Raw genomic sequence first — 65,828 nt, forward strand, 5'->3', positions numbered from 1 at the left:
TGTTTCCTTCTCCAGGGGGTCTTCCCTACCCAGGGATCGAACCCAGGTCTCCTGCAGTGCAGGCAGATTCTTTACCGACCGAGCCACCAGGGAAGCTTAATAAACACATGCAAGCACCTCTGTCTCTTCAGCATGTATGTTACACAGGCGCGTCTGCGCTCAGCCACTTTAGTCGTGTCTGACTCTTTGAGACTCTCTGGACTATAGCCCACCAGGCTCTTCTGTCCATGGATTCCCCAGGCAAGGAAACTGGAGTGGGTTACGGTGCTCTCCTCTGGAGGATCTTCCTGACCCAGGGATCAGACGCAAGTCTCTGTGTTTGCTGCCCTGCAGGCAGATTCTTTACCACGGAGCCACCAGAGAAGCCAGCTTTCCTCTAACACTGTGGCTTCCCAGGTGTCTCTAGTGGTAAGGAATCCACCTACCATCGCAGGAGATGCAACACACATGTCCACCGCATCTTTCAAACGCGCATTTGACAGTGTTGAGTAAATAAGAATAGATCACATAACTTCAAAAATGTTATTGAAACAGCCTCAGCCGTGGAACACATTTTAGAGGAAAAAAAGTAAACTCTTTCATAGAGTTAATCATAATAAATAATAAAGCTATAAGTCAGCTTTGACAGCTGGAGATCAGAAAATAAACTTGAAAGCTATATATGGTGTTTGGAGTTTATGTATAGATATAATGATCAGAGAAATAACTTCCTGATTGGATTGTACTAACTCTGTGTTAGATGTGCTATTAAGATACTGATGGACATCATCTTTCTTTGTGGATACAAGAGGTCTAGTACAATAAAGAATTGATTAAATCTGTGACCATTTCAAGGCAAACAGTGCATAAAATACCCATCCTACATCAAGGAAATGTGTTAACAGATGCATGAAGCCATGTGAACTCTGCTGTTTTGCCTTAGTCTTTGTATCTCCCTAGAACTATGACTAATCCTCTTTATCTGAAAAACTTCAAAGACTCTGACTTGACACACATGGCTCATATATAGCAGACACACTTAGCTCCTGCCAGCAGGTAATCAGAAGCAACGAAAAGCGTCTCTTGATGGAGAATTGTCTTGTTGTCCAAGGCATCTCTTCAGTTGACCCAACAGAAACTCATCCTGTCACAGCCCACTGCTCAGAGGCAGAATGTAGCCTGGTTTGCTGAGCCAAAAAGTAGCAGAGCCGATCAGACTCTGAAGTGCTCAATTTCATCCCACTGTATTTACTTCAGTTCAGTTCAGTTCAGTCACTCAGTCGTGTCCGACTCTTTGCGACCCCATGAATAGCAGCACGCCAGGCCTCCCTGTCCAACTCCCGGAGTTCACTCAGACTCACGTCCATGATGCCATCCAGCCATCTCATCCTCTGTTGTCCCCTTCTCCTCCTGCCCCTAATCCCTCCAAGCATCAGAGTCTTTTCCAATGAGTCAACTCTTCGCATGAGGTGGCCAAAGGACTGGAGTTTAAGTTTCAGCATCATTCCTTCCAAAGAAATCCCAGGGTTGATCTCCTTCAGAATGGACTGGTTGGATCTCCTTGCAGTCCAAGGGACTCTCAAGAGTCTTCTCCAACACCACACTTCAAAAGCATCAATTCTTCAGCGCTCAGACTTCTTCACAGTCCAAGTCTCACATCCATACATGACCACGGGAGAAACCATAGCCTTGACTAGACGGAACTTTGTTGGCAAAGTAATGTCTCTGCTTTTGAATATGCTATCTAGGTTGGTCATAACTTTCCTTCCAAGGAGTAAGTGTCTTTTAATTTCATGGCTGCAGTCACCATCTGCAGTGATTTTGGAGCCCAGAAAAATAGTCTGACACTGTTTCCACTGTTTCCCCATCTATTTGCCATGAAGTGATGCAACCAGATGCCACAATCTTTGTTTTCTGAATGTTGAGCTTTAAGCCAACTTTTTCACTGTCCACTTTCACTTTCATCAAGAGGCTTCTTAGTTCCTCTTCACTTTCTGCCATAAGGGTGGTGTCATCTGCATATCTGAGGTTATTGATATTGCTCCCAGCAATCTTGATTCCAGCTTGTGCTTCTTCCAGCCCAGCGTTTCTCATAATGTACTCTGCATATAAGTTAAATTAGCAGGGTGACAATATACAGCCTTGACGTACTCCTTTTCCTATTTGGAACCAGTCTGTTGTTCCATGTTCAATTCTAACTGTTGCTTCCTGACCTGCATATAGGTTTCTCAAGAGGCAAGTCAGGTGGTCTGGTATTCCCACCTCTTGAAGAATTTTCCACAGTTTGTTGTGGTCCACATAGTCAAAGGCTTTGGCATAGACAATAAAGCAGAAATAGATGTTTTTCTGGAACTCTCTTGCTTTTTTGATGGAGGTTCGTGACATTGTATAGGAGACAGGGATCAAGACCATTGCCAGGGTAAAAAAATGCAAAAAAGCAAAATGGCTGTCTGAGGAGGCCTTACAAATAGCTGTGAAAAGAAGAGAAGTGAAAAGCAAAGGAGAAAAGGAAAGATATAAGCATCTGAATGCAGAGTTCCAAAGAAGAGCAAGAAGAGATAAGAAAGCCTTCCTCAGCGATCAATGCAAAGAAATAGAGGAAAACCACAGACTGGGAAAGACTAGAGGACTCTTCAAGAAAATTAGAGACACCAAGGGAACATTTCATGCAAAGATGGGCTCGATAAAGGACAGAAATGGTATGGACCTAACAGAAGCAGAGGATATTAAGAAGAGGTGGCAAGAATACACAGAAGAACTGTGCAAAAAAGATCTTCACGACCAAGATAATCACGATGGTGTGATCACTCACCTAGAGCCAGACATCCTGGAATGTGAAGTCAAGTGGGCTTTAGAAAGCATCACTACGAACAAAGCTAGTGGAGGTGATGGAATTCCAGTCGAGCTGTTTCAAATCCTGAAAGATGATGCTGTGAAAGTGCTCCACTCAATATGCCAGCAAATGTGGAAAACTCAGCAGTGGCCACAGGACTGGAAAAAGTCAGTTTTCTTCCAATCCCAAAGAAAGGCAATGCCAAAGAATGCTCAAACTACCACACAATTGCACTAATCTCACATGCTAGTAAAGTAATGCTCAAAATTCTCCAAGCCAGGCTTCAGCAATACGTGAACTGTGAATTTCCAGATGTTCAAGCTAGTTTTAGAAAAGGCAGAGGAACCAGAGATCAAACTGTATTTACTTATAGAAAACTTATTAAATTTTGTATAACTAACTTTGTAACCAGGCACTCTAGTTACTTATCTTTTTTCTTAACTGATTTGTATGAACTTTAGAAATATATAATAATATGACTTGTAAATAATTCCTTCCCCATATGCATAGGGTTTTTTTTTTTGTTGTTGTTGTTTGTTTCTCTTGTCTTCTCTTTTCTTATTGCATTGGCTAGTACTTCCAGAAAACATTAAATAATAGTTTCCATAGCGGTCAATATTGTCTTATCTCTGACAATGGGAAAAAAATTTTTTTTCCACTGTGTGCAGCATCTATTCCTAATTAAAATTTTTAAATAAAAAATGGCTGTTAAATTTTGATATAAAGCTCTTTGGGCCACCAAGATTGTAATTATAGGGGTTTTGCCCTGTGATTTATTAATATAGTGAATTTGATATCATATTTCATAATTTCAAACTATCCTTGAATTATTATAATTTTTGCATTTTAATAAACTGACTTTTATATGCTAAGATCTTCTTTTAGAATTGACCTAAGGATACACAATAAAAAGATATATTGATGTTTCTATTCTCTTTGACACTGTAGGAAAGGGGATGCTGTTAATACAGCTCTAGAATTGTTTTGGTGAAAGCAAAGAATAATAATAATGTAGCTCACACTTATATAGCATTTATTCTGTGACGGATGCTAATCTAACAGCTTTGCATGTATGAATACACTGATGCTGGGAAAGATTGAAGGCAGGAGAAGAAGGGAGTGACAGAATGAGATGGTTGTGTGACATCACTGACTCGATGGACATGAGTTTGAGCATGACATGACTTAGCAACTAAACAACAACAGTGCCTTCAACCCTCAGAGCAGCTCTGTAAAGAAAGTCCTGCCACCACCATCATCATCATCTTTGCTTTTCAGATGAGGAAACTGAGCTTAAGTAACTTGTTCAATGTCACACAGGTCGTAAGTGACAAAGTCCAGACAATTTGTCATGAGAAATTATGCTTTGATTCACTAAGTCACTCATTTATTCAAGTGTAACATGTACTTGGGCTACCCAGGTAGCTCAGTGCTAAAGAATCCACTTGCCAATACAGGAGACTTGGGGCCAATCCCTGGGTCAGAAAGATCCCCTGGGGAAGGAAATGGCAACCCACTCCAGGATTCTTGCCTGGGAAATCCTGTGGACAGGGGAGTCTGGAGGGCTACAGTCCATGGAGTCACAAAAAGTCAGACATAGTGACTAAACAACAGCAACATGTACTTACTGAGTACCTCCTATTTTGAAGGCACTACATAATACACTTTCCTTTAAAAAAAGAAAAGCAAATAAGTAGTTAGGCCCAAGCAATGAATCTAATGTTTATATCCTTTTAGTCTAGGCAGTATTTTCATAAATCTTTCTCCCTTACCTTTTAATATTTAATTTATTAAATATGTATTTAATATCTGTCTGTCTTACTGAGACCCAGTATGTAGACTGAGAGAATATTAAGCTTAGCCCAAGTGATGCTTTTGAACTGTGGTGTTGGAGAAGACTCTTGAGAGTCCCTTGGACTGCAAGGAGATCCAACCAGTCCATTCTGAAGGAGATCAGCCTTGGGATTTCTTTGGAAGGAATGATGCTAAAGCTGAAACTCCAGTACTTTGGCCACCCCATGTGAAGAGCTGACTCATTGGAAAAGACTCTGATGCTGGGAGGGATTGGGGGCAGGAGGAGAAGGGGACAACAGAGGATGAGATGGCTGGATGGCATCATGGACTCGATGGATGTGAGTCTGAGTGAACTCCGGGAGTTGGTGATGGACAGGGAAGCCTGGCGTGCTGCGATTCATGGAGTCGCAAAGAGTCGGACACGACTGAGCGACTGAAATGAACTGAACTGAACTGAAAATCTTAGGTTAGTGTGATGGCGTCCTGACAGATCCTATGTGGATGCCCATAGTTACAAGGGAAAACTAAGCACCAAATGTCTTCAAAAATCCGTTTGCTAAGGAGACTACAGGTGACACTGCCAGGCACAAAATGTACTGTCTAAAAAAGGTAGAAAACTAGTTAGGCTAAGATGGATGACATGACACAGCGTTCTTGGTCAAGAAAGGGGTAAAAAAGTGGGGAGAAAGTTGTTCCTCATATCCATCAGCACAAGAAAATCACTGAGTACCAGCCACAGGCAGAAGGCGAGACTGGAGCCATGTCAGGAGGTGACTTTCATACCATGTGTCTTTCCCCTGCCCCAGAGTCCCTGTGGCATTTTTAAAATGCTGGTCCTTGATACCTTCTATTCAGTTCGGTTCAGTTCAGTTGCTCAGTCGTGTCCGACTCTCTGTGACCCCATGGACTGCAGCACACCAGGCCTCCCTGTCCATCACCAACTCCCAGAGCTTGCTCAAACTCATGTCCATCGAGTCAATGATGCCATCGAACCATCTCATCCTCTGTCGTCCCCTTCTCCTCCCACTTTCAATCTTTTCCAGCATCAGGGTCTTTTCCCATGAGTCAGTTCTTCACATCAGGTGGCCAAAGTGTTGGAGTTTCAGCTTCAGCATCATTCCTTCCAATGAATATTCCTGACTGATTTCCTTTAGGATTGACTGATTGGATCTCTTTGCAGTACATGGGACTCTCAAGAGTCTTCTCCAACACCACAGTTCAAAAGCCTCAATTCTTTGCTGCTCAACTTTCTTTCTAGTCCAGCTGTCACATGGATATATATATAAAGGGACGTACCCAGTTGGTGCTAGTGGTGAGGAACCGGCCTGCTAATCCAGGAGAAATAAGAGACAAGGCTCGATTCCTGGACCAGGAAGGCATGGCAACCCACTCAACTATTCGTGCCTGGAGAATCCCGTGGACAGAGGAGCTTGGAGGGCTGTGTTTATAGGGTCACAAAAAGTCGGACATGACTGAAGCAACTTAGCATGTATGCACACAAAGGGCTATAAAACTACAGGCGAGATGGATCCAGCCCTGGCCCACCTTTGCCCAGCAGTGTGATTTCCATACCTTAACGACTCTGAACGTGGGTTTCTTCATCTATGACTTGAGGATAACAGCATTCTATCTCCCAGTGCCACTGAGAAATCAAAGGAGACGATGTGTATGAAAGTTGCTTCTATGCTGCAGAGCCCATACAAGTGGTAGTTATTATTAGCTTGTTTCCAAATGTTGAATCTTGACAATAAAGACTACAGCAAACATTTTTAAGCACATAATGTTCAACTTCTTTTGAATTCCTTGCCTAAGAGGAATTCTAAGAAGTCTGATTACTGGATCAAAAAATATGAACAGTTTTAGATTCACATTGTTAGATCTTAGATCTGAATGGCTGCCTGATTTTCAAATGCTTTGAACCAATTTCCATTGTAACTGGCTGCATGTGGAAGTAGCGTTTTTGCCAAGGCCTCATGGACACAGCAAATTTTTATTTTAAAACACACTGGTTAATTGTATAAGTTGTTATTTCCATTTTGGACGACTGGTGAAATCTGAACATTTTTCATGTCTTCCTTTATGAAAGATAATTCCTCATGTGTGTGACTACTTATCTGTTTATACATGACCAAATTTCCCCTCGTATTGAAAGAGAGATGATAGCATGTAGAGAAACCAACTTGAGCTTTAAAATATCACTTACGTATAGGCATATTTGCAGGATTCTGTGGTCAGTGAACTCTCAAAAACCAAGGACCCAAATTGCAAAGCTTTTCTTGAAATGCAGCCCTGCACGATGGTTTACCCACATCTGATGCCTGACGCTGAATCTTTGGTCTTTTCTGTAGCATGTTGCCTACAGAATCTGATGGTGTTGCCTCCATGAATCCCAGGAGATCGGGAAATGGGGAGACCATGTAGCCTGGAGTAGGCTTTCGGGAAAGTCTTGAGAGAGAGGGCAAAATTGCCCTGCCGTGGATCAGTGAGAGCAGAACACGGACACGAGGAGCTGGTCCATTGAAAGCACTTGGTGCCTGGCCTCGGTGCTCAGCTGTCCTGTCCACGGGGATCTTCCGCTCCATCCAGGAGATGCGTGTTCACAGAGTCAGGACTTGGAAGGAAACACGCGAACCACAAAACACAGAGGTAACTATAAGAGAGCTCAAATGCTAGTATTGTAATTAAAATATGTGTGCGAATATAATGGCATGATTTGAGTATGGTGTTATAATACTTGAGTATTACTATGTTAGAATAATATTTGAGTATGGCTCTATAATATGTGAATATTGACCCTATAGAATACTCTTTGAGTATGTATTAACCTTATAGCATGTGAGCATTAGTGCATGTGTGCGTACTAAGTCGCTTCAGCCGTTTGACTCTGTGACCCTTTGGCCCATAGCCTCTCCGGCTCCTCCATCCGTGGGATTCTCCAGGCAAGAATATTGGAGTGGGTAGCCATGCCCTCTTCCAGGGGATCCTGACTCAGGTCTCTTCCCTCTCCTGCATTGGTAGACTCTTTACCACTAGCCACATCCAGAGAGCCCAACTGAACCCTATGGACTCATTTTGCAGATGAGAACACTGAGGTTCAGAGAAGTCATGTGAATTGCCTGAGGTCACAGGAGCCAAGTTAAACCCACCTGAAGCCCGGAAGTGTACATCCGATGGTATTTATATTGTGTCTCCTGAGTCTGTGGCAAGCTTCTGTTTACTTACATTATCTCATCCAATTCCTCCAACCTCTCCAGAGGAGCAGTCAGTTCTCCTTAGCCCTGGCTCGTAGGATGGCACTGAGGCTCAGGGAGATAAAATCGCCCAGGCTGTTGAGGGCAGAACGGGATGAGCTAAAGTCGGTCTGACTCCAAAGGCTGTCATTCCATGACACAGCCAGTCTCCCCAGGAGATGATGGCTCCACATTGCGGCTGTGGGGGAAAGTCAGAAAGCTGCTGGACCCATCTGAGGCAGGGGTGCTGTGACTCTGCAGAAAAGCTGAGTGGGCCGGGAGCCACAGAGACCCACAGCATTTACCTAGAGCTCAACCAACCAGCAGTTTGGTTCTGAAATGTGTGCTCCCATCTTCATGGCATATCAATGAAAAAGAGATCAAAACCCCAGGACTTATCACGTCATTTGGGGCAGGCCATGAACACGAACCATAACCAAAAAAATTCTTTGCCATTAGAGGTAATCAGTAAAAACACATTGTTTGCTTGCTCAAGGTAGCAAATCTCTTTCTTTTCCTAAACCTTGAGACACACACAAACAATGCACTATAATTATCAGTTTGTTGATAAACAGGTTTATTAATGCAAGTTTCTCTTTCTTTGGTTTTTGCTTTGTACCTTGTGAAATCCTAGTGAAGATAAGTAACCACTAACCAAGTAAAGTTTTCAAGTAAGAATGAAAATGCTTCACTCACTTTATTTAAATAGAGAACGTTTATCTTCCAGGTAAACAGTTTTCAAAAAGTGAAAATGTTTCTCTTACTTTCTTTAAACAGAGAAAATCTATTCTTCAGGTTTAGGGTTCTCCCTTTTTAAATGTATGGTTTATCGGACTCACAGACGTAAGGAAGGAATTTATTGTTACTGGGGGGGAGATGGGGGAGTGTTGGGGGAAGGATAGGTAGGGAGTTTGGGATGAACATGTACACACTGCTCTATTTAAAATGGATAACCAGCGAGGACCTACTGTAGAGCACAGGGAACTCTGCTCACTATTCTGTAACAACCTAAAAGAAAAAAGAATAGATACACGTATATGCATAACTGAATCAGTTTGCTGTACACCTGAAACTATTACAATGTTTTCAATCAACTCTACCCCAATATAAAATAGAAAATTAAAAAATAAGATAAAATAAAATATGTGCTTTATTAAGAAGGATTTTGTGCTATTCTCACACAGTTTCATATTAATTTGCATCCCGTCTTTTTCAGGAAATATAACAACGTTGTGTGCACTTGTGCTCAGTGGCTCAGCCATACCCAGCTCTTTTCAACCCCGTGGACTGTAGCTCGTCAGGGTCTTTCTGTCATGAGATTTTTCAGACAAGAATACTGAGTGGGTTGTCATGTCCTCCTCAAGGGGATCTTCCTAACCTCCTCAATAAAGTTTGAAGGGCAGGCTTTTCAATTTTCAACATGTAATAATGGCCCCCAACCTATTTCTGGATAAGAAAGAGTCAGTGGGAAAATAACTGGATCGAACACATGTCTCCTGCATTGCAGGTGGATTCTTTACCTGCTGAGCCATCAGTATGATTATATTAATCATCTGAATTAAATATAATATACTTTGTTATAAACTTTCATTTCATTCCTTAACATCCAGTATAAACATTAGGCCATGTTTGAGTAATGACCATTGCAAATTATTCTAGGTAAACATTTAATATTTTAAAAACTCAGAATCTTTCCATAAAGTTTCTTTTTTAAAAAATTACAATTAAATTGATAGTCCTCCCATATTGAAACAAATGATAATAAAATGCAATTTATAGTGACTAAAGGAAATCAAAGTCATAGTAAATTAGCATCATATTATAGCAAATTAATTTGAAATCTATTTACATTGTGTTTTCATTTTATTTACAGTTTGATGGCTTAAAAATTTGTGCTATTTCTGTACACATGAAATTAACACAATATGGTAAATCAACTATACTTCAATAAAAATTTTTTTTAATTATGCCATTTCTCCATGTCTATTATTACTTGAATCTTATGCAAAAAAAAAATTTATATATATATATGTATAAATACTGATCTTCCCTGTAGCTCAAAGGGTAAAGAATCTGCTTGCAATTCAGGAGACCCGGGTTCAATCCCTGGGTTGGGAAGATCCCATAGGGAAGGCAATGGCAACCCTCTCCAGTATTCTTGCCTCTAGAGTCCCACAAACAGAGGAAACTGGCAGGCTACTGTCCGTGGGGTCGCAAAGGGTCTGACACGATGGAGTGACTATACCATAACCATATGCAAAAAATATGTCTGTTAAAACCAGAGATGATTTCAAAATCAACTGAAACAGAAATTTGTTGCATTAATAGACCAGTTACAAAATGCAATCTGACCTTGAACTGTGGATGATTAGTGTATGTTGAATGTGGTAAAGAACAGTTGACAGAATTAAGTTTGCCCTGGGAAAACATGTCATGGCACAATGTCGAAACAGATTTCTTGCGTTTTCAACTGGAAGAAGGAGAGAATTTGCATGAATAGCACAGGGTAGGACTGTGGTCTCTAGAGCTGCAAAATGCAGGTCTTTGTAACCTTCATTTAGCACCCCTGCAAATCCTTTGAATGAGCATGGAAATATTTTAAATTTTTTAAACAACTGATTTCTGGAGTTCCAAAATATTTTTCCCATATTTCAACAGCCATAAAATTACAAACAGAATAATAACATATTCTGCAAGGATGTGTGGTTTTGTATGAACACATTAAAAAAAAATTTACAGTTGTATTTAACTGGCTGGGCTCACTTTACGGTGTGAGTGTGTGGCTGACGGCTACAGTTCCTAAGGAAAAATGGATGTGAGTGTTTATTTGTGATTGTTTGCTACCTGTAACCACATTGACAGCATTAGCACATAAGGCTGGTGACAAAAATAAAATACTAGAGAGCTACACAACTCTCCTGGGGGAAATCAGAGCCCAAGAAAGGGCAGTCTCCCCATACCAGGCCCCAGCTCTGCCAGGCTCGTTAGGACACCGAGGCCTGAAGCCTAGCACCATCTGCCAAGGGGCGCTTGGCTTTGGCCACTTTCCTACTTCAGCTTCAGAGCTGGGAACAGAAGGGCTGAAAGATCGTGTGCAACAGGCAAGCATCGGTGAGTGCCCCATTTATGCACGTAGCCTCCTCTTTCTCATTCTTTGTACCCTTTCTTAGACTCAGCTCTTGGTTAAAGATCTGATAACCACGTTGACATCCTCCTGTGAATTTAAATAGTCTGGTAGCTTCTTCGATTTAAATCTGAGGGACTTCCCTGGTGATCCAGCGATTAAGACTCCAAGCTCCCCATGCGGGGGGCTCTGGTCCAATCCCTGGTCAGGGAACTAGATCCTGCATGCCACAACTGAAGATCCCCATGCTCCAGTGAAGATCCTGCCTGCTACAACTAAGACCCGGCATGGCCAAATATGTAAATAAAAATAAATACCTATATTAAATCTGAAACCTTACCTCTGAGATGTATGGAGAGCATTAGAAGTTATAGTTCTCTCACAAAAGCAGAACACTGATGGGCCACAGGCCCAGGTGACCAGGCTAGCCAAGTCCCAGGTCTCAAAACTTCAGGGGCCTCCAGGGGCCACCTGGTTGGGCCTTCACCTTTCAGCCTCGAGGCAGCAAGGTCATGGGCCTGGTGGCTGTCTGTCAGCTCAGTGAGGACACAGCACTAGGGCGGCCCCAGGCCCTTGGCCCCACCCGGCCACCTGGTGGAGTCAGTGCCTCCCTGTACTGAGCTAAACAAAGACCGCTTGGCGTGGGCTCCATGACGTTTAGAACTGCGGCCGTTTAGAACTGTGGCCTGAGAGGAGACGGTGAAACAGCAGGCCGTCAGCACACAGGCCTGGCCCCCCTGGACGAAAGGAAGAGCATGCATTAAATGGCCTTTTGAGCTCCTTCTGAGCTCTCCAATTCTGAGAATCATAACAGCTAGGGCAAAGACTGCTTTTTAAATAAATTTTTATTGGACTGTAGTCAATTTGCAGTGTTGTTCCCATCTCTGCTATATAGCAAAGTGATTCAGTTACACACATATAGACATTCTTTTTTATATTCTTTCCCATTACGGTTTATCACAGGATATTGAGTGCCGTTCCCTGTGTTATGCAGTAGGACTTTGTTGCTTATCCATTCTGAATGTGATAGTCTCCATCAGTCGCGCTGTTGTGTCTGACTCTTTGCAGCCCCATACACTGCAGTATTCCAGGCCTCCCTGTCCTTCACCATCTCCCAGAGTTTGCTCAAACTGACGTCTACTGAGTTGGTGATGCCATCCGGCTGCTGGTGTTAGCAGTTTAGCTGATTGCTGTTTAGCTCTGTCGTCCCCTTCTCCTCCTGCCTTCAATGTTTCCCAGCATCGGAGTCTTTTCCAATGAGTCGGCTCTTTGTATCAGGTGGCCAAAGTGTTAGAGCTAAACAATGGAAGATTATGAGAGCACAGGGATTAATTTATACCCCAGTGATAGACACCAGGAATGTAGCAGGGAAGAAGCAAACCAATGCCATCAATGAGCTTACCTACTAACAGGGGCTGGAAATGCCCCAGGGGCCACAGGTGACAGCACGTCTATTCTCACACCTTCCCAATCCAGCTCATGAGAGTCTGTTTTGAAGTTGGAAATTGGTCACATAAACTATTGTTGTTGTTGAGGCGCTCAATCGTCTCTGATTCTTTGCAACCCCATGGACGGTAGTCTGCTCCTCTGTCCATGGAATTTCCCAGGCAAGAATACTAGACAGGGTTGCCATTTCCTTCTAGAGAGGATCTTCCCAACCCAAGGATCAAAGCCAAGTCTCTTGCACTGGCAGACAGATTTATCACTAAGCCACCAGGAAGCCCCAAATAAACCATACGTCTTTCAAATATAACTCTCTTGCAGTAATTTAGAAAAAGACTGAGGTAGCCCTTTGTGTACTTGCTCCAACCAGTCCATTCTGAAGGAGATCAACCCTGGGATTTCTTTGGAAGGAACGATGCTAAAGCTGAAACTCCAGTACTTTGGCCACCTCATGCGAAGAGTTGACTCATTGGAAAAGGCTTTGATACTGGGAGGGATTGGGGGCAGGAGGAGAAGGGGACGACAGAGGATGAGCTGGCTGGATGGCATCGCTGACTTGATGGACGTGAGTCTGAGTGAACTCCGGGAGTTGGTGATGGACAGGGAGGCCTGGCGTGCTGCGATTCATGGGGTCACAAAGAGTTGGACACGACTGAGCGACTGAAATGAACTGAACTGAACTGAAGAAATGGACTTAAGAAATGCTAAGAATCCAAGCCATAGTAAAATAGTTATTGTTGTTCAGTCACTCAGTCGCGTCTGACTCTTTGTGACCTTATGGACAGCAGCGCACCAGGCCTCCCTGTCCTTCACCATCTCCCAGGGTTTTTTCAAACTCATGTGCATCGAGTCAGTGAGGCCATCCAACCCCTGTCATCCCCTTCTCCTCCTGTCCTCAATCTTTCACAGTATCAGGGTCCTTTCTAATGAGTCAGCTCTTCTCATCAGGTGGCCAAAGTATTGGAGCTTCAGCATCAGTCCTTCTAATGAATATTCAGCCTTGATTTTCTTTAGGATGGACTGGTTGGATCTCCTTGCAGTCCAAGGGACTCTCAAGAGTCTTCTCCAACACCACAGTTCAAAAGCATCAATTCTTCGGCGCTCAGCTTTCTTTATGGTTCAACTCTCACATTCATACATGACCACTGGAAAAACCATAGCTTTGACTAGATGGACCTTTGTAAAGCAATTACCCTCCAATTAAAAAAGAAAATCCATGGACACAACAGCTAGTGTGTTTCCATTATGCAATGTGGCATGCACACAAAGATGCACACAGGCCCACATGAGTTTGTGTGTTAGAATAACTCTGGAGATTATACAAGAAACAGGAAGCACAGATTGACTCTGAAGACAGGAACTGAAAAGCCCAGAGTAAGAAGAGGAGAAAACTTTTTTTTTTAATTGGAGTATATCTGACTTACAATGTTGTGTTAGCTTCAGATGTACAGCAAAATGATTCAGTTAAACGTATATATTTATTCGTTTCCATTATAGATTGAGATACTGGATACAGTTCAGTAGGACCTTTGTGTTTATCTATTTTATACTTGTATCTGCTAATCCCAAACCACTAATTCATCCCTTCCCTCCTTTCCCCTTTGGTAACCCATGGACAGAGGAGCCTGGTGGGCGACAGTCCATGGGGTTGCAAAAGAGTTGCATGACCTAGTAACGATGTAAGCCTCGTCTTCTTTACCCGTTCCTCTGCTGATGGGCATTTGACTTCCGTGTCCTGGCTATTGTGGATAGTGCTGCCGTGAACGCTGGAGGCTGTGTATCTCTCTGAATTATGGTTTTCTCCAGATACGCGCCCAGGAGTGGGGCTGGTGGGTCATAACTTTATTTTAAGCTTTTTAAGGAACCTTCATACTGTTCTCCATAAAGTGGCTGTTCCAGTTTGCATTCCCACCAAGACTGTAGAAGGAGTACTCACTTTCATTGTGTTTCCTTTCTTTACTGTTTGCATTTTTATCTCACATGTTACTTTTTCAGTGAAAAAAACTAATAAAAAGTAAATACCCACACTTGGAAGGAATAAACTCAGTTTCATATTTCCTCTCATCCTGTATTCAAACCAAAGTCAGCACAGGTTTAGACACTCAGTAGTGTCCGACTCTGTGCGACCACATGGACTGTAGCCACCAGGACCCTCTGTCCATGGGATTTTTTCACGGCAAGAATGCTGGAGTGGGTTGCCATTTCCTTCTCCAGGGGATCTTTCCTGACCCAGGGACCAAGCCCATATTTCCTGCATTGCAGGCAGATTCTTTACTGCTGGACCACTGGGGAAGCCCAGGTGGATTAAAATTGTTAATTTTTAAAGAATTAACTGTATGCTGCAATCATCAGTGAAATAATTGACTCAGGCAAGAATTATCAATGGATTAAAAAAGCCAGTGTGCCAGAGTTTGTTGGGGGGAACAAGAGAGTCACACAGACTCAAAGCTTCATCCCACAGATTACTTTTTAATTGTGGAAGAAAATTTAACTTGATCTGTGGGTAAGGAATGATATTTTCCAGCATAAAATCAAAAGAAGAAATCCACCCCCTGAAATACACACAAATTAAACAGGTCCGATTGCACACAAATTGAAATTTTCTTTCCCTCAAGAAAATTTCACTGTAAGCCTGATTAAGAAGTAAACTGCAAATTTTGAAAAATGAATATGGAAATGAGTTAGTCTATGTATTACACGGGCTTTCCTGGTGGTGTTAGTGGTTTAAAAAAATAAAGAAAACCCTGCCTGCCAGTGCAGGAGATGTAAGAGACCTGGGTTCAGTCCCTGGGCTGGGAAGATCCCCCGGAGGAGGAAATGGCAACCCCCTCCAGTATTCTTGCCTGGAGAATCCTGTGGACAGAGGAGCCTGGAGAGCTACAGTCCATGGGGTCGCACAGAGTCAGACACGACTGAGGCGACTTAGCATGCATGCAAGTGTTATATAAAAAGTTGACATAAACTGATTTTTAAAAAGTAAAACCACAATAAGAAAATGGACAAAGGAAAAAGATATTTCACAGAATGGAGGATAATATGAAAAAAAAGTCTTACCCCATCATCCACCAAAGTAATGCCAAGTAAGACAAAACTGTACTTTTTAAATTAGCCAAAATTCAAATTACGAGAGTACTTAAAGTAACAGGCACTGAAACTGGAGGAAATATAAATTAGTTGAAATGTTCTAAAAAGAATTTAGCCAGTGTACATCAAGAATTAAAAAACAACTCAATAATTCTACTTCTATGACACTAATCTAGATAAATAAGCCAAATGCAAGCAAGGCTTTATATCTAGAATATTCATCACATCATTGTTTATAATAGCAAACAGTTGGAAGGCCCTCAAACATCGGGAAATAGTTAATTACAATACCTCTGAGACTTCCATACAATAGACTATTTTCCAGCCAATAAAATCAGGGTTCTTTTGGTGAAATAGTAAGTCAGACAGGATCCCTATTTGGATTTTTTTAAGAAAATTATTAAAAAAGAATTAGATTAACAGTGACCATCTCTGTGCTGTGAGACTATACATGATTTTTATGTTCTTATTTATACTCCTTTGAGTTTGCTAAACATTTTACCGTGATTTTATAATAGGAGAAAACTGTATGTAATAATGGTCAGAGCAGCATCTAAGCTAATGTTTACTGGACATTTCTTTTTTGGTGTTTATTTACTTGGTTGCTCCGGGTCTTAGATCCAGCACGTGGGAACTCTGATCCTCCCTGTGGCATGTGGGATCTAGTTCCCTGACCAGAGGTTGAACCCAGGCCCCCTGCACTGGGAGCTCCGAGTCTTAGCCACTGGACCACCAGGGAGTCCTTACTGCGTGTCTCTTACGTGCCAGACACATTACCTGCACTATCTCATTTATAGATAATTCTGTGTTGGAAGGACGCGCATTACTCCCACTTTGCAGATGAAAAGACCAAGTTCAATGATAACTCCAGAAACCACATCAGGCAGTCTCTCCCCAAAGTCCACATGTTTGAAGAATTTTAGCTGATGAAGGGAAATAAGCCTGATAATTAATAATTATGACAATTTTTTGTAATTACCAGAGAAAAATATTGACATCAAAATGTTAACAGTTGCTATGTCTGTGGATGGAATTTAGGATGATTACAATATTTTAATTTTTTATATTTTTTAAAATAATCATAAAGTGAAGCGAAAGTTGCTCAATTGTGTCTGGTTCTTTGTGACCCCATGGACTATACAGCCCATGGAATTCTCCAGGCCAGAATACTGCAGTGGGTAGCCATTCCCTTCTCCAGGGGATCTTCCCAACCCAGGGATCAAACCCAGGGCTCCCGCATGGCAGACAGATTCTTCACCAGCTAGGCCACAAGGGGAGCCCCCAAATAATCATAGATTACTCTAATAATAAAGGAAAATGATAAAAAATATATATAATGGAGTAATATTATGGGTTAATTTGGAAAACTCAGTTCAGTTCAGTTGCTCAGTCGTATCCGACTCTTTGCGACCCCATGGACTGCAGCACGCCCGCTTCCCTGTCCATCACCATCTCCCAGAGTTTACTCAGACTCATGTCCATTGAGTCTGTGATGCCATCCAAACATCACATCCTCTGCCACCCCCCATTCTGTTTGCCTTCAATCTTTCCCAGCATCAAGGTCTTTTCAAATGAGTCAGCTCTTTGCATCAGGTGACCAAAGTATTGGAGTTTCATCTTCAGCATCAGTCCTTTCAGTGAATATTCAGGACTGATTTCCTTTCGGATGGACTGGCTGGCTTTCCTTGCAGTCCAAGGGACTCTCAAGAGTCAACTAATAGCTATGTAATAAGACACCTTAAGTAGAAAATACATTTTAAGTTCCAAAAACGTGACAACACAGCCCTCTACAGAGAGGTGGCTGGTTGCTCCATTTTTGATGATTCAGTATGCTTATACAGCATTGGCGGTGCAATGGTAGAATTCTCACCTCCCAGTAAACTTACCCTGGGTTTCCCTGGTGGCTCAGATAGTAAAGAATCTGCCTGTAATGCAGGAGACCTAGGTAATAGTACTTCCTCAGGGCCTATCGAGTACTTCTTTGTATCTACCAAAGTGCTAGCACAATTTTTAAAATATAGAATTATCTTCATAAATGTCTATTGATGGAAAGTGGCAGTGCTAAGAGAAATGTTCTGGGGAGTTTTTTTTTTTTTAATTAGGAGGCACAAGGACATACAATAAGCATCTTGTAAGGTGAGTTATCCCTACCTGAGTCATATTAAAACCTAAAGCTGCACTGTCTATTATTCAGGTTCTTTCCAAGACAACTGGAGGAAGAAAGCCTATGGATATAGAATATCAGAAAGAAGGCAAGCAAGATTCATTCTCAAATCCAAAGTTAGCTCCAAAGATACTTCCTCAGAAAGGCATTCGCTTTCTGCTGTCTTCACTGAAGTGTTTGCTATAATTAACTATACCCTGTCTTCTCTTTCACCCACTCTCTTCCCTCCCCTAATTCTAACTCAGCCACAAATCTCAGGGGACCATCAGTATCGTTCCTTCCTCATTAAATGGAAGATGCTTTTGAACTGTGGGGTTGGAGAAGACTCTTGAGAGTCCCTTGGTCTGCAAGGAGATCCAACCAGTCCATCCTAAAGGAGATCAGTCCTGGGTGTTCATTGGAAGGACTGATGTTGAAGCTGAAACTCCAATACTTTGGCCACCTCATGCGAAGAGCTGACTCATTGGAAAAGACCCTGATGCTGGGAAAGATTGGGGGCAGGAGGAGAAGGGGACGACAGAGGATGAGATGGTTGCATGGCACCACCGATTCAATGGACATGGGTTTGGGTGAACTCCGGGAGTTGGTAATGGACAGGGAGGCCTGGCGTGCTGCAGTCCACAGAGTCGCAAAGAGTCGGACACGACTGAGCAATTTAACTGAGCTGAACCACTTCTAATTTGGCTTCTTCAATCAGGAAAGCTGCTAAGAGAGCTTGGGCACCTCCTAGGGGAAGTCAGCCAGCTTGTCAGAGAAACTGTCCATCCGGTTTGGTTTGCAAAGAAAGACTGCCATCTAATGACAGAAAAAGCAATGTTCCCATTCATTTTCTTGAGCTCACGGTGGATAAAATATTGATAGCACCATCTCACTTCTACGCTGAACCACATTTAAATTTTCTCAGGAAAGCATTTGATCGTCTTTCTACCCTAAAACGTGTACTTCAGTGAATTGAAAAAAGCACATAATTGGGCACTTCTTTCCTATGCAAATCACCAGAAGCCTGAGCTAGAAAGGAAAGGGGATGAGGAGAAAATAAAGGCAACTTCAGTTCGTGACCAGTGTGCTGACTTCCTCTTCGTTGCTGTTGCTTTCCCCTGTTTGTGTCCATATTATGACTCCTTTGTCAAAAGCCTCACCTGATCCAGTCCCATGGACTCAGATTATGTTCATATAGCAACACTTCCTGATGCTGTTAAGAAATGACTTTCAAAATAGAGACACACTGGAATTCACGGTCAGTCCAATGCTTAGGACTCCACACGTCCACTACAGAGGGCATGGGTTCCATCCCTGGGGACGGAACTAAGGTTCCACATGTGACATGGCTCAGCCAAAAAAAAAAAAGAGAGACAAATTTGTTTTGGTCTGTGCACAGGTTGGAAAAGAATTTTCAGGCACAAGGAAGAATGAGAGAATAGAGTTTATTAGAGAGGAGACACTGTTAGAACAAGGGGCCAACTCAAGGCAGAGCCGACGCCTCCGTGGGCTAGTGGTCAATTTTTATAGCCTCTAGACAGTAAAAATCCCTGCTGGAAGACTGGCATCAGCTGATTGGTTAGTATGCTATAGGGTGGGTATTTTTTACCTGATATGAGGTCAGGGAGCTAGCTGGTTTAGGTCAGGGGGCTCATGGCAACAGTTGCTAGGGACTCGGTCTGTTCTAAAGATGACATCGGGATAGGGCTCCTCGGCCTGTGTACAAGGCTTTACACCTGTGACCTTGGTATGCGTGCATGCGAGTCACTTTAGTCGTGTCCGAATCTTGGTGACCCCACGCACTGGCCCGCCAGGCCCCCCTGTCCATGGGATTCTCCAAGCAAGAATACTGGAGTGGGTTGCCATGCCCTCATCCAAGGGATCTTCCCCACCCAGGAATCAAACCCACACCTCCAACCTGCATCTCTTACATCTACCTGCATTGACAGTGGGTTCTTCACAATTAATGCCCCCAGGGAAGCCCTTGGTGTTGGGCTCCACAAAACTTATGATCTAAAACTCAGAGTAAAAGCTTGCAATTTATGTCATCCAAACTGGGGATGATGAGCATTATCAGGCGTGCCCTGTAGACCTCAGCAAAGCAGACTCTAGAATACGTGTAGTAAAAATAGATGATATGGTTGGGATAAAAATAAATAAAGCCATATGGAGAACAATGATAAAAACAAATTAAATATACCAATAATAATATTAGTGGTTCAAATCATCACACACAAACAGTTTAGGTTAAGATTTTAGCTATATTCTATGAACAAAAGATAAATCCAAAATGTATAAATATGAGAAGAGTGCTGATGAATACAGGAATGAGGGATAAAGATATGCTAGACCAAAAAAAATCTAACGTCAGATTAGGGAAGGGCTCCCTGGTGGCTCGGTCAATAAAGAATCCATCTGCTTGCTTCCTGGGTCGGGAAGATGCCCTGGAGGAGGGCGTGGCAACCCACTGCAGTGTTCTTGCCTGGAGAATCCCATGGACAGAGGAGCCCGGCGGGCGGGCTACAGTCCATGGGGTCGTAAGACTCAGACACAGCTGAGTGACTAATCTACTGCCACTGGAGCCGGCCCCCTCACTTCCAATCTCAGTTTTCTCGCGGTGAGAACCTGGGCAAGTTACTCTCTGTTCTTTAGTTTCCACATCTGAAAAATAAGGATACTAGCAGCCTCCACCGTATAGATATGTTGAGAGGATTCCATGAGTAATATGCTTACAAGTGTTGAAAACTGCTTGACACTTACGAAGTGCTATATAGGTTTCTGTTCTTGTTGTTCGTTGTTGCAGAAGTAGCTACACATAGTTACAAAGGACAATGCATGCTCAGATTGACCCAACAAAGTTCAGCAATTTTAGTAACTAAGGGAAAACGTCTGCGTGTGTGTGTGTGTGTGTGTGTGTGTGTGTGTGTGTGTGTGTGTGCGCGCATGCGCATGCTTGATAGTCAATAGTGGAGGGTAGCAAAGAACAAGAAAAAGCAATTAAAAAAATGGAGGAAGACAAATTAACAGTTCGTGATCCACTCCTATCGAAAGCCAACACCAGCATATATAAATGAGTCGAACTACTCTACTAACCATTTTACGTCATCATTTTATGTGTATGCACCCCGGCAACTTACCCTCAAACAGCCCCCACCAAGAATAAGCTCCAGGGGGTGTGTTTTTTACTTCTCTCTGCTTATACACTCCAAAATGTGAGGTGTATCAGAAAGACCAAGTGAATGTGAGCACCCCCTCTAACATGCAGTTTGTTAAGGTAAGGGGCGTGTGTGGGCTCAGTATGTCCAACTCTTTGCAGCCCCATGGGCTGTAGCCCACCAGGCCCTTCTGGCCATGGGATTTCCCAGGCAAGAACACTGAAGTGGGTTGCCACTGCCTTCTCCGGGGGATTTCCCCAACCCAAGTTTCGAACCCACATCTCCTGCACTGCAGGTGGATTCTTTACCATTGAGCCACCAGAGAAGCCAAGTAATTTCACTACATGCCATAAAACATAGAAAAACTGCCGTGTACAGAATAATGACTCACCCGCCCAAACAAATGTCATTATGCAGATATAATGCTTTGTGGTTTTGCCACGATAAAGGTGTGTTTTTTCAGCAGTAATTTTACTACTATACCATGCACTTTATCAGAATTTATAGTCATCCTAATTTTGTCAGCCGATTGAACGCAGTTGTACTATTTCTCGCTTTTGCAAGTGGTATTTAAAATACTGAAAAATTGATTTTTAGAAAAATTCTGTGAACCATAACCCTAAATTGCATTTCTAACTGATTTGCCACCTAAATCCAGAGGCTTCCATGAGTTTATAAAAAAACATTATTTTGGGGCAAGTCACACAGATGATAGTTCTATGATCTGAAATATCCAGGGTTTGGAAATACTCCCCAGTACACTTTGCGGGTTTATGATAGACACCCAGATCACCATCTGAGGGCTACACGTGAGGAGAAACATGAGCACAGAGTTGAATACTGCAGTAGGCCTTTCGATCACCGTCTTGAGTAGCTGGCATCCTTTCCCCTCCCATCAACGCAAGAAGCTGGGGACGTCCCTGGTGGTCAGTGCTTAGGACTCCACTTTTCTACTGTAGCAGGCACAGGTTTGATCTCTGATTGGCAAGCTAAGATCCCACAAGTCATGTGGTGTGACAGAAAAAGACAAGAAACTCATTTTTCTGTCCAGTTTCATCATATCAGTGTCTGGTTTATAACAAAATTAATCTTTTCGCTTAATAACATCTCTGTACTGTGTGCTAAATCACTTCAGTCATGTCTGACTCTTTGCGACCCCATGGACTGTAGCCCGCCAGGCTCCTCTGTCCATGGGGATTCTCCAGGCAAGAATACTGGAGTGGGTTGCCATGCCCTCCTCCAGGGGATCTTCCTAACCCAGGGATCTAACCCATATCTCTTAATGTCTTCTGGTTTGACACGCAGGTTCTTTACCACTAGCGCCACCTGGGAGGCCAATAGCATCTCTAACAGACATTAACTTTTTGCCCATAGTTTGAAACTTCTAAAAGGCACGAGGTCAAATGAATGTGAGTACATCCTCTAAAACAGAGCTCGTTAAGGTGTCGCTGATAAACCTTTGACTGCAGGGTTTAAGGTCTGATTCCGCCAGAATCCAGTCTCGCCACTAGGTGGCGTACTTGGTCGGAAATCCATAGGTTGCGGGATGTACTAAGGTTACAGACTGAGCTACAAACGCTGGAAGCAGAAACAGGTGATGCTCGTGGTCCCAACTGTTCAAAAAATAGCAGGAAGTGGGTAGTTAATGACTGAGGCACCAGACTAACTGAATATGTGGGATGTAAGTGAAGATGGCACCGCTAAGCTGGCACAGCCCTCCACTTTGAGTGCACAAGCACTCTCTCTTGGGTTGTTGTTCAGTCACTCAGTCAAGCCCGATTCTGCGACCTGGTGGACTGCAGCACAGCAGCCTTCCCCTGCCCTTCACCATCTCCTGGAGCTTGTTCAAACTCATGTCCATTGAGTCGGTGATGCCATCCAGCCATCTCCTCCTCTGCCATCCTCTTCTCCTCCTGCCCTCAATCTTTCCCAGCATCAGGGTCTTTTCCAATGAGTCAGTTCTTCGCATCAGGTGGCCAGAGTATTGGAGTTTCAGCCTCACCATCAGTCCTTCCAATGAATATTCAGGACTGATCTCCTTTAGGATGAACTGGTTGGATCTCCTTGCAGTCCAAGGGACTCTCAAGAGTCTTCATCAACACCGTGGTTTAAAAGCATCAATTCTTCAGTGCTTGGCTTTTTTATAGTCCAACCCTCACTTCCATACATGACTTCTGGAAAAACCATAGCTTTGACTAGACGGATCTTTGTTGGCAAAGTACTGTCTCTGCTTTTGAATATGCTGCCTAGGTTTGTCATAGTTTTTCTCCTAAGAAAAAGGAGTCCAGTCTCTGATCCATCTAGCTGTTCCTGGATTCCAGCCACTTGCCTTTCAGCAGGCAGCCAGCAAATCCCCAGCATAATTGAAGGCACAGGCCTAGTGGGGATTCAGGAAGTAGGCCCAGCAAGTTCCCTCATCTGAGACATACGAACCTCCCCATTACATCACACTGGTTGGTTTAAACACCTGGGCCAACTGGTCTTCTAGGTTTCCTGAGAGTCCCCTCCCTCATAGACATAGATTTCACTCCCTGGGCCTTCTGTACATTAATAAACAGACTAACGCTGTGCAGCCCTTTCTCCTTTTTTACCCTGCCCCTTATTAGCTGTACCCTACTCCGGGCAATCAAATGCCCACCAGGTTCATACTTCAGTCTTCTGAGGCTGTAGGAACATCACCAGTCCCCCCAGAATGGAATTTCTGGTGCCTCAGAATTAGACAAGATCCTGAACCCTGATGCCCTTATGAATGCCCAGCCATCCACTCCTGTGGCATCTCTAAAGTATCACTATATTCACAGCACAAAGACACCATAAAGGGTGTCCTTCCACTATCACATTCCAATTTTGAATCTGCTTCCAGTAAGAGGTGACTCTGGCTTAAATGAATGAGTCTGTTATTGGTCCCAACAAAGATGGAACCATTGTGCATGGAGGCTGCTGACTGTTAGTGAAGGGAATGCTGTTCCCTGGCTATATTGCCTTGAAGAAAGGGAAATCCCACACTAAGCCAAATCATGAGTACAACCAGAATTTAAAATATTACAATACAAGCAGGTCTTAAGAGAATGGATGTTGACAAATAATTCTTGTGGACAATTCACTGAAAGACAGTTCCATGTCTTTTTAAAATTTGTTCAGTAGTTCAAGAAGAATTTTATGCAAGTATGATGGGAAAGACTATGACCTTACTGTAGCTGCTAGACAAGGTCAAGATATATCAAGAGCATGTTCCCTTGCTGCTACAGTTTGAATAAACATCAGTGCAGCTGCTTGGGGGTTTCCCAGGCAGCACAGTGGTAACGAGTCCACCTGCAAATGCAGGGGACACAGGAGACTCAGGTTCAGTCTCCAGGTGGGGAAGATCCTCTGGAAGAGGAAATGGTAACCTATATTAATGGTGATATATATACTGGTTACTGGAAATGGTAACCAGTATTAATGGTAATACTCCAGTATTCTTGCCTGGGAAAACTCACGGACAGAGGAGCTTGGCAGGCTACAGTCCATAGGGTCACAAAGAGTCAGACACGGCTTAGTGACTACACAGCAGCAGCAGCTCCTTGGAGACCCATTTAGACACAGTTGCTAATAGGGGTTCTGTGTGGGAGAAAAGCATCTTGGTTTAGGCAATGGGTATTATAAAGCAGTGAAATTAACGCAGCAGGTCAGTGCCCCGCAACAGCAAACAAATTGGAGAAGCAAAGGATTTCTGCTTTGGAAAGCTAAGGAATATTGAATTGATTTGCCAGGAGAACAAGGAGTATTAGGAGTGTAGCATCTTTGTGCCAAGGATAAAGCTTTATGATTCCTATGAAGGAAGGGGCCACCACGAGGAAGAACAGCAGAGTATTAACAGCTTGCATCAGCAAAACAGCAACATCTGAATTCTTCTTTCCAAATCATGTGCTTAACTATAAAATACTCTCCTTTCTTATTCTTAGAGGACTTGCTGGTTTCTTTCCATGAGCAGAAAGCACCTCTTAGAGTGCCCTTTGCGGAAGTGTTATTTCTTTTCTAGTTAGTTTGAGTTGGGATCATTTTTCCTAATATCAATTTGCTGCTGCTGCTGCTAAGTCTCTTCAGTCGTGCCCAACTCTGTGCAACCCCATAGACAGCAGCCCACCAGGCTCCCCAGTCCCTGGGATTCTCCAGGCAAGAACACTGGAGTGGGTTGCCATTTCCTTCTCCAATGCATGAAAGTGAAATGTGCAAGTGAAGTCACTCAGTTGTGTCTGACTCAGTGACCCCATGGACTGTAGCCCACCAGGCTCCTCCATCCATGGGATTTTCCAGGCAAGAGTACTGGAGTGGGGTGCCATTGCCTTCTCCGAATATCAACTTACTACCCTCCAAAACATGTAATCTTATCCCATGTATTAGCATCTAGTGGGTTCACTCAGAAATGAAGAGGTTGATCTTGGGAGATCTCCATTGGGTTCCTGGTAAAGGGTGATTTCTGGGGAGGGTGTTTAATGAGGTGGAGACTTCATGGAGAAATGTGAAGACTGAATTGAGGTAAGCTATTGTGAAATCTGGCTACAGAACATTTTAATGACTTTCACAGCAATTAATGAATGAAAAAAAAGAAATCCATTAGAAAAAAATCAGTTCTGACTTCATTTGATCTCTCTGCCCTTTTGAACACCATATAATACCCCTATCTCATTTCAGAAAGGACTGAGGGGGTTCTCTGGTGGCTCAGCGGTAAAGAACTCACCTGCCACTGCAGGAGACACGGCTTTGATCCCTGATCTGGGAAGATTCCACAGGCTGCGGAGCAACTATTTAATAGGCCCGTGCACCACAAGTATTGAGCCGATACTCTAGAGCCCAGGAGCCATGGCTGCTGAGCTCACATGCCCCAGTTACTGACGCCCCGGGGCCCTAGAACCTGTGCTCTGCAACAAGGGAAGACGCTGCCACGAGGAGCGCACACACCGCAATGAAAAGCAGCCCTGCTCACTGCGATTAGGGGAAAGCACACTCCGCACCAGGACGTAGCACGGCCAAAAATAAATAAATACATTTTTTTTAAAAAGAAAGGACTGAGGATAAGATTACATGTTTTGGAGGGTAGTGAGTTGATATTAGTATTTTCTGACTTTTTCAATTGCTTTTTTAAGCAGTTTTATAGACATATAGTTCATATACTATACAATCTGCCCTCTGTTCCCTTGTGTCCAACTGTTTGAGATTCCATGAACTGTAGCCCGCCAGCCTTCTCTGTCCATGGAATTTTCCAGGCAAGAATACTGGAGTGGGTTGCCATTTCCCACTCCAGAAGACTTCCCGACCCAGGGATCAAACTTGTGTCTCCTGTGGCTCCTGCGTTGGCAGGTGGAAATACACTCATTTAAAGCTCAAAATTTGGTGGTTTTAGTATTAATATATTCACAGAATTGTGATTCCATCACCATTGTCAACTTTAGAAACTTTTCATCACCTCACAAAGAGACCCACATCCATTAGCAATCACTCCCTATTTAACCCCAAGCCTCTGCTCAGTCAGTAAAGAATCTTGCCTGCAATGCAAGAGACCTGGGTTCAATTCCTGGGTTGGGAAGATTCCCTGGAGAAGGGAATGGCAGCCCACTCCAGTACTCTTGCCTGAAGAATCCCATGGACAGAGGAACCTGCCGGGCTACAGTCCATGGGGTCACAAGAGTTGGGCATGACTTAGAGACTAAACCACCACCCACTAGGTGCAGGCAGTGACAAATCCTTCTGTCTCCAAAGATTTGTTTACTCTAGACATTTTGTATAAATAGAATATAGCATATATAGTTCTTTCAGACTAGCTTATTTCACTTAGGTAATGTTTTTAAGGTTTATCCATGTTGCAGCATATATCAGTACTTCATTCCTTTTTTATTGCCAAATAATATTCTGGTATAAATATACCACATTTTATTTATCTATTAATATAATGGCACCCTACTCCAGTACTCTTGCCTGGAAAATCCCATGGATGGAGGAACCTGGTAGGCTGCAGTCCATGGGGTCGCTAGGAGTCGGACACGACTGAGCGATGTCACTTTCACTTTTCACTTTCATGCATTGGAGAAGGAAATGGCAACCGTCTCCAGTGTTCTTACCTGGAGAGTCCCAGGGGCGGGGGAGCCTGGTGGGCTGCTGTCTATGGGGAAACACAGTCGGACACGACTGAAGTGACTTAGCAGCATTTGTTAGTTGAGGTGCAAAGAAAATGTAAGTTGTCTTCAGTTTTAGGGTATTATGCATAATGCTGTTATGAATCTTTGTGTGTAGGATTTTGTGTGAATGTGTGTTTTAATTTTTCTTGGATATATACCTAACAGTGAAATTGTTGGGTCATATGGCAACTCCATATTTAATCCTTCAGGGAATTTTTAGACTGTTTTCCAATGTGGCTGCACCATCAATGACTTCACATCTGAAAGCTTTCTCAGTGTTCCAGAGAGTTAACCAAACTTCAATTACTTTTAGTCTTATTTTTCTATGATTTTACATTTCACTTTCACTAATCTCATAGGAGCTTCATTCAATACATTTGACATTTTCCTCCAGATTCCTTGCCAGTGATTCCAGAAACATTGCTGAGTAATCTTTAATATCCTCCTTGATATGTATTCCCATCTTTTATATATCATATTTTTATATTTAATAAACAATCATTCTACCTTGTTTATCCTCTTATACAGTTCCTGAGGTTCTCACGGCAAGTATCCTGGGGTGCTTTGCCGTTCCCTCCTCCAGGGGATCGTGTTTTGTCAGAACTCTCCACTGTAACCCATGCTAGGGGCTTCCGAGGTGGTGCTGGTGGTAAAGAATCTGCCTGCCAGTGGAGGAGACACAAGAGATCCAGGTTCAGTTCCTGGGTCAGCAAGATCCCCTGGGAAAGGAAATGGCTGCCCACTCCAGTAGTCTTGCCTGGAAAATTCCATATAACTAATGCTAGGCTTCAGCATTGTACGAACCAAGAAATTCCAGATGTCCCAGCTAGGTTTAGAAAAAGCAGAGGAACCAGAGATCAAATTGCTAACATTTGCAGGGTCGTAGAGAAAACCAGGGAATTCCAGACAAACATCTCCCTCTGTTTTACTGACTACGCCAAAGCCTGACTGTGTGGATCATCATAAACTGTGGAAAGCTCTTAAAGAGGTTGGACTCTCAGACCATTCTACCTGTCTCCTGAGAAACCTGTATGCAGATCAAGAAGCAACAGTTAGAACCCTGAAGGCGATGGCACCCCACCCCAGTACTCTTGCCTGGAAACCCCATGGGCGGAGGAGCCTGGTGGGCTGCAGTCCATGGGGTCAGGAAGAGTCAGACACGACTGAGCAACTTCACTTTCCCTTTTCACTTTCATGCATTGGAGAAGGAAACGGCAACCCACTCCAGTGTTCTTGCCTGGAGAATCCCAGGGACGGGGGAGCCTGGTGGGCTGCCGTCTATGGGGTCGCACAGAGTCGGACACGACTGAAGCGACTTAGCAGCAGCAGCAGCAGCAGCATGGAACAACTGATGGATTCAAGATCGAGAAAGGAGTAGACAGGGCTATCTGCTGGCACCCTGTTTGTTTAATTTATATGCTGAGCACATCATGAGAAATGCTGGGCTGGATGAGTTATAAGCTGGGACCAAGATAGGCAGGGAAACATCAACAATCTCAGATAGGAGGATGATACCATTCTAATGGCAGAAAGTGAAGAGGAACTAAAGAGCTTCTTCATGAGTGTGAAGGAGGAGAGTGAAAGAGCCAGCTTAAAACTAAAAATTAAAAAAAAAACTAAGATCTTGACATCCAGCCCCATTACTTCATGGAAAATAGAGGGGGCGAAAGTGGAAGCAGTGACTGATTTCCTCTTGTTGGGCTCTGAAATCACTGCGGATGGAAACTGAAGCCATGAAATCAGATGTTTGCTTCTTGCCAGGAAAGCTATGACAGACCTAGACAGTGTGTTGAAAAGCAGAGACATTATTCTGCCGACAAAGGTCCATCTAGTCAAGGCTATGGTCTTCCCAGTGGCCATGTACGGTTGTGAGAGTCAGACCTTCAAGAAGGCTGAGCGCTGAAGAACTAATGCCTTCAAACTGTGGTGCTGGAGAAGACTCTTGAGAGTCCCTTGGATAGCAAGGAGATCCAACCGTCAATCTTAAGAAAAATCAACCCTGAATACTCATAGGAAGGACTCATGCTGAAGCTGAAACTCCGATATTTTAGTCATCTGATGCGAACAGCTGACTCACTGGAAAAGTCCCTGATGCCGAAGAGATGGAAAAAAGGGCAGGAGGAGAAGAGGGCACATGCGTTTCCCAGGAGACAGGCAAGGCGGCATTCCCTGCTCTTCAAGAGAAGGGCTTCCAATGTCCTTAGGAACTTTCCACAGTTTGTTGTGATCCACACAGTCAAAGGCTTTAGTGTAGTCAATAAAGCAGAAGTAGATGTTTTTCTGGAAAGCCTTTGCTTTCTCTATGATCCAGCAGATGTTGGCAATTTGATCTCTGGCTCCTTTGCTTTTTCTAAACCCAGCTCGTACATCTGGAAGTTCTCAGTTCAGATACTGCTGAAGCCTAGCTTGAAGGATTTTGAGCATAACCTTAAAGACTGTAAACTTTGTTTTAATGGCTCATATAACTAATCTCTCCTTATCATTTTTCATTTTTGAAATATTCTTTATTATCTCAGTTAACTTCAGAAAACTTTTATTTATTCCTTTGGAAAAAAGCCCAGTGGTGTTTTATCACTATTGCGTTAGCTCTAAGTTAATTGAAATTATCATTTTTACAATACTTAATTCTTCTACCTGGAAGAATGGAATGAAACATGGAATTTCTGCTGGAGAAACTTCAAAACAAGACTTGAGTAATCTGTAACTGTTTCTTCCATGAATTAAAGGAGAAGGAAGAATCAAAAGTATTTCTGAGATTCTGGGTCTGGTGACTGCTGCTGCTGCTGCTGCTGCTAAGTTGCTTCAGTCGTGTCCGACTCTGTGCGACCCCATAGACGGCAGCCCACCAGGCTCCCCCTTCCCTGGGATTCTCCAGGCAAGAACACTGGAGTGGGTTGCCATTTCCTTCTCCAATGCATGAAAGTTAAAAGTCAAAGTGAAGTCGCCCAGTCATGTCCGACCCTCAGTGACCCCATGGACTGCAGCCTACCAGGCTCCTTCATCCGTGGGATTTTCCAGGTAGAAGTTCTGGAGCGGGGTGCCATTGCCTTCTCTGGTCAAGAGGGGCTTAATATAAGCTGACAGAGTATTGGTAAAGGCTATGAAAAAGAAGGGGCAATGCTTTTCAATGTTATTTTGGAGGACAGAAAAACAGTCAGTGTCTCAAAATTACGAGCAGATAGATTCAGCCATTCATACTAAACTATTTTACATAGTAGAGCTCTCAGAAATGGAAAAAACAACAACAACAACTGCTGTGTAAGGAGGTAAACCCTTCATTTCTGGAGGCATTCAAGTGAGGGTGGATTATCAAGATGACAGCCCTCCTGTTTCTAATAGTCTATGCTGATGATTTGTTCTCCAAATGACCTTAGTATAGTTGAAACAAGGGACCGGGATTCATGAAGAAGAAATGTAAAAGAAGATCAAGGATGGACTTTGGGTTGTACTCAAAGGAAGGAGAAAGAGAAGTTGAAAGAAGAGAAAGATATAATTCGAATGATGGACTAAACACCAGAGAAAAATCACAGACCCATGATGATCGTGGAGGCCCAAAGACAGGTTGGTTTGTAGTCAGGTGCAGCAGGGAGGGTAAGTAAGAGTGAAGCTTAGAAAGAGTCACTAGATCCGAAAATAAAGCCCCAGGAGGACCTGGAGGGTGACAGTCCAGTAGGTCTATTTGACGATGGGGTCATAGTTGAGTGATACTATGAGTGAGTGAGTCAGGTGAAGGTTTCTTCATTTCAAGTTGAAGACGTTGTGCACATTCAAATTTCCAAGTCCAGACAGTAGAGATTTAGAGATAGAAAGTACAATAGATCCTGGCATTTGTAGTTTTGGTAGTCGTGGTTCTTACCATTTGTCAACGACCCCATGATGGAAGGCAGGTAGTAATTTTTCAGTGTTGCCAGGGCACGCACGGGAATCACATCTGCTGTGAAACTCCTGGGCGGGCGTGAGTCACTTATTTGGAGAGCAAGCCTGGCCAGCTGTCCAACATCTGTATCACATCATGGCTTTGTTATTCTCTGCTAATCTCTGAACAGTGTGACTGTCATCAAGTGGTAGGAACTCTCCTTCTTCATAGCTCCAGGCAAGCTTCACGGGTAATATCGCTATTAAGCTGAAGTACGATGACAAATTACTTTAGTCCAGTTGACCCTTGAACAGTGGGGTTTAGAGGCACCAACCCTCCTTGAAGCAGAAAATCTTAATATAATTTAAGTGGACCCTTGGTATCTGCAGCTCCCCCATATCTGCAATTCCATAGACTGCATCAGCCATGGGTCATGTAGGGCTATATTATTTACTAACATAAAAAAAATCCATGTGTAAGTGGGCCCACACTGTTCAAATCGTGTTGTTTAAGGGCCAACTGTACTTTATGAACCCAAAGTGTCTGAAAACATCACTGTAAGGTTTTGGATATTCTTTCTATTTTTTGAAGGTAATCATAAGTGAGTGATACAGCCGTGTGATTTTTGAAGCTCTCAGGACACATTTCTTAAAATTATTAAGATTCTGATTATTGGAAGAGGGGAGACATCATTATAGAAGAAAGTTCTCTTGAGAAATGAGGTGGCTGGTTTCTAGCCTAAAGAAACAAGAATTTGAGCTTAGAGAAAGAAGAATTTGGAAAGAAGAATAAAGGATGTGTCTCAGACTGATTTCCCCAGATAGCAGATATCAGAAAAATAGTGTCTCAATGTACTTTATTGGGGATTATAATCTGAAGAAGGAGGGGTAAAAAAGTGACGCCATGAAAAGCTTCACACGGTGCCTTATTGGGTTGCTCGATCCCATGGACCTCTTGAGAATCCGTATAATGTGCATCTTGGGATGGCCAGTCTAGAGTGAGAAGGGAGGAAGCATTTATTCATCAGCTGGCATCCGCCACTAATCAAAAACCACTCCAGGAGGCCTGAACACCCCAGCACTCTGGGGTGTACTTGTGAGGATCCTGAGGGGTGCCTGCAGGGCCCCAAGCCGTAGTGAAAAGAGGTAAGTTCTAGGATGGGAGGCAGGAGGGGCTGGCGGATTGTCTCCACGTGCTACCGGCTGGACCCCTGGGAGAAGTGGGCACCACAGTGGTGGCTGGAACAAAAGGCAAGTGGAGGCTGGAAGAAAAGTCTGAAGTGGTGCGTGGGAGGTGCCTGATCCAAGATGTTCATGGTGTAGGAAGAGGCATGTTGGTATGAGCAGAATGATAAGAAAACTCAGACCAGGTCCTGGCTCCTCTCAAGGGAAAAATCCACCGGGTGCCCTTATAGGAATGAGGATGCTGTGTTAGGAATGAGTGTTCAATATAAGCAGAGAGCAGCTGTCAAAACTACTGGGAAGAGCAGACTGAAAGAACGGTGGGGTAGAAGGTTCCTCTGATGCCAAGTATTACGGACTTGTGATTCTTTGCATTTTCTCAAGAGTGCCGTCACCCTAAAAGCAGGATCTGCTGGTGATCCAGGGGTGGGCCGGTATGGGGCGTCCTGCAGAGTTTGGGTGGGAGGGTCATCAGAGTGGTGGGGAAGGCAGCACAGAAGCAGCTGATCAGAGAACAAAGGGTGAATATGACAAAGTAAAACCGAGGCACCCCACGTAGAGGGGTGTCTGTGAGGCCATGAGCAGAGCAGGAGCAAGGGAGGAAAGAATAACGGGGAAGCATCTTGGGACTTCCCTGGTGGTCCAGAGGTTAAGACTCTGCACCTTCAGGGCTGAGGGCCCTGGTTCAGTTCCTGGTCTGGGAACTAAGATCCCACAAGCCGTGTGACAGCACCAACACAAAAAATGAATGCAGGGAAAGGAAGCACCTTGAAGGTGGAACAGAGCTCTATCCTGATGACAAAGTCTAGAGGACGCTCAGTGCTACGAGGTGAGGACACGAGGGTCTGTGTCCTGCAGGAAACTGAGGAATATGGTTGCTGACATCACCATAGAAGGGGCTGAGAAGGAAAGGAGGAGACTGCCATGGTTCCTGAAGTTGCCTGGGACAGAGTGAAGGGTATTAGATGATACTGATAATGATTTGGAGGTGGTTAAGACGGTGGATACTGAAGCTGGAGCTCCAGTCCTTTGCTGCCTGAAGTGAACCGTCAACTCGTTGGAAAAGACCTGGTGCTGGGGAAGACTGAAGGCAGAAGAAAAGAGCAACAGAGGATGAGGTGGTTGGATGGCATCACCGAGTCAATAGACATGAGCTTGGGCAAACTCTGAGAGATGGCAAGGGACAGGGAGGCCTGGCATGCTGCAGTCCATAGGGTCGCAGAGAGTCGGACACGACTGGGCAACTGGACAGCGGCAACAAGACAGTGGCACTAGAGACTTCAGATGGGAGTGCACAGAGAAAGCCTGTTGGAGACAGTGCGTTTTGAGATTTCATCATAAGAGTTTAAGGAGCCAGCGTATTAATGAGCAATCAAGGCAGTTGCTGAGGTTTGAAAACAAAGCAAGATTTGCTTCACTGCAGACTTATATGAGCTCTGTTCTTCAGGATGTGCTGGAGAGATCAGTGGAGATTTCCACTTTTGCTTGACACACTGGGTATTATTTGAATGTGCCAGCAGAAGCCTGCATAGCTCTTGCAATGAAAAAGAATGAAAGGGACAAAATTAGTCAAGGCCAAAAATAGAATTCAAACCCACAGAAAACGAACACTTGTCCACCACCCTTGACTCCAAAGCTGAACAGAACAGGCAGTGGAGTGGCTTCGTTATGCTTCCCAACATTCATCTTCTTGAAATCAACTTAAACCACGTGACCCCATTAACACAAAGAGCAAAGGGAAGTATTTCAGGAAGATGGAGAGATATATAACCTAAGGTAAATGTTTAACATGCCACACACAGAGATCCAGCCACAGGTTATTGGCAGTTGGGTTTTTTTTTTTTTTTTTTTTTGCCCTTCAGGTTTCCAGGGAGGAGTATACTCCACCCCATCTGTGCCTTCATCCCAATTGCCCACTCAACAAGGGGTCCCAGAAGGCATCCATGTCATACACAGAGAAGGTGACAACAAGTAATGGTCATAATAGCTACCATGATTGAATGCCTCCTTTGTGCATGGTTTAGGCCAATACTCCATGCAGTTAATCCTAGTTAGTCATTAAAATAGCTGTGAGTGGGTGATGTTAGCTCTGTTTTGAAGACTGGGAGGTACAGGGCTGCTGAGGGATTCAGCAGTGTCCTTGGGACATGAGGCTCCTTCATGCTTCTGCTCTGCCCTCTTTAGTGATAGGGTTCACACACACACACGCACACACACACCGCCCCCCAGTCTGTGTCTGTGTTCAAGCAGGAAGAAGCAGCAGAAGAGGCAGTAACAGCAAACTTCCATTTATTTTGAATTTATTTTGTATTGCCCAGAGCTAGTGAGCCATTCCAGGGATCATGTCGATCCCAGACAACAGAGTCCACTTCAGCTGGTTTAAACAGCAAGGAGTTCCTTACGTTATACAGAAAGTCTTAAACCATTGGGGAGGGCTGAAAAGACTTCAGTCGGACTCGGGAAGCCATCACAGAGCTGGGCCATCAAGGGAGCTGCTGCCTCTTCTGTAAACAGACAGTGGCTGAATTAAGAGGCCGCCTCCTCCGACAGGAAGCCAGTGCCAGTCATGAGCTCAAGGCATCCATGACAACCAGGAAGCAAGTCGATCAGAAAACACCCTCCCAGCACTCGCTCCCAGACTGGGCCAGTTCTGCCGTGACCCAGGCCAGCACCAGAGATGCCCAGAACTCTTCTCTTGCTCCCCACTGAATTCAAATCCCAAACAAATGCTCGTGGGCCTCTCTCCATGTGACTCAGTTCTGAATCAAGAAAAAATAATCAATAAAACTGAATTCATGCATGGAGTTCTAGCTGCTATGGTAGTTGAGGACTCTGCAAGTTGAGTGTTTTGGTTTTCCAATCTCTGTAGCTGAGGCAAGCAAGAGAGAAAAGTGTAGCAACGGAGGCTGAATGTGACAGGCCATTGTATTATAAGCTGTTACAGAAAAACTCAAATGAACTTTTTGGCCAACCCAGTATTAGCCACAATTGTTCTGAAAGTCATCCTTCCTTTATTTCATTCGAGGCATCCTTGCCACATCTATCATCTCATTTAATCCTATCCCAAGCTTTCACTTGATAGGCAAGGAAGCTGAGGCTCATAAAGTTTAAATAATAATGTTCAATATCTTTCAGAACCTATAATGGAATATGATCTGCAAACAATAACTGAATCACCATGTTATACACCTGAAAGTAACATAATGTTGCAAATCAACGAACGGCAATAGATAAAAACATTTAAAGTGATAATGTTCCAGAAGGCAGCAGAATCGAGATTTTGAACTAAAGTTCACGTTCCACTATCCTCATGTGGTAGAGTTTACATGGCTGCTTTATTGAAACTAAACACCAACCATAATGGATTTTCATTATTCTTAATTCCTTTGTTCTGATTACGAATCCCTGGCTTTCAAAGAGCTGTAGAGACCAGTTGCCCTCTGGTCCCCAAACCTTGCTTCAGCAATTTTCTTCTTTGGTTTTGTTATTTATTTATTTTTTTTAACAGGTAAGAAGTGGATTTACTTAGAAAGAAACATACGCCACAGAGTGTGGGCCATCGCAGGAGAGAGTAGCCTCAAAAGATAGCATTGCTAGTTAATTTCATTGAGGATTGTTCCAGCTGTTTCAGAGAAAGGGCGGGGATTTCCGGGAACTGGGCCACAGCCCGCTTTTTGGTCTTCCGATACTCGGCCTCAGAACTGTCATGGTATCCAGCAATTCTCTTAATTCCTGGAGTAGCTTGATCCTGTGGACCGCCTGAGCAGCTCAATGGCATGCGTATCCAGACCGTAGGAGGTGAGAAAGGAGGAAACATTATCCATCAGAATCCAAGAATCATCCCATGAGACACTGTCCTTTCCAGAACATTGCTCTACTCATATCCAGCCACCCTTTCAGCCCCACGGCAAGCACTTCTCCACAGACATTTCTCCAGTCTTCCTGCCAAAATGTAGTCCTATGTTTTCCAACTGTCCCACGTATTTTCTTTGTGCCCACCCCTCAAACATTTCCCACAATCAACATATATAACTACCCTTTTCGTATTGCAACTTCTTTGAATACAAGAATGATGACAGTTATCTCTATTGTTCTTTTAAGCTTCTGGCACAGTGCAGGAGTGTGGAACAAGCTCACTGGATAAATGATAAAGAAATGAATAAACTTCCCTAGGGAGGTGCTCTCTTCCTTAGCATATTGGCTAATCTGTATACGGGGAATGATAGATTCAATTGCTCCAGTCTTCTAATATTTTTAAGTAGCAAAACTTTTCTCCATCACCACCATCCATCTGGTTTCTCCCATAATGAGCCCTCATTAGTTAATGAAACAGAATATTTTACATGTTTATTTGTTTTTAACGTTTTTTCAAATGAACTTAAGACAGAGCTTGCTCCTTGGAAGAAAAGTTATGACCAACCTAGACAGCTTATTAAAAAGCAGAGACGTTACTTTGCCAACAAAGGTCTGTCTAGTCAAAGCTATGATTTTTCCAGTAGTTATGTATAGATGTGAGAGTTGGACTATAAAGAAAGCTGAGCGCCAAAGAATGGGTGCTTTTGAACCGCGGAGTCAGAGAAGACTCTTGAGAGTCCCTTGGACTGCAAGGAGATCCAACCAGTCCATCCTAAAGGAGATCAGTCCTGAGTGTTCATTAGGACTGATGCTAAAGCTGAAGCTCCAATACTTTGGCCACCTGATGCAAAGAACTGACTCATTTGAAAAGACCCTGATGCTGGGAAAGATTGAAGGCGGGAAGAGAAGGGGACAACAGAGGATAAGATGGCTGGATGGCATCACCGACTCAATGGACATGAATTTGAGTAAACTCCAGGAGTTGGTGATGGACAGGGAGGCTGGTGTGCTGCAGTCCATGGGGTCACAAAGAGTCAGACACGACTGAGCAACTGAACTGAAGATAGAGCGGGACTATATCTTTGTTTTGGTTTTTTTTGTTGTTGAAGTTTGGTTGATTTACAATGTTGTGTTAGTTTCTGGTGTATAGCAAAATGATATACACAGATACGTGTATATATATTCTTTCTCATATTCTTTTCCATTAAAGGCTATTGTAAGATATAGAGTATAGCTCCCTGTGTTACACAGCAGGACCTTGTTGTTCATCTGTTTTACATACAATAGTTTATACCTGCTAATTACAAACTTCTAATTTATTCCTCCCCCTCCCCTTCCCCATGTAGTAACCATAAGTTTGTATGATGCTATTTTGGGGAGGGGGCATGCAGCACAAAGCGTGGAATCTTAGTTCCCCCACCAGGGATCGAACCCACACCCCCATGCATGGGAAGCTCAGAGTCTTAACCAGTGGACCACCAGGGAAGTCCCTGGTAACCATAAGTTTGTTTTCTATGTGTGTGAGTCTGGTCCTGTTCTGTAAAGAAGTTCATTTGTATCATATTTTAGCGCTAGCTTTGGCAGCACATATACTAAAATTGCATCATATTTAGATTCCACAGATAAGTGATTTCATATGATCTTTGTCTTTGTCTGACTTACTTCACACAGTGTAATAATCTCTCGTCAGGACTACGTCTTTGGAGCTAAAATGAGTTCATTTTCTCTTTGGAACAACTACACTGGGACAATTTTTATACAAGTTCGGGTTATTTGCCGTAAGTAACAATTCACTGGGCCAAAAAGAGTGGAACAAAGCATGATCATGGTAGTAAAAGCATCAAGGAGTCTTCCACGCTCTACGTTTAATCCATTCAATTTCCTGCTAAAGTAGAATTCCTCACATCACCGTCAGCCCTTCAAGTACAGCATAGAGCAGCAGTCTCCTTTGACTTTTCTGGAAACTTTCCACTTTGGAACTCCCAAAGAGTGGCCAGCAGTAACCAAGACGGGTTCTCTTCTGCTGTGTGGTTCATGAAACTGGAAGGCTGGCAGCGTGCTTCTGGTTGCCATGGAAATGACCAAGGCCACTGGCCTTCTGAAAACGGAAAAGAACAGCAAGTGCAAGAACAGGCATTCCGTCCTTCCTGCCGGCAGATTAAACCAGCTGTCAAGCCTGAGTGAAGGATCAGCCCGGGAGTGAAGGAGACAACCTCTTAGTGGAACTCTGAGATGTAAGTCATTTCTCTGTTCTTTTTTGCAAAGCCTATCAGGCTTAACAGTTTTTAACAGCTTCAGATTTCTGCTGCATGGCAGGACAGTTCTGTAATGTTTGAAGAGCCACCATCAGCACCACCTTCTTCTGCAGTGTTTGCGTTTCCTGAATATAACGCACACTTATGAGTCACTTTCACCGTGAAACTCTCCTTTAAGCTTCCGGGCATGTGAATTGCTTTCTACTGAGATTCTCTTTCCTTTCAAAGGAAATGTTTTCAGAACATCAAGCAAAGAATGAAGTGGTCTTCTCATTATTCCCTAAATAGATAGACTCACTTAGGTTAATATTATGTAACAGATATCTCCGTGGAATCTGGGCTTCTTGTTTCTATTTTTAAGATCTGGCGAAAAGTAAAAAAAAAAAAAAAAAGAACAAGAACAAGAAAAATTCCAGCTATATTTCCTGTTGGTCTTTAACACTAAATAAGAACTCAGTGAAAGAGTTATGTGTTATATCGCTTTTCCTTATTGTGATCACAAGCAAAACTGGGAACTCTCAAAACGTTGGTTTTTATTATTTCTTTGCTCTGTTTTTATCTAATAATGTTATATTTATCTAATGGTGTTATATTTACTGTTTATTTACACACTATTCATTAAAAAACATAGGAAGACAAGAAGAAATCAAATTGAGATGAGCATCAACATTTAGATCAGTTAACTTTTTAAAAAATTGGCCCCTGTATTCAAAAGTGAAACAAACAAGATAAATACTATAGCAAAAGGCAACAGGCTTACAGGGATGTCTTAGTCAAAACCAGTAATCCTTACGCAGTTCTACAGATATTTTGTTGTTTCATAAATATGTTTTAGGGGAGTTTCTTAGCAATACGTGTGTTGGTGCATATTGAGGAAAGGAAATGTTTCCAAAGAACTGGGCATAATATTCATAAAAACCTGTCCTTAAAAACTACCAAAACTATCGGACCTCTTTTGCTTGAAATTTTTTTTGATGAAGGAGTGATCTCTGGGAAGTTTTATTACTTTTATTTTTATACCAAATAATTCAATGTAATACATTATTTAAAATAATGTTTGAAAAGGAAAAAAGACTTCACATCATATTTTTGACAGAAATTGGTCTGACAAAGCCTCTATGGAAATGAATACTTCTCAACAGCTGGTTTGGATCTCTCAATTTTCTTTTTCACCTCAGTATTTTAATTACTTAGACCTAGTATACTATCTCGGAGAAGGCAATGGCACCCCACTCCAGTACTCTTGCCTGGAAAATCCCATGGACGGAGGAGCCTGGTGGGCTGCAGTCCATGCGGTCGCTAAGAATCGGGCACGACTGAGCGACTTCACTTTCACTTTTCACTTTCATGCATTGGAGAAGGAAATGGCAACCCACTCTGGTGTTCTTGCCTGGCGAATCCCAGGGACGGGGGAGCCTGGTGGGCTGCCGTCTATGGGGTCGCACAGAGTCGGACACGACTGAGGCGACTTAACAGCAGCAGCAGTATACTATCTACCTTTAAAATTCAGGGTCCGTGGAATTTCCTGGTGGTTCAGTGGCCCTCTCACTGCCAGGGGCCTGGGCTGAACCCCTGGTTGGGGAACTAAGACCCCACAAGCCGTGTGGTGTGGACAGAAGAAGCAAGTCAGGCGCAGTGGGTCATGTCTGTGTCTGTGGTCAGAAGAGACCATCACCGTTTCCCGTGGCTGTGTGATCAGGGGCCAGATGTGCCGAGCTGGAGCACCAGTGGTCGGACTAGCTAAGGGTATACCCAGTCATTTGGGCTTCCCAGGTGGCACTATTGGTAAAGGACCCACCTGTCAATGCAGGAGATGTAAGAGACATGGGTTTGATCCCTGGGTCAGGGAAGATCTCCTGGAGGAGGACATGGCCACCCATTCGAGTATTCTTGCCTGGAGGATCCCAGGGACAAAGGACCCTGGCGGGCCGTGGCCCATAGCATCACAGAGAGTCAGACACGACAGAAGCAGCTTACCACGCATACAGGCACATCAAGCCATTTACAGGAAAGGCTTGAGGGGTTCGCAACCATTGGCTAATTAACTGTCACAGGAACCTGTGTCAAGCAGAAAGCTGTCTATTTTAGTTGCGACTGCCTATTGGCTCACTCTCGAGAAGCCTTTGCCCCATGTTCCCTGACCATGGTAACAGAAGTAGCATTCAACCAACGTTGTCCTTAAAGATCGAATTTACAAGTGTCTTCTTAAAAAAAAAAAAAACAAGTGTTCTGATGCTTGTGCACAATGGAACTCCCTTCTTTCCTTTTGTTTCCCATTCATTTAGCTTGAGGTTTCTACACACACTTGAGGTTAAAGGCCACAGAATCTAGTAATGGAATCCGAGGTACGGGATGTCATGTGAGTAGGAACTCAACTCTAGGATGGGAAATAGGACTGTCATTTCCATCATGACTCCCTAGAGTATATGTGGCTGTCTGGGTTCAAATCTTAGCTGTTTCCTTCTGGCTCTGTGACTGTGACCATGCTGTGAAACCTCTCTGTGTTTCTGATAATGAAAATCGGGTCATAATATCTACTTTTAAGATTATTGCAAGGATTAAATGATATAAGACATGCAATAATACTCCAAATAATACCTGGCACCAAAAGACGCACTTATTAAATATTATTATTAATATTAAGGAAGCATGTAGTTCCTAATTTCAGTCGTTTTCAACACACATGTAACTCCCACATTTCTTATTTGAAAGTACATTGCCTCTTATCAATGACTGTTTTCTATATTTAGCTAGTTTAACCCTGGGATCACAGGGCTGAGGGGCAGTAAAGGTCTGTGTGTGCGTGTCAGTCACTCAGTCAAGTCCAACTCTTTGTGACCGCATGGACTGTAGCCCACCAGGCTCCTCTGTCCATGGGATTTTCCAAGCAAGATACTGGGGTGGGTTGCTATTTCCTTCTCCAGGGGATCTTCCCAACCCAGGGATCAAACCCGTGTCTCCTGCGTCCCCTGCACTGGCAGGGAGATTCTTTTTCACTGTACCACCCAGGAAGCCCAAAATTTTGTGTAGTAAAATTTTAATGCAATAACGTCTCTTCTTCATCTAGCAGTCTGAACTTTCTTAGGAGTCAAGTAGTGTACATTTGACAAGTTAAGTTTGAGGTGTCTGTTAGATATTCAGGTAGAGCTATCAAGTGAGATGCTGGATACATGAGCGTGAAGTTCAAGGGAGGATTTGGGAGCTGGGTAATGATCAGCATATAGATAATACTGAAATGCAGGGGTCAGCATGCAATCTCCAAGGGAGTGGATATACACCGAGAAGAGAGCCAGTTGCTGAACAAGGGGTATGCAACAGCATCATGGAAGGAGAGAAGGTGCTAGCTCGATACTGAGAAGGAGTGACCACTGAGGTGGTCAGGTGGCAAGGAAACAGGAGCATGCAACGGAAAGGAAGAACAGAAGGGTCTTTGCTCAGGAAGGAGGGAGTGGGCAACCATATCAAATGCTAGTGAGCAGTCAGGCACAACGGGACAAGGAAATTAACCATTGGCTTTGACACACGGGACTTCCCTGGTGGCTCAGACGGTAAAGTGTCTGTCTACAATGTGATAGACCTGGGTTCAATCCCTGGGTTGGGAAGATCCCCTGGAGAAGGAAATGGATATCCACTCCAGTATATTGCCTGGAAAATCCCATGGACAGAGGAGCCTGGAAGGCTACAGTCCATGGGGTCGCAAAGGGTCAGACACGACTGAGCGACTTCACTTCACGTCACTCCACTTTGACACATTGGGGAATGGGAGTCACTGGGAACCTGATGACAATCATTCCAGTGGGGCCACCCTAAGGACAGCCTGATTATAGAGTGGCTTAAAAATCTGACATAAGCAAGCACTGACTTTCTATGTGACTATAGATTTGCTTATACAAGCTTGGTTTTTCCTTTATGGTTAACTGAGGTAGACCAATAAGAAGTTGGAGGCAGGCAAGAACTGTCATCCGTGAATCTAGTCTACCAAAGATTCATGAAAGATGTGAAGACAGTTTAAGAGATGAGGGTGGTTTCGTGTGTGTGTGTGTGTGTGTGTGTGTGCACCTACACTCAGTTGTGTCCAACTCTTTGCCATCCCGTGTACTATAGCCCATCAGACTCTTCTGTCCCTGGGATTTCCCAGACAAGAATCCTGGAGTGGGCAGCCATTTCCTTCTCCAGGGGATCTTTCCAACCCAGGGACAGAACCCATATCTCCTGCACCTCCTGCATTGGCAGGCAGATACTTTACCACTGGGCCCCCTGGGAATCCTGATGGTTTCTTAGCAGATGAGAAATAGAAAACACCTCTGACACGGGGCAACATAAGCAGTATGAGGTAGCATCTCACACACACACACACACACACACACACACCTATGCACACACGTCAGGACTTGTTCTAACAGTTTTCCCTGATGCCTCTTCTTTCCAGTTGTGACTTATTTCCCATTAAAGGACCACTTCTCATTTGCGTCTCTGAAATGCCTGATCTTCCAGGTCAGTAAGGAAGCCAAGATCTTCTCCAAGGCCAGGAGCTCTATAGGAGTCCTTTGTAGTGATGCTTAGTCACCACTTAATGGATGTTCTATTTGACCCAAATTTTGTTGTCCAGTGTATCCACTGGAGCCCTGCTCTTGTCACAAAAACAATCTTCTGTGAGTCATCAATGAGATCAGGAGGCATTCTTTTCACATAAAAGTCTCATTTTAGAATTGTTTTAGACGTACAGGGAAATTGTGATGCTAGCACAGAGAGTTCCCATGTACCCAACAACCAGTCTCCCCTTTTATTAGCATCTTACATTCCTGTAGTATACATTTGTCACCATTAATGAACCAATATTGATGCATTATTATTATTAACTAATATCCATATTTTATTCAGATTTTTTTAGATACCCAATGTCCTTTTTCTGTTCCAGGATCTCACATTACCTTTAGTTGTAGACATACAAAAACTCTTAAAAATCTTCCAAGAAAGCAACAAATTTCAAATTGCCTTTGGTTCCAATATTTGTAACTAAAACCACTAAAGGAAAAATTTAACCCTTAACTTTTCTGAAATCTAATCATTGAAGGCAGATGAAAGGAAAAAGCTTAAGGCTTACATTTTAAGGAAATAGTTTAAGGTACTTTATGGGACTGTAATAATGTACAACTGTTAACTGGAAGACCTGAATCCCTTTTTATTGTTCTGGAAGCAGGTAATTAAAATATTAAAGGTCTACCAGCATTTTTTGTTTCTCATCTCCTAGCAAAGGGATTACTCTGGCTTATTTTCCTTGGCAACCTCCCGCTCATGTCATACAGGCCCAGTAATTTGAGCAAATCTCTTCCCATATTAGTTTTATAAGACTGGATGCTTAAATGTTAGATTGTTGGGAAGTTTGCAGCAGGGTTCATATAACCTTTCAACCAAAAGCAATCCAGGCGATAGTTTCTGATGCCCACAAATATCTATGAGATCAATATGTACTCAACGCTGATTTTACTCATGTTTCCCTTTAGTCTGTGGAGTGAGGTGGAAGGATAGCCATCTGGGGCTCTGATTTGGGGCTCATGGTCCCCATCTTGGGTGACTGTGTTTCACCTTTCTGTGTCTCCATCAGATTCACAGAAATGGTCCAAGGCAACTGCAAACTTAGAGGATGCTCACTGGTAAAGTCACAAGAGGTTGGGGTTGCCTGTTGGGACTTACGCCAGATGTCATTCGATGGCCTTCAAGGAGATTCAGAGGCAAGACATGGGATACTGAGCTCAAATACACCCACTCTTTGACTAACACACAAGAGTCCATCATGCTTCCTCTCTCATGGCTGGGCCGTGCGCTGAAATTCACGCTGAAATGGATTTTGCTCGCTGATTTGATCACGTGCTACACTCCACAATTCTAGGAGGCAAAAGTAAGAGAGGAAGCAAAGGAGGGATACATGCACTCTGACTTAGCTAACGCAGGGATGCGCTTGAATAACACAAGTGTTTATAGAGGGCCTCCATGTGTCAGGCACCAGGGACTGGGAAACCAAGGTCAGCCAGAAGACCAGGGCTTTGTCACAGCAGAGATCCGACTTACACAACATACCAACAGCTGTGGGTCCAGCACCCAATGGGCAAACTGTGCGTGATATCAACATTCAGTTAAGCTCAGTGCTTTCAAAACATAAAATGCCTGTTTTCAGTTAGCTCTTAATTATCTCAGACTAGAAACTTTTGAGAACATTAGTTCATTTCTATCATTAAACACATTTATCTGAAAGCAGCAATCCAAGTGATACTTGAAGAGGTCCTGGCTTCCCCACCCGTTGGGCACATATAAAGCTAAATTAACACTAACTGCTTATAATTGATTGGTTTGTGTTCCCACCCTCCTGATACAGGTCCTTGCCTCCTTCCATACCACTATGTCTACACAATAAAGTCTCCTCTAATCATTTCTTGGGATCCCCAGGATTGCCTTACCTGTGTTCCCAAGGGGTCCTTTCATGTGCCTCTGTCACCGTTGGATGTTAACTGTCCCATGCTGCTGCTAAGGGGCTTCCTGTTGATTCACTTCCCAGAGAGCAGAGTTCAGGAGCATCCCAGTGTGTCCTCCAGGCGGGGCCAAATGATGCTGCCTGCCCCTCACTGTGCCAGACCTGGGCTACCCTCGGTGCAGAAGTGGGGAGAATGCCTCTGTCCCCCACCTCTAAGCCCCACATCTCAGAGCTCTTGAGAGCTGTCTAGGCAACCTCTGCCTACAGCTCCTCTGGACTCAGCCCACAGCTTTAATTAGTCTGGGTTGAAAAGACTGAGCTCTGAAAAATTGATACTTTCAAACCGTGGTGCTGGAGAAGACTCTTGAAAGTCCCTTGGACTGAAAGAAGATCAAACTAGTCAATCCTAAAGGAAATCAACCTTGAATATACATTAGAAGGACTGATACTGAAGCTAAAGCTCCAATACTTTGGCCACCTGATGCGAAGAGCCGACTCATTCAAAAAGATCTTGATGCTGGGAAATATTAAAGGCAAAAGGAGAAGAGGGCAGTAGAAGATGAGATGGTTAGATAGTCTCACTGACTCAATGGGCATAAATGTGAGCAAACTCAGGGAGACAGTGAAGGACAGAGGACCCTGGCATGCTGCAGTCCATGGGGTCTCGAAGAGTCAGACACAACTTAGCGAATGAACAACACCACAATGAAAAAGGAGACGAGTGCTGACGCTTCCCTCCACCAACCCCTCCTCCAGACCCCCACACATCATCATTATTCTGAGCCTGTTCTCCATTCAGATTTTCAATGCAAGCAGTGTGTTAAATGAACCATTACTTTAGAGGTTTGCACAGGTGGCGTTTGAAATGCTCTAATATCCCAAATATATATATTCCTATTATTACTATTAATTTAATTCTGACATTACAAAAGTCATAGTTTATGAATAGTACTAAAGTACTCTGGTGGAGTGGAGAAGGCGATGGCACCCCACTCCAGTACTCTTGCCTGGAAAATCTCATGGATGGAGGAGCCTGGTGGGCTGCAGTCCATGGGGTCGCGAAGAGTCAGACACGACTGAGCGACTTCCCTCTCACTTTTCACTTTCATGCATTGGAGAAGGAAATGGCAACCCACTCCAGTGTTCTTGCCTGGAGAATCCCAGGGACGGGGGAGCCTGGTGGGCTGCCGTCTATGGGGTCACACAGAGTTGGATACGACTGAAGTGACTTAGCAGCACTCTGTTGGAGAAGACTCCTAAGAGTCCGTTGGACTACAAGGAGATCCAACCAGTCCATTCTAAAGGAGATCAGCCCTGGGTGTGCTTTGGAAGGAATGATGCTAAAGCTGAAACTCCAGTACTTTGGCCAACTAATGCGAAGAGTTGACTCATTGGAAAAGACTCTGATGCTGGGAGGGATTGGGGGACAGGAGGAAAAGGGGACAACAGAGGATGAGATGGATGAATGGCATCACGGACTCGATGGACATGAGTCTGAGTGAACTCTGGGAGTTGGTGATGGACAGGGAGGCTTGGCGTGCTGCAATTCATGGGGTCCCAAAGAGTCAGACACGACTGAGCGACTGAACTGAACTGAACTGAAAGTACTCTGTGCATTAATATTACAGTTCTTATGATTAGTTGTGATAGTGAATAGCACTAATAGATATATATTAATATTACAACATGCATCTTGCATTATTCTTATTTTAACCCTGTGTGGTTAAACCCTGTGTGGTTTCATTCCCATGCTATTTTAAGAGAAATGATTAAGAAAAGACTCTTTAGATCCAAAATATCCAGTGAGTTTAATAATCACAAAAACAGTTTAAATTGCATCTCCCGAAGACCTGAATTGCACACTTGAAGCTGATTCTGCCTGAATTCCAACTTGGGGAAACACAAACTTGTACTTTTTCTTTCTCTGGATGAGGAAAGCCATCAGATGACAGCAAATAGTTGAGGTCCTACTGTGTAACTCTAAAGAGAAACCGGTCGCCTCAGAGTCACAGTGAGCCCACTTTCCTGGCCCTCATGATGAGCTTTGTAAACCTCCATGGAAGGGAAGTGATTTTCGTCAACAGGCACAGGGTGGTGACTTCAGGATCACCTAGGAAGGTGTGTGAAAACCGAGCGGCTCGTCCCACGGACAGGGTGTATGCCACGGTGGAATGTGAGGAAGAAAGAAACGGCAACACTCATCCCAGTAAGAAAACATTGGGGAGAAACCCAGATTACCTTCAACATCGTAAGCGTTGAGATATTAAACACTAAGCATATCATTCCTCTTTCCAATATCAGCTTACATAGTGTTTATATAGTGTTTATCTCTAACCTGCTTCCTGCAGTGCACTTGCGGACCAGAGTCAAAGAAAAGGAAAATGCTGAAAATCCTTTCTTTTCTTTTTTTTTTCCAAAAAAATCCTTCTCAAGGTTCTTCACCTAAAGCCTTCATCCAGCATCTCGGTGAGAATCTCATCCATATAACAGAGAGTAGCCAATATTTCCCCTCTGGCCTCCATGGGCAGAGTGATATCACAGCCACGAACAAGTGGGAAGTGAGCCTGAGATCAGATGGCCACTGGGTTCTAGACAAGAGTCTCACCCCACACTTCTCCCATGCTTCTATCTATCCTTTGCTCTCCCTCTAACAAGGAGCAAGGTAGGGATAAGGCTTAAAGTGCAATTGCCTTGGGCAAGAATGTGTTTATTTAAATCTATATTAATGCTTACCTGGAGTGCTGCAGTCCATGGGGTTGCAAAGAGTCGGACACAGCTTAGGGACTGAACAACAGCAAAAATCATTTTCGACCCTTATATGAGAGTCGGTTTTTAGCACCGGGCACCTGAGTTTGAGTAAACTCCGGGAGTTGGTGATGGATAGGGAGGCCTGGCATACTGCAGTCCATGGGATCGCAAAGAGTCGGATACGACTGAATGACTGAACTGAACCTGGAAAGAGTGGATGGAAAGGAATTAAGATGAAGGTACAGCAAGGGAACATCAGGGCGACCTCCTCCCCACCTCCTCAGTTCCACCCTCTTGGTTCTCTCTACCCCCTCAAAGACTCCAGATATTGAAATAAATTTATCTGGAGAGCCTGGAGTTAGAAGGAGTCAGCAAATGGAGAAAGATAAACCATCAGAGAAAATGCAAGTGAAAAGTGTTTTTTCACTTAGAACTCTTTGTTGCCTGGTCTCTGCTCTTGTAATTCAGACTCCACCTGGCACCTCCATGAGCTTCCATAAGCACAGATCTACCCAGGTCGCCCCTGATTACAAACCCTCAGCTCCTAACTTTTGTCGCTTGCAGGGACCTCCAAAGAGGGTGTGTATATACACAAGCCAGTGAGGTGGAAGTGTGAATCACTCAATCATATCCGACTCTTCGTGACCCCGTGGACTGTAGCCCACTAGTGGGCTCTATCTGTGGAATTCTCCAGGCAAGAATACCCACTCCAAGGAGTGGGTAGTAATGTCGTTCTCCAGGGGATCTTCCTGACTCAGGGATCAAACTCAGGTCTCCTGCATTGCAGGCAGATTCTTTACTGGCTGGGCCACCAGGGAAGCCATTTTCATGATTCATCTCAAACATTTTAAAGTCCATTCTTTTTGTGTATTGTTTACAATGTAAATAATGTTTAAGTGTGGTATTTCTAAAACCTTTATAAATTAAAAATTATATCTGTTGGAAAGGGTTCTTATTTAAGGAGTGAAGATCAGAAGAGTTTGGAGACCAGACCCCTTAGCTTGGTTGGCACAGTCCCAGCCTCGTTCCTAGCCTCGTGACCCAAAGACACACTAAGTACTCTAGACTGAGATTTTGCTGAAATTGCTTTTCTGTCTTCAGCATCTCAGCTTTCCTTATCCCAGCCTCTCTCTTCTCAGTCCAGGCAGCACGTTCTTTGGGAGTCTTTCGCATTCCTGCCCAACACTCCAGCTGTGTCTTTAATTAGCACCTACCAGTCACTTCACTTTACAGTTAGTTCCCCAGCTGTTTGTTCCCATAGAGCGTGCAATGTTGCTTGGGCAACCTGTCAGGCCGCTGTGGTAAGTGAGGCCATCTTTCCACTGTCTGTGTCAGCAAGCAGTGGGCACCCTTTGGATAAAATAATCCAGAGTGTGGGTACATCTCTCCCTTTATGGGACACACCCAAGATTCCAAATTGTCTCCTTTTCTGGAATTTTTATCATTTTCACCACCTCCAAATATTAGAGGAGTTTTGCAGGGACACCCTCTAGGGATGGCATTTGGGGGAGACATCCTTGCCTAGCTCCTCAAGTTCTGCATCCAAGTGGTTTTTTTTTTTTTTTGGACATCCAGACACTGGATTTCTTCTGCCTTTCTACCCCGTGCTGCCATTCAGAATTATATTTCAGACCGTCTGCTTCTTACTGGAGCATCTCATCAGTGTCTGGTTCTCTTACTTCTCTAGTTTCTTCCATTGAGTCTTTTCCTTAAATTGCCTTTCCGCTTAAAAAAAAAATCACTCCTAATTTCAAATTAAACTTACTTCTGAATTAAAATTTGAGATATCTCTTCAGTTTTAATTGCTGCAGGGATTTGGAGAACGTTACTCTATATTCCCACAGTCGTTTTTCTTGTCTTCTGTGTTAAGACTATAGAATTCAAAACATCGTTATTCATGACATTTCAAATCTGTTTTCAGGAAAATGGTCCAAATGCTATCCTCCCACTGACACACTATCTCCTTACTAGTAATATCTTCTTATAAACAAAACCAGTCCAGTTTGAAACATTCCCTTTGGAGCCAAGTATAAACATTATCTAAATTTTGGGTGTAATCCTAGATTGGGAAGGAATCTGTGTGGAATTTGTTTTGAAGTTGTCTGATGTCTGTATCTGCTCAATTCAGGAGTCTTTGCTTTTGTGCAGCTAGCTGTTCACATTAATTGCACTCAGGATTTTCCAAGTGCAATATAAAAACGATATTTGCACTAAGTCTGAATAGGACCTCTGGTTTCTGGACATGTTCAGTGATTCCATGATCAAAGAGTCAATGATCATACATGGCTTTCAGCCTCTTGCCTAAAAGGCTTAGGAGGATTGACACCACTTGAGCTTTTGCCGTGGTTGCATAAAGTCATTCTTTGTGTCTTACAACCTAGGTGTGGTCAGTAACTTTTAGTGCCCACCAATACCCATGCTGTCCTCTTCCTTCCTGGCACACTGCTGGGCATCATTTCCAAGCTGCTTGCAGTCAGGTGGCTCAGTTCTGGCCCATGAAATGCGGGCGGAAAATGCTGTGGAGGGCCTGAGGGCTCTAGAAGTTAGCATTAAAAAAAAAAATGAAGCCTGAGTCCCTGAATGGCTGCATGGAGCCGAGTAAATCCACCTTATGCTTTTAACGGCATTAGACTGTAGTGTAAGGAAGCAATTAAACCTTATCCTGGTTTCACTACGCATTTGTTCATTTGTGGGCAGATTCTAGCATGGCATAAAAAGATGGGCACAGATGGATCCCATGCCCCCTGCCCCTTCCTATGTCCCTGCCCCTAGGGTTGTGGAGGGGGTTCATATTAGGTCACAGCAGGCAAATCTCAGTGATGGAGTGAACACAGGAAAGGCTGGGACACTGAGAAAATGATGTGTCAGAGCAAGTCAGAGGATTCCAGCCCCACAGAACCCTCACTGGCCTTTCCTACTGCTGCTCTGGTTTCCTACTGCTGTCTAGTCACAGCTATGGTTTCTCCAGTAGTCATATATGGATGTGAGGGTGGACCATAAAGAAAGCTGAACACCCAAGAATTGATGCTTTTGAACTATGGTGTGGAGAAGACTCTTGAGAGTCCTTTGGACTGCAAGGAGATCCAACCAGTCCATCCTAAAGGAAATCAGTCCTGACTATTCTTTAGAAGAACTGATGCTGAAGTTCCAATACTTTGGCCACCTGATGCAAAGAACTGACTCATTGGAAAAGACCCTGATGCTGGGAAAGATTGAAGGCGGGAGGAGAAGGGGACGACAGAGGATGAGATGGTTGGATGGCATCACCGACTAGATGGACATGAGTTTGAGCAAGCTCTGGGAGATGGTGAAGGACAGGGAAGGCTGTTGTGCTGTAGTCCATGGGGTCACAAAGAGTCAGACATGACTGAGCAGCTGAACTGAACTGAACTGAACTGACTGCCACTCCTGCCATCTTCATAAACTGTCCATCTCTCTATCCTACTTTTTGATTATAAAAATTCTGATCACCCTATGATAATTACATAGATAATGTTCCTTTTATCTTTCCCACTCAAGAAATATTCCTCTAATCGGATATTACCTCCCCTGTGAACTAAGCCACTCCCAGGGAGTCCTAGTGCAGACTGAATATCCCGTACAAGTTGTGGTTATGATTATTATCATGCGACACTGTGACTATTGGTTCAGTGTGTCCTTGACTAGAGTGTAACTCCTTGGCAGAGCTCCTATTGGCTTTATTTTCTCCACTTCTAGCACAGTCCAGGCACAAAGCAAGTGCTCAACAAATGTTTACTGAGTGAATGAAAAAAGCCTAGTTTATCAAATGTCAGGGCACCAAGACTCCTTCAAGTGCTCAGTATAGAATCCCAATTCAGACTGGCTTGAATAGGGGAAAAGTGTGGTTCACATCTTTTTTAAAAAATCAGGAAAGAATGTCACTACGCCATGTGCCACAACTGCTGCATCACTGCCCTGGAGCCCTTGAGCTGCAACTACTGAGTCCACGCACCTGGAGCCTGCACTCCTCAACGAGAGAAGCCTTTGGAACGAGAAGCCGGTGTGCCACAGCTAGACAGCAGACCCGCCCTCTGCAACCAGAGAAAGCCACTGTGCAGCAATGAAGACCTAGTGCAACCAAAAATAAAATAAATCATTTTCTTTTAAAAAAGAAAGAATATCGGGCATAGCTTGATCTGGGTGCTGAAAAACAAAAAAGATTGTTAGGAATATCTTTCCACTTCTTATCTCTGCTTTTCTCTGGGTTGGCTTCACTCTCAAGCTCACCCCTTCTGGACACTTGGCACTTGCCAACGGATCCATGGTTCCCTTCTACAAGTTCAGCAGCCTCCAGAGAAAACCATCCTTCCCATGGCGCCACCTCAACTATGGGTACAGGCAGATCAAGCGGCTGGGATAGGGACCTGTCTGCAGGTCCAGTGGCTGAGACTCTGCACTTCCAATGCAGGGGGACCAGGTTCGATTCCTGGTCAGGGAACTAGATCCCACAGGCAGCAACTAAGACCTGGCACAGCCAAATAAATAAATATTAAAGGGGGGTGGGGTGGGGTGGGGCAATGTGACACACTTGCACCCATTCTGCTTACACCGGTCTGGAATTTACCTCCAAATGAATAGTGGGAAAGAGTCTGCCTGCAATGCTGGAGACAAGGGTTCGATCCCTGGGTTGGGAAGATCCCCTGGAGAAGGAAATGGCAACCCACCCCAGTATTCTTGCCTGGAGAATCCCAAGGACAAAGGAGCCTGGAGGGCCACAGTCCATGGGGGTCACAAACAGGCGGACAAGACTGAGCAACTGAGCACGCACGAATACATATTAATACGTCATGAAAGTCGGGTGCTCACAATCCACAGTCAAGAAACCTAAAGAAAAAAACTCACTGTAAGACTGAAGGAGAACAATGTCCACATAGCATCTTTGAGGAAACCACGTAAACCCATTACCAGGGACACTTGGCCCACTCTGTGCCCCTTCACGAGGCCCCATGCATCTGGCCTCCTTGGTCTGGCCTTCAGTCTCCCTGACATCCAGGAGGCAGGGCTCCCGCTGAGGTCCGGCCAGGTCTTTGACTGCTGGGAAGTTGCTCACAAATCCCTTTGGGGATCTCCAGCCTAACTTGTTCCGGGAAATTCATGTTCTTTTCCTGTCTTCAGTTCAGTTCAGTCACTCAGTCGTGTCTGACTCTGCAACCCCATGGACTGCAGCACGCCAGGCCTCCCTATCCATCACCAACTCTTGGAGTTCACCCAAACCATGTCCATTGAGTCAGTGATGCCATCCGGCCATCTCATCCTCTGTCGTCCCCTTCTCCTCCTGCCCTCAATCCCTCCCAGCATCAGGGACTTTTCAAATGAGTCAGTTCTTCACATCAGGTGGCCAAAGTGTCTTACCCCTGTCTTTTTCCACCTGTGCCTCTGATCAGTATCAACACTTAAGAGAATGATATCAATACTTTGTTGCCAGGTTTCAGCTGATGGATAGATGCCCCTCCCTTCCTTTCTCTCCAAGGCTGGGAACAAAGCAGGCCAGTGGTACTGGCGTCAGCATTCCTAGTCCAGGGATGACGAGGTTTCTGGGACATGAAGTCCTAGAAACCTTCAGTGGAATCTGGGACAAATAATCATCTAAAATTGTCTTGTAATTAATAAATTATGCACTGTTCCTTACTAAATGGGGTACTTACCATCACATTGCAACACAATTTAAAACCGTTAAGCCTCTCGTTCAGGGAGAATTATGGCTCTACACATTTCTCAAACTCTTTCTTTTGCTACAAAATCAACTAATGAATAAATCCTTTAAGAAAACCCTGTGAAATATAGATACTACTAAACGATGTAAACAGGCAGAAAGCAGGTCTAAGAACTTGCAGTAAAACACACTCCGATATGGATGCTGGGTACGGTGCATGCAAACAAGAGGCGTCTGACTCTCCACTAAGCTAAAGTGGCAGAAGGGACACAGTAAACAAGAATGTGTCGAATCTGTGTATTAAACGTATTACTCAGCCATAAAAAAGAATGAAATAATGCCATTTGCAGCAATGTGGATGGACCTAGAGACTGGTGTGGGGCTTCCCTGGTAGCTCAGCTGGTAAAGAATCCCCCTGCAATTCAGGAGACCGTGGTTTGATTCCTCGGTTAGGAAGATCTGCAGGAGAAGGGCTAGGCTACCCACTCCAGTATTCTTGGGCATCCCTGGTAGCTAAGCGGTAAAGAATCCTCCTGCCATGCGGGAGACCTGGGTTGTGACGATTCCCTGGAGAAGGGAAGGACTACCCATTCCAGTATTCTGGCCTGGAGAATTCCATGGACTATAGTCCATGGGGTAGCAAAGAGTCGGACACGACTGAGTGACTTTCACTTTCAGAGACTGGTGTACTGAGTGAAGTGAGTTAGAGAAAGACAGATATATGATATCACTTATATGTGGAATCTGAAAAAAAAGGTATAAATGAACCCATTTACAAAGCAGAAATAGAGTCACAGATGTACAAAACAACCTTATGATTACTAAGGGGTAAGGGAGGGAGGGATAATTTGGGATATTGGGATTGACATTTATACAGTATTATATATAAAACATATAGTTAATAAGGACCTACTGTACAGTACAGAGAACTCTTCTCAATACTCTGTAACGACCTATATGGGAATAGAATCTAAAAAAGGAGTGGATATACGTATGTGCATAACTGAATTACTTTTTTGTACAGCATAAACTAACCCAACATTGTAAATCAACTAAACTCCAGTAAAAAAAATTTTTCCAGTAAAAATTAATTTAAAAAAAATTTTTTTAATCCATTGTGAGAAAGGAGAAAACCACTACTTATACTTTTTTTTTTCCAGCATTATTCACAACTTTATTCACAAACACGGTACTTATACTTTTAAAAAAGGTAAAACTCAAACTCTGTGGCAACTTCAAAATAAACATAAAGCACTATCAAACGTCTTATCCAGTTTCTTGAATGGACTCTTAGCTTGCCTCTCTGCTATGATCCTATGTGTGTATCTTCAGGAGTTCAGTTCAGTTCAGTTGCTCAGCCGTGTCCGACTCTTTGCGACCCCATGAACTGCAGCACGCCAGGCCTCCCTGTCCATCACCAACTCCCGGAGTTCACCCAAACCCACATCTATTGAGTGGGTGATGCCATCCAACCATCTCATCCTCTGCCGTCCCCTTCTCCTCCTGCCCTCAATCTTTCCCAGCATCAGGGTCTTTTCAAATGAGTCAGCTCTTCGCATCAGGTAGCCAAAGTATTGAAGTTTCAGCTTCAACATCAGTCCTTCCAATGAACACCCAGGACTGATCTTTAGGATGGACTGGTTGGATCTCATGCTGTCCAAGGGACTCTCAAGAGTCTTCTCCAACTCCACAGTTCAAAAGCATCCATTCTTTTGCACTCAGCTTTCTTTATAGTCCAACTCTCACATCCATACATGACCACTGGAAAAACCATAGCCTTGGCTAGATGGACCTTTGTTGGCAAAGTAATGTCTCTGCTTTTTAATATGCTGTCTACTAGCTTCCCTGGTAGCTCAGTCGATCCCCAAGTAGGGAAGATCCTGTGGAGAAGGAAATGGCAACCCACTCCGATACTCTTGCCTGGAAAACTCCATGGATGGAGAAGCCTGGTAGGCTACAGTCCATGGGATTGCCAAGAGTTGGACACGACTGAGCAACTTCACTGACGGACTAGGTTGGTCATAACTTTCCTTCCAAGGACTGACTTCCTCAGTTCAGCCTTCTTTACCTTCCTCTTTTGCATAGGCGCCCTCGGGGCAGGATCCATCCAGGTTTTGTTTCTTTCTGTATCTTCACTCTCCTAGCCTCTGGTCCTCACACGCAGGCCTGGCCCACCTTGGGCACTGGAAGCAGAATCAAGTCCCATGGAGCTCTTTGCTCATTTTCTCATTCTGCGCTGCATCCCCAGGGCTAGCAAAGTGCCTGCCACCTAGGAAACGCCCCATGAGCAGCTGTTGGATGAATGGACGGATGCCATTGTGACTGCTGTGAACCAATGTCTCACCTCCTGTTCAGGTGTACTTGGCTGAGACGATTCGTTATCTCCTTACCCTCACTCCAGCTCCTGCTGATGGCCTTGTGCTGCCCGTGTACCCGCCCTAGCATTCTTAGCTCTGTCCCCTTCGGGTTTCGCGCTGACCTGAGCTGCCCTCTTATAGCCTCATCTTGCTCTCTAAAGGGTTTGGGTCAGCCTAGCTCCTTTCCCGCCGTCACCATCTTCTCTGGACACATGTTTATCCCCCTGGGCACTGACTTTCCATCGGTGTCTCCTTAGCACTCCTCCTGCGGGGGCCGTCACCAGATCCTGTTCAGAGGTCTCATTCCCAGCATCTTGCCGTGCCCACCGCCATATGGATAGATACCCTGGATTATATTGCCTTCTCTCTTTGGTCATCAGCTAAGTCAGCGGAAATTTACTTATTTCTGAAAAACTGAAATCTGGTGTCCTGTTTCACAAGGTGTGTCATTTCAATCACACCATAAAAGAAGACCACACACACATCAATTAAACGCCAGACACCCATAGGGCATTTTCACCCAAATTGGACATCAGGGCTGCTCTTTCAATTCAGCATGCATTCCTACCTAATTTGATCACTTATCGGTGTTTACATACTGTTTCACATTTTGGAGAAATCAGTTCATAGGACTTCCCTAGGGGTCCAGTGGTTAGGAATCACCTGCAAATTCAGGGGGCGCGGGTTCGATCCCTGATCTGGGAAGATCCCGCATGCCGCTGAGCAACCAAACCCACGTGCCACAACTACTGAGCCTGCAAACTCGAGCCTGTGCTTGGCAACAAGTGAAGCCACGGCAACGAGAAGCCTGAGCGCTGGAAGGAGGAGTGTCTGCTGCTACCCACAACTGGAGAGAGCCCATGAGGCAGCAAAGACCCCGTGCAACCAACTGAAAAATAAAAAAAAAAATTAAATTGATTGATACGGTTTGTTTGGGGGAAAGGAGTTGGTAAATCCGGATCCCTGCGGTGAATTGCTGTGCAGTGGGTCTTTTCCTTGTCTAGTGACACGGTTAATGTGGACTACAATCCTGGTCTCGGAGACCAGGAAAATATGAACGGTAGTATAAACAGAGTGATAAGAGGGAGGGGAGCGTGTTTGTCTAGTTAGACATTGAGGTTTACCATTAACTGTTTCATCATCGGTATGCATGCTGCGTTAACAGATAGCACGTGGGTAGCCGATTCCAACAAGAAACCGCTTGTCTCCTGAATTCCAGGAAGTCAGATATTGAGGGGGAGGAGGGAATGTGCGTGCTGAAGTGGGTAAGACAGACAATACCCTCCAATCACTCCAGTTCTCCATCCGCGGGCAGTAGGTCTCCTCCCCCGGCATCTACTCTTTGCTTGCTTGTTGGCATGTTCGTCTCACCACCAGAAGACACCACCGGGAGTTTTCCAGCTCACTTTTTCAGATTTTAGGGGCCTGGTTGCTGCCCTCCCCCCACCCCCACCCCAGGCTCTTAGAAAAGAGCATGCCCTACACTTGGGCTCCTAGCATCGCCTGCCTTTGCTGAAACTGCAAGTGAGAAAGTTTACGACATGTTATTTCGGGGGTTCCTTTTTTCCCAGAAGTTGCTCGTTTCTAAGTAGAAACGATAACAAAACTTATTTTCTTTCAGGTGAGTTTCAGTGAATCGGCTCATGAAGGGGAACCTGGCTGGCCTGCGCTGAGACGAGAATGGCAACTCCTTCTGGGCACAGCTTCTTTCTGATCGGTGCGCTGGGCGTCTTTGCACTCAACTGCTTCACCAGGGCTCAGAGGAACGGCACGCTCATTTTCACCAAGGAAAACACCATTCGGAAGTGCAGCTGCTCAGCAGACATCCGAGACTGTGACTACAGTTTGGCCAACCTGATGTGCAGCTGTAAAACCGTGCTGCCTCTTGCCGTCGAGCAAACGAGCTATAGTGACCGTCTGACCGTCTGGTTCACAGACACGTCTGCGCTGGGGCTCCTGCTGAACTTCACGCTTGTCCGGGACCTGAAGCTTTCCCTATGCAGTACCAACACTCTCCCCACTGAATACCTGGCTATTTGCGGTCTGAAGAGGCTTCGGGTCAGCACGGAGGCCAAGCATCCCTCCCCTGAACAGAGTTTACTCATCCACGACGGTGGGGAGAGCGAATCCAGAGAGAAGCCCACATTCCAGCGAGGCTGGCAAACATGTATGTATCTCTCCTTCTTAGATATGGCACTCTTCAACAGGGAGTCCACCTTAAAATCATACAGTGTTGCGAACTCTGCCAGCATGGCCAACAACTTCCCCTGCTTTTCCCACCTTAAAACCTTCCCAGTTCTAAACAACAAAAGCTACGTCGTCACCTTCATTTACTAACATCGTAGCTGTGCCCGGTCCTCCGGGGACTTCGGCATCTGCTGGATGATCTCAACAAGGGATCTGTGAACAAGGTCATGGGTATTCCTAGCCTCAACTTCACTTCTCCTCCAGCCTCCTTTCACACAGAGCCAGCCCTCTGCTCCACCCATGCCTGGCCCTGGGAAAACAAAAATAATAAAAAAGCCTACTAGAGGCTAGATTTTTGCTACTAAGGGAGGGTAGGGAAATGTCAGATCAGTGCACCCCAAAGACTGCTTAGTGGAGCTCAGCAGAGGGGATGAACCCTAAAGAAAGGCGTCTTCCAGGATTTCCCTGGATACTATAGATAGTATCCATTTTTAAAAATTAAACCAATTTTTTAAAATGGCAGTTATGGTGATGTGGGGGTTGACACTTGCCTTTCAATGCAGGGGATGCCAGTTCGATCCCTGGTCAGGGAACTAAGATCCCACATGCCTCATGGCCAAAAATCCAAAATATGAAACAGAAGCAATGTGTAACAAATTCAATAAAGACTTTCAAAAAATGAAAGAGAACGGAAAGTGTTAGTCGCTCATTCTTGTCTCACTTTCCACAACCAGTGGACTGTAGCCCACCAGGCTTCTCTAGCCATGGACTTCTCTAGGCAAGAACACGGGAATATGTAGCCATTTCTTTCTCCAGGGGATCTTCTCGACCCAGGGATCACACTTGGGTCTCCTGGCAGATGCTTTACCATCTGCCATCTGAGTCACCAAGGAAGCCCTTAAAAAAAAAAAAAAAAAAAAAGTTCACATCAAAAAAAAAAATCTTAAAAAAATAAAAGCATCTTCCTTCAAAACATTGCCTTTTTTCTCCCCCTCTTCATGTTCTTACATAGGCTGGAATTCCCCTACTTAGAGAACGACAGACTTCAGTGGTTTGGGGACAAGGAGCCCCTCAAAATGATTAAATCCTCTTAGACTGGTATTTTCCAAACATCTTGTAAAGCACATTCACACTGAGAAAGGGAAGTCCTGTGAGTGTGTTCAGTGGCGGGGAGTGGGGGGCGGTGGGGGTGGGGAGGGTTGAAGCCTGGCGGATATGGTGGAACCTTAGGGCTGAATGAGAACATCAGGGTCCAAGAGGGAAGTCACAAAAGCCAAGTGCATTGGGGTTTCTGTTGCTTAGAACGAGGCCTGAATCCGGGGAAAGCTCTCTCCCTCTAGCCCTTCTGTCCCTCCCTTGCCTTGCCACCTCCTGCCTTTGGCCCGGCTACGCTGCTTCCCCACTGTTCCTCCCCTCCTCCTCCTCCTGCTCCAGAAATCAGAGCTTAGATTAATACCACTGGAGCTGTGTTTGACTACATTAGGGGCTAGCCTGGGACTGTAATAACCCCTTTATAACACTACTCGCATGAGTAAATACATCCAGATTACTGATGGATGACTAACAGAAGAACTTTTAGGGCTTGGTCCATTTGGAAGTTTAAGACTGGAAAGTGAAGACACTCTGTATGATGGGGTTAACATAAAATGCTTTATGTGTGTTCATACAAAGAACTAAGGCAATATTTTTCATTAATTTTCACTGGAGGATAGTTGCTTTACAAAGTTGTATCAGCTTCTGCTCTCAGCAAAGTGAATTACCACACGCATACACGTGCCCTCTCTCTTTTGGATTTCCTCCCGTTCAGGTTACCAGCCAGCACGGAGGAGAGTTCGCTGTGCTGTACTGTGGGTTCTCCTCAGTTATCTATTCTATAGGTAGTATCCATTTTTTAAAATTAAACTGATTCATCATTGGACAAAGAAAATCTTCCCTCACAGCAACCCAACTCAACATTAAAGTGGAATATAAAGAATCTGTGGCAATTATGGTACAAACATCTAAACCCAGAATGCAAAAAGTTGGAATGTATTGGATGCATGATACCATAATGATAAAAAATAGTTCTACCATGAAATAACACACATTTTTCTCTTAGCCTTAACACCAGGTAGCTGAAATAACCTCAAATGTTTCCATTTGCTTAACTGGTGAGAGATTTGGCCATTCAGACTAATTAGCATGGATCTATAATGTCAGTGCTTAAATTAGGCCAGAGCTAAGACCACGATACCAATTTTAATAGAAAGATGTAATGACCTTATTACTGACATTGTATGTGAGAGGTAAGATTAAAGTGGTAGAAAAAGATAAATAAGGAAACAAAAGAGAAGGAAAGAATGACAAGGATATAGATGAAAAGATTAATATTAAATATATTTACTGTCATTAGTTACTGAAAATGTAACAAATGGAATTTTAATAATTTTTATTAATAAATTATAAAATGTACTGGTACTACAAATTATGAGTATTTTAATGTGCATATCTTCCATTTGGTGACTTTTAATAGCTTCAGAGCTCTTTCACATATGTTTTAAGTAATTCTTACAAGAAATACTTTTTGGGTCCTTCTCTGGTGGCTCAGTAGTAAAGAATCTGCCTGTCAATGTGGGGGACACAGGTTTGATCCCTGATCCAGGAAGATCCCACATGCTGCAGAGCAACTAAGCCTGCATGCCACAGCTACTGAACCGGAGCTCTAGAGCCCAGGAGTCACAGCTACTGGGCCCACACGCTGCAACTACTGAAGCCTCTGCTCCCCAACGAGAGAAGCCACCGCAACGAGAAGCCCAAGCACCGCATGCAAGACAGCCCCCCGCTCACCACAACTGCACAAAGCAACAAAGACCCACTGCAACCCCAAACAACATTTTAACAAGTGAACAAGAAAGGAGTAAGTAGTATATAGTGGAGCTATATGTAACCTTGCTCTGCATTTTCCAAGTCTCCTGTAAATGTGTTATTATGTTTTCATAATTAAAAAAAAAACTGATGTTCCAAATACAAAAAAAAAAAAAAATTCTGAGCACAGTGATAAGTTCATCTTTGATAGGAAGAAGTTCACTTTTTTCAGTTTCCTGAGTGGAGCCAAGAGAAGTACAGATGCAAGCAGGTGTGTAGATGTGGTTCCCTCTGATGCTTCTCTATTGTCAGTAAAGAATTAGCTAGTTATTAGCTGGGAATAGAATGAAGGATTTGAGAAGAGGTATATAACATTCCAGTGCTCTTGCCTGGAAAATCCCATGGACGGAGGAGCCTGGTAAGCTGCAGTCCATGGGGTCGCTAAGATTTGGGCACGACTGAGCGACTTCACTTTCGCTTTTCACTTTCATGCATTGGAGAAGGAAATGGCAACCCACTCCAGTGTTCTTGCCTGGAGAATCCCAGAGACAGAGGAGCCTGGTGGGCTGCCATCTATGGGGTCGCACAAAGTCGGACACGACTGAAGCGACTTAGTAGCAGTAGCATATAATAATCTCATGGTATGGGAAAGCTGGTGGCTCAGACAATAAAGCATCTGCCTGCAATGCAGGAGATCCAGGTTCAATCCTTGGGTCGGGAAGATCTTCTGGAGAAGGAAATGGCAACCCACTCCAGTATTCTTGCCTGGAAAATCCCATGGACAGAGGAGCCTGTCAGGCTACAGTCCATGGGGTCACAAAGAGTTGGACACAACTGAGCAACTTTGCTTTCTTTTCTTTCTTTCTATGGGAAATCAAACTTACCAAGGGAACATTAAAAATAAGGGACAGATAAATTTGTTGAAATCCCAAAGGTACAGATGGCTCTCTCATGATCTCTTCATTGCTGTATGTTTACATGTTTTAAAACTTTGCCATTGTTTCACTGGAGTGATGGGAAAAGGAAATGATAAAAACACATGATTATTCCCGTATCATTAACTCAAAATCTATTTACCTCTTTCAAAACTTCCCTGCTTCTTCTTTGCTTATTGGTTTGTTAAGAGTCATTGTTGTTGTTGTTCTGTCGCTAAGTTGTGTCCGACTGTTTGTGACCCCATTGACTGCAGCACTCTAGGCTTTCCTGTCCTTCACCACCTCCTGGAGCTTGCTCAAACTCATGTCCATTGAGTCCGTGATGCCATCCAGCCATCTCATCCTTCGTCATTCCCTTCTCCTCCTGCCTTCAATCTTTCCCAGCATCAGGGTATTTTCCAATGAGTCAGCTCTTCACATCAGGTGGCCAAAGTATTGGAGCTTTAGTGTCCAATATTCCAGTGAATATTCAAGGTTGATTTCCTTTGGGATTGACTGGTTTGATCTCCTTGCTCTCCAAGGGACTTTCAGGAGTCTTCTCCATCACCAAAATTTGAAAGCATTATATTCTTCTTAAATCAGTGGTGAAATTTGTATTTTGCTAAAATATACATTTTCTGTAGAATTTCCAATGTATTGTCACTGGGTACCATACAACATTTTCTCAGAATTAATTTGGCTCTTCTTCATGTCTAGTTATAGTTAAAATTTGAGGGGATATGTATGCTCCTTAATTAAGTTTTTTTTGGTAATCCCTATGTTTGGGTTTTATTTTATTATTTTCTAATTTATTTTTTATTAGTGATCATTTTATCTTTGACTATTTCTACTCGTCACATTCTTTGAATTGTTTTGCTGTTTTTTTTCCTTTGTTTTTCTGAGGCTGAATATTTCTCTTTTCACTGGCTTACTTCACCCTGTTAGGCTCCAGTTTCATCCACCTCATTAGAATTGACTCAAGTGCATTCTTTTTTAATAGCTGCGTAATATTCCATTGTGTATATGTACCACAACTTCCTTATTCATTTGTCTGCTGATGGACATCTAGGATGCTTCCACGTCCTGGTTATTATAAACAGTGCTGTGATGAACATTGGGGTACATGCGTCTCTTTCAATTCTGGTTTCCTCGGTGTGTATGCCCAGCAGTGGGATTGCTGGGTCATATGGCAGTATTATTTCCAGTTTTTTAAGGAATCTCCACACTGTTCTCCATAGTGGCTGTACTAGTTTGCATTCCCACCAACAGTGTAAGAGGGTTCCCTTTTCTCCACACCCTCTCCAGCATTTACTGCTTGTAGACTTGGATCATAGCCATTCTGACTGGTGTGAAATGGTACCTCATTGTGGTTTTGATTTGCATTTCTCTGATAATGAGTGAGGTTAAGCATCTTTTCATGTGTTTGTTAGCCATCTGTATGTCTTCTTTGGAGAAATGTCTGGTTTAGTTCTTTGGCCCATTTTTTGATTGGGTTGTTTATTTTTCTGGAATTGAGTTGCAGGAGTTGCTTGTATATTTTTGAGATTAATTCTTTGTCAGTTTCTTCGTTTGCTATTATTTTCTCCCATTCTGAAGGCTGTCTTTTCACCTTGCTTATAGTTTCCTTTGTTGTGCAAAAGCTTTTAAGTTTAATTAGGTCCCATTTGTTTATTTTTGCTTTTATTTCCAATACTCTGGGAGGTGGGTCATAGAGGATCCTGCTGTGATTTATGTTGGAGAGTGTTTTGCCTATGTTTTCCTCTAGGAGTTTTATAGTTTTTGGTCTTACATTTATATCTTAATCCATTTTGAGTTTATTTTTGTGTATGGTGTTAGAAAGTGATCTAGTTTCATTCTTTTACAAGTGGTTGACCAGTTTTCCCAGCACCACTTGTTAAAGAGATTGTCTTTTCTCCATTGTATATTCTTGCCTCCTTTGTCAAAGATAAGGTGTCCATAGGTGCATGGGTTTATCTCTGGGCTAAAGTTATACATTATTCCATGAGTACTCCTTTAGCTATGCACCATATATTTTTATGAGGAAATGACACTTTTATTAATTTCTAGAGATCTTAGATAATGTATGTCTTATTTCCCCTTTGATTTAGAGATTTAGATGACTGCTCATTAATTCCCAAATAGTTAAAACTTTTTTTTTTTTGTATTGGAGGGGTCATTCAGCTTCCTGGATCTGGCTCGTCATTTAACTTTTTTCTGTGGTTGGAGAACGTTCCCTGTAAAAATCTCTGTTTCGAAGAATTTGTTCAGTTGTTTGTTTACCCAGGTTAATGATTGATATTTATAAATGTTTCACAGATGCCATGGGTAATTAAATAGACTCTGTTTGGAGAGAACATAATTTTATTAATCTATATATTTGAGCTCACTGATTATTATTAAAATCCTATATAAACTTAAACGCATTATTTGACTACTTCATCTGCCTGATTCAGACGGAGACCCACATAAAAATAATAATAAAAAATAATGTATTTAGTGTCCATTTGATGTCTGCAGTTAATTTTAGAGGAAATCTGGAAAGTTAACTAACCAGGGACAGATACAGAGAAGGCCACAGTCTGGCTCAGCTATGGCTAGGGTTTTTCTGAATGAGTACAACAAACCATTCAATCCTAAAGGAAATAAACTCTGAATATTCATTGGGAGTACTGATGCTGAAGCTAAAACTCCAATACTTTGGCCACCTGATGGAAAGAGTCAACTCATAGGAAAAGACCCTGATGCTGGGAAAGATTGAAGGCAGGAAGAGAAGGGGATGACAGAGGATGAGATGGTTGGATTGCATCACCAGCTCAATGAGTTTGAGCAGACTCCAGGAGATGACGAAGGACAAGGAATCCTGGCCTGCTGCAGTCCATGGGGTGGCAAAGAGTTGGACAGGACTAAACAACAACAACAAAGCAGGAGTGGGGAAGGAAGCTGAGCTGTTGGAAGGGAGTGACTATAATCTTATCCCCATGAAATCCAATCTGGATGAGGCAGGAAACAGGCAGGGGGAAGAGAATGGGCAATGAAAAGTGATGGCTTCTGGACTGGAGGTAGAATAGACAGACTAGAAGATGGAAGTGAAGTTTTACTGAGGAAGATGCCAAGTAACTCCCTAGTAACTTGGAGAAGATGCAAGTTGCTAACTCCAAGATGCAATCATTATGATAGGATTAGAGGAAGGAGGTTAGAGAACTAACTCCAAGTAGAAGTTGCACTGGAATGTTGAAAACATGAAGAATGAAAGAGTGAATGTTCATCAAATAATTCTGGAAAGAAATGCTCCAAAAATTAAGTGTTAAGATTAATGACAATCATTATTTCCTTCTTTGTATTGTTCTGCATTTTCTAAATTTCTAAAATATAGTAATGCAGGTAGCACTTTTATAATTAGATAAGGGACTTCCCTGGTGGCTCAGATGGTAAAGAATTCACCTGCTATGCAGGATACCTGGGTTCATTCTTCGGGTTGAGAAGATCCCCTGGAGAAGGGAATGGCTACCCACTCCAGTATTCTTGCCTGGAGAATCCCATGGACAGATGAGCCTGGTGGGCTACAGTCCACGGGGAAGCAAAGCGTCGGACAGGACTAAGCAACTAATACTTTCAAAGGTTGTTTTTTAAAGTCCACTTCATTTTTTCAAAAATTTGGAGCCTGGGGATTTCTCTGGTGGTCTAGTGATTGAGAATCTGCCTGCCAGTGCAGGAGAGACAGGTCTGATCCCTGGTCTAGGAAGATCCTGCATGCCTGAACACTCCGGAGCCTGTGAGCCACAATGTGAGAAGCCACCACAATGAGACGCCCATGAAGTGCAGCTAGAGTGTAGACCCCACTCACTGCAACTAGAGAAAGTCCACAAGCAGCAATGAAGACCCAGCACAACCAAAAATTAACAAGCAAATAGAATATTTTAAAAGATCTGAAAATTTCAAAGCTCGATTTGATGCCTCCCTCTGTAATCATATTATAATGTTACTGTGTGTTTGCTGCCCTGGAGTAAAATTAAATAGTACAGAAAAAAGACACATTCCTTCATCTTTATTCCCAAAAGAGATACTTATAACTCTGTTGCCTTTGATAAGGTATCTGCTTTTGCCTTTTTCCCCAAGAAGGAAAGACAACAATGTTTGAACGATTTTGAGCTAATAGAGGTGAATTCTCTCAGAAAGGATGCATAGCTATTTTTGCTTCTGCATTGGTTATATAGTCCTTAGATGTATTTATAAAGTGTTTATTGTGAATGTAATATAAATATCACATGGTACTATGATTATGAATTGTACTTGTTGACATAGTAACACCAGAAGATATAAAACACTAAATCATATAAAATGGTGTTATTATTCAGTCACTAAGTTGTGGCCGACTCTTTGTGAGCCCGTGGACTGCAGCACGCCAGGGTTCCCTGTCCTTCACTATCTCCCAGAGTTTGCTCAAACTCATGTCCATTGTGTCGACGATGTGATCCAACCACCTCCTCTGTTCTCCCTTCTCTTTCTGCCCTCAAGTTTTCCCAGCAGCAGGGTCTTTTCCAATGAGTC

The 65,828-nt window shown here is 43.7% G+C and overlaps 1 protein-coding gene across 2 annotated transcripts; it reads left to right on the plus strand.

Moving 5' to 3' along the window:
- Positions 1-37,992: 37,992 nt before the first annotated feature.
- On the plus strand, positions 37,993-57,957 carry EPCIP (exosomal polycystin 1 interacting protein). Of its 2 annotated transcripts, none has more exons than XM_068984378.1 (2): positions 37,993-38,066; positions 56,957-57,957. In XM_068984378.1, the coding sequence occupies exon 2, from the start codon at positions 57,016-57,018 to the stop codon at positions 57,670-57,672; it is 657 nt and encodes a 218-aa protein (XP_068840479.1). In that variant the 5' UTR covers positions 37,993-38,066; positions 56,957-57,015; the 3' UTR covers positions 57,673-57,957. The 2 variants fall into 2 exon arrangements, with proteins under 2 accessions (XP_068840479.1, XP_068840485.1); XM_068984384.1 differs by lacking the exon at positions 37,993-38,066 and adding an exon at positions 56,793-56,859.
- Positions 57,958-65,828: the final 7,871 nt, after the last annotated feature.

Source organism: Capricornis sumatraensis, chromosome 1 (assembly GCF_032405125.1).
Source record: "Capricornis sumatraensis isolate serow.1 chromosome 1, serow.2, whole genome shotgun sequence".
NCBI lineage: Eukaryota > Metazoa > Chordata > Mammalia > Artiodactyla > Bovidae > Capricornis > Capricornis sumatraensis.

Bases quoted from the DNA above. Each gene is read 5' to 3' on its own strand.
- EPCIP (XM_068984378.1), top strand. From the start codon at position 57,016: ATGGCAACTCCTTCTGGGCACAGCTTCTTTCTGATCGGTGCGCTGGGC.